Below are 69,497 nucleotides of genomic sequence, written 5' to 3'. Positions count from 1 at the left end.
TGAAGACGATCTACTGTGTTTGGAAGACGACTCTACTGTGTTTGAAGACGATCTATCAGGTTTGGAGGATGACCTACTGTGTTTGGAAGACGATCTACTGTGTTTGAAGACGATCTACTGTGCTTGAGGACGACCTACTGTGTTTGAAGACGCAGATCTATCAGGTTTGAAGACGATCTACTGTGTTTGAAGACGATCTACTGTGTTTGAAGACGATCTACTGTGTTTGAAGACGATTCACTGTGTTTGAAGACGATCTACTGTGTGTTTGAAGACGACCTACTGTGTTTGAAGACGATCTACTGTGTTTGAAGACGATCTATCAGTTTGAAGACGATCTACTGTGTTTGAAGACGATCTACTGTGTTTGAAGACGACCTACTGTGTTTGAAGACGACCTACTGTGTTTGAAGACGATCTATCAGGTTTGAAGACGATCTACTGTGCTTCTAGCGACGATCTACTGTGTTTGAAGACGACCTACTGTGTTTGAAGACGATTCACTGTGTTTGGAGGATGACCTCATCAGGTTTGAATATCGATCTACTGTGTTTGAGGATGACCTACTGTGTTTGAAGACGATTCACTGTGTTTTAAGACGACCTACTGTGTTTTAGAAGACGACCTTACTGGTGTTTGAAGACGATCTACTGTGTTTGAAGTCGATCTACTGTGTTTTAAGACGACCTACTGGTGTTTGAAGATCGATTCACTGTAAGCTTTGAAGACGATCCATTGTGTTTGAAGATCTACTGCGTTTTGAAGACGATCTTACTGTGTTTGAGGTGGTGACCTACTGTGTTTGAAGACGATCTACTGTGTTTTAAGATCCGACTCCACTGTGTTTGAAGAAGACGACCTACTGTGTTTGAAGATCGATCTACTGTGTTTGAAGTCGATCTACTGTGTTTAAAGACGATTCACTGTGTTTGAGGGTGACCTACTGCGTTTGAAGATGATCTAATGTGTTTTAAGACGACCTACTGTGTTTGGAAGACGATCTACTGTGTTTGAAGACGATCTACTGTGTTTGAGGGTGACCTACTGTGTTTGAAGACGATCTACTGTGTTTTAAGACGACCTACTGTGTTTGAAGACGACCTACTGTGTTTGAAGACGATCTACTGTGTTTGAAGACGATCTACTGTGTTTGAGGCACCTACTGTGCTTGAAGACGATCTACTGTGTTTTAAGACGCACCTACTGTGTTTGAAGACGACCTTACTGTGTTTGAAGACGATCTACTGTGTTTGAAGACGATCTACTGTGTTTGAGGGTGACCTACTGTGTTTGAAGACGATCTACTGTGTTTTAAGACGACCTACTGTGTTTGAAGACGACCTACTTGTGTTTAAAGACGATCTACTGTGTTTGAAGTCGATCTATCAGGTTTTAAGACGACTCATTGTGTTTGAAGACGATCTACTGTGCTTTGAAGACGATCTACTGTGTTTGAAGACGATCTACTGTGTTTCTGAAGACGATCTACTGTGTTTGGAAGACGACCCATCAGGGCTGAAGACGATTCACTGTGTTTGAAGACGATCTAATGTGCTTCTGAAGATGATCTATCATCGGTGTTTAAACATTTGACCTAATAAAGTTTCTGAAGACGATCTATCAGGTCGGAAGACGATCTACTGTGCTTTTGAAGCATTGACTTTACTGTGTTTGGAGGATGACCATCAAAGTTTGAAGACGATCTACTGTGTTTGAAGACGATCTACTGTGTTTGAAGACGATCTACTGTGTTTGAAGACGGACTGTATCAGGTTTGAAGACGACTCATTGTGTTTGAAGACGATCACTGTGTTTGAAGTCGATCTTACTGCGTTTTGGGTTAAGACGACCTACTGTGTTTGAAGACGATCTACTGTGTTTGAAGACGATCTACTGTGTTTGAAGACGATCTACTGTGTTTGAAGACGATCTACCGTTTGAGGGTGACCTAATGTGTTTGAAGACGATCTACTGTGTTTGAAGACGATCTACTGTGTTTGAAGACGATCTACTGCGTTTGAAGACGACCCATTGTGCTTGAAGACGATCTACTGTGTTTGAAGACGATCTACTGTGTTTGTGACGATCTAATGTGTTTGAAGACGATCTACTGTGTTTGAAGACGATCTACTGTGTTTGAAGACGATCTACTGTGCTTGAAGACGACCTATCAGGTTTGAAGACGATCTATCGTGTTTGAAGACGATCTACTGCGTTTGAAGACGATCTACTGTGTTTCTGAAGACGACCTACTGTGTTTGAAGACGATCTACTGTGTTTGAAGACGATCTACTGTGTTTGAAGACGACCTACTGTGTTTGAAGACGATCTACTGTGTTTGAGGATGACCTACTGCGGTTTGAAGACGATCTTACTGTGTTTGAAGACGATCTACTGTGTTTGAAGACGATCTACTGTGTTTCTAAAAGACGATCTACTGTGTTTTGAAGACGACCTACTGTGTTTGAAGACGATCTATCAGGTTTGAGGATGACCTACTGTGTTTTGGAAATATGACTTACTGTGTTTGAAGACGATCTATCAGTTTGAAGACGATCTATCAGGTTTTGGAAGACGATCTACTGTGTTTGAAGACGACCTACTGTGTTTGAAGACGACCTACTGTGTTTGAAGACGATCTACTGTGCTTGAAGACGATCTACTGTGTTTGAAGACGATCTACTGTGGCCTTGAAGACGATCTACTGTGCTTTTAAGACGACCTACTGTGTTTGAAGACGACCTACTGTGTTTGAAGACGATCTACTGTGTTTGAAGACGATCTACTGTGTTTGAGGATGACCTGTATCAAAAGTTTGAAGACGACCTACTGTGTTTGAAGACGATCTACTGTGTTTGAAAGTCGATCTACTGTGTTTTAAGACGACCTACTGTGTTTGAAGACGACCCATTGTGTTTGAAGACGATCTACTGTGTTTGAAGACGATCTACTGTGTTTGAGGATGACCTACTGTGTTGAAGACGACCTACTGTGTTTGAAGACGACCCATCGTGTTTGAAGACGATCTACTGTGTTTAAAGACGATTTACTGTGTTTGAAGACGACCTACTGTGTTTGAAGACGATCTACTGTGTTTGAGGATGACCTACTGTGCTTGGAAGACGATCTACTGTGTTTGGAAGACGATCTACTGTGTCGAGGACGACCTTATCAGGTTTGAAGACGATCTACTGTGTTTGAAGACGACTGTGTTTGAAGACGATCTACTGTGTTTGAAGACGATCTACTGTGTTTGAAGACGATCTACTGTGTTTGAAGACGATCTACTGTGTTTGAAGACGACCTACTGTGTTTGAAGACGATCTACTGTGTTTGAAGACGATCTACTGTGTTTGAAGACGATCTACTGTGTTTGAAGACGATCTACTGTGTTTGAAGACGATCTATCAGTTTGGAAGACGACCTAGTACTGTGGGTTGAAGACGATCTACTGTGTTTGAAGACGACCACTGTGTTTGAAGACGATCTACTGTGTTTGAAGACGACCTACTGTGCTTGAAGACGATCTACTGTGCTTGAGGATGACCTATCAGTTTGAAGACGATCTACTGCGTTTGAGGAGATGACCTACTGTGTTTGAAGACGATTCACGTGTTTTAAGACGACCTACTGTGTTTGAAGACGACCTACTGTGTTTGAAGACGATCTACTGTGTTTGAAGTCGATCTACTGTGTTTTAAGACGACCTACTGTGTTTGGAAGACGATCTACTGTGTTTGAAGACGATCTACTGTGTTTGAAGACGATCTACTGTGTTTGAAGACGATCTATCAGGTTTGAGGGTGACCTACTGTGTTTGAAGACGATCTACTGTGTTTTAAGACGACCTACTGTGTTTAGAAGACGACCTACTGTGTTTAGAAGACGATCTACTGTGTTTGAAGTCGATCTACTGTGTTTGAAGACGATCTACTGTGTTTGAGGGTGACCTACTTGTGTTTGAAGACGATCTTACTGTGTTTTAAGACGACCTACTGTGTTTGAAGACGATCTATCAAAGCCTAAAGACGATCTACTGTTTGAGGGTGACCTACTGTGTTGAAGACGATCTACTGTGTTTTAAGACGACCCACTGTGTTTGAACATCTGACCTACTGTGTTTGAAGACGATCTACTGTGTTTGGAAGACGATCTACTGTGTTTGAGGGTGACCTACTGTGTTTGGAACATCGATCTACTGTGTTTTAAGACGACCTTACTGTGTTTGAAGACGACTTTACTGTGTTTGAAGACGATCTACTGTGCTTAGAAGACGATCTATCAGCTTGAGGGTGACCTACTGTGTTTGAAGACGATCTACTGTGTTTTAAGACGACCTTACTGTGTTTGAAGACGACCTACTGTGTTTGGAAGACGATTCACTGTGCTTGAAGTCGATCTACTGTGTTTTAAGACGACCTACTGTGTTTGAAGACGATCTACTGGTGTTTGAAGACGATCTACTGTGCTTGAAGACGATCTACTGTGCTTTGAAGACGATTCATCAGGTTTGAAAGACGACCTACTGTACTAACATCATCTATCACTGTGTTTGAAGACGATTCTATCGGTTTGAAGACGATCTACTGTGTTTGAAGACGACCTACCGTGTTTGAAGACGACTACCAGCTTTGAAGACGATCTACTGTGCTTTGAAGACGATCTAATTGTGTTTGAGGATGACCTACTGTGTTTGAAGACTATCTATCAGTTTGAAGACGATCTACTGTGTTTGAAGACGATCTACTGTGTTTGAAGAAGACGACCTACTGTGTTTGAAGACGACTCCATTGTGTTTGAAGACGATCTAATAAAGCTTGAAGTCGATCTACCAGTTTAAGACGACCTATCAGGTTTGAAGACGATCTACTGTGTTTTGAAGATTGATTCATGTGTTTGAAGACATCTACTGTGTTTGGAAGACGATCTACTGTGTTTGAGGGTGACCTACTGTGTTTTTAGAAGACGATCTATCGTGTTTGAAGACGATTCACTGTGTTTGGGAAGACGACTTACTGTGTTTGAAGACGACCTACTGTGTTTGAAGACGATCTACTGTGCTTAAGACGACCATCAAAGCTTGAAGACGATCTACTGTGTTTTGAAGACGAGATCTACCGTGTTTGAAGACGATCTACTGTGTTTGGAAGACGATCTACTGTGTTTGGAAGACGACCTACTGTGTTTGAAGACGATCTACTGTGTTTGAAGACGATCTGTACTGTGCTTGAAGACGATCTATCAGGCTTTAAAGATCGACCTACATTGTGTTTGAAGACGATCTACTGTGTTTGAAGGACGATCTACTGTGTTTGAAGACGACCTACTGTGTTTGAAGACGATCTACTGTGTTTGGAGGATGACTATCGTGTTTGAAGACGATCTACTGTGTGGTTTGAAGACGATCTATCAGGTTTGAAGACGATCTACTGTGTTTGGAAGACGATCTACTGTGTTTGGAAGACGACCTACTGTATTTCAGAAGACGATCTACTGTGTTTGGAGGATGACCTACTGCGTTGAAGACGATCTACTGTGTTTGAAGACGATCTACTGTGTTTGAAGACGATCTACTGTGTTTGAAGACGATCTACTGTGTTTGAAGACGACCTACTGTGTTTGAAGACGACTCACTGTGTTTGGAAGACGATCTAATGTGTTTGAAGACGATCTACTGTGTTTAAAGACGATCTACTGTGGTTTGGAAGACGATTACTGTGTTTGAAGACGATCTACTGTGTTTGGAAGACGATCTACTGTGTTTGAAGTTGACCCACGTTTGAAGACGATCTACCAGGGTTTGAAGACGATCTACTGTGTTTGAAGATAATCTACTGTGTTTAGAAGACGATCTTACTGTGTTTGAAGACGATCTACTGTGTTTCTGAAGACGATCTACTGTGTTTGAAGACGATCTACTGTGCTTGAAGACGATCTACTGTGTTTGGAAGACGATCTACTGTGTTTGAAGAGACGATCTACTGTGTTTGAAGACGACCTACTGTGTTTGAAGACGACCTACTGTGGTTTGAAGACGACCCACTGTGTCGAGGACGACCTTCTGTGTTTGAGGATGACTCTACTGTGTTTGAAGACAACCTACTGTGTTTGAAGACGACCCACTGTGGCTTGAGAACGACCTTACTGGTGTTTGAGGACGACCTTTCAGTTTGAGGATGACCTACTGTGTTTGAAGACGACCTACTGTGTTTGAAGACGAAATATCAGTTTGAAGACGACCTACTGTGTTTGGAGAACGACTCATCAGGCTTGGAGGACGACCTTCTGTAAGCCGGAGGATGACCTACTGTGTTTGAAGACGACCTACTGTGTTTGATGGACGACCATCTGTAAGCTTAAAGACGAAATACTGTGTTTGAAGACGACCTACTGTGTTTGGAGAACGACCTATCAGTTTGAGGACGAACTACCGTTTGAGGATGACCTACTGTGCTTGAAGATGACCTACTGTGTTTGAAGACGACCCACATTGGAAGTTTGAGGATGACCTACTGTGTTTGAGGACGACCTACTGTGCTTGAAGATCTACTGTCGGAGGATGACCTACTGTGCTTCAGGACGACCTTTTGTGCTTGAAGACGACCATCTGTGTTTAAAGATGACCACTGTGTTTGAGACGACCTACTGTGTTTGAGGACGACCTACTGTGCTTGAAGACGACCCACGTATTTGAAGACGACCTACTGATTGAGGATGACCTACTGTGCTTCAGGACGATTCCACTGTGTTTGGAAGCATTACCTTACTGTAAGTTTGAGGATTACCTTACTGTGTTTGAAGACGACCTACTGTGTTTGGAGGATTACCTACTGTGTTTGGAAGACGACCTACTGTGTTTGAAGACGACCTACTGTGTTTGGAGGATTACCTACTGTGTTTGAGGACGACCTACTGTGTTTGAAGATGAAATACTGTATGAAGACGACCACGCCGAAGAAAACGACCTACTGTGTTTGAAGACGACCTACTGTGTTTGAGAACGACCTACTGTGTTTGAGGACGACCTACTGTGTTTGGAGACGACCTTACTGTGTTTGAGGACGACCTACTGTGTTTGAAGACGACCTACTGTGTTTGAGGATTACTCACTGTGTTTGAGGACGACCTGCTGTGTTTGAAGATGAAATACTGTGTTGAAGACGACCTACTGTGTTTGAGAACGACCTACTGTGTTTGGAAGACGACCTATCAAAGTTTGAGGATGACCCATCAGGCTTCAGGATGACCTACTGTGTTTGAAGATGCATCTACCAGTTTGAAGACGACCTTACTGTGTTTGGAGGACGACCTACTGTGTTTGGAGGATGACCTACTCTGTTTGAAGATGAAATACTGTGTTGAAGACGACCTACTGTGTTTGAGAACGACCTACTGTGTTTTGGAAGACGACCTACTGTGTTTGAGGATGACCTATTGTGCTTCAGGACACCCACGGTGCTTGAGGATGACCTACTGTGTTTGGAAGACGACCTACTGTGTTTGAAGATGACCCATTGTGTTTATAACGACCTACTGTGTTTGGAGGATAACTCTACTGTGTTTAAAGACGACCTACTGTGTTTGGGAAGATGACCTACTGTATTTGGAGGATGACCTACTGTGTTTGAGAATGACCCAATTGTGGGTTTGAGGACGACCTACTGTGCTTGAAGACGATCTACTGTTTGAGGATGACCTACTGTGCTTCAGGACGACCTTTTGTGTTTGAAGACGACCATTTGTGTTTAAAGACGACCTACTGTGTTTGAGGATTTTCACCTACTGTGTTTGAGGATGACCTACTGTGTTTGAAGACGAAATACTGTGTTTGAAGACGACCTACTGTGTTTGAGAACGACCTACTGTGTTTGAGGATCAGGACGACCTTTTTTGTGTGTGTATATGTGTGTGTGTGTGTGTGTGTGTGTGTGTGTGTGTGTGTGTGTGTGTGTGTCTCTGTGTGTGTGTGTGTGTGTGTGTGTGTGTGTGTGTGTTTTAAGTGTGTGCGTTCTGTGTGTGTGTGTGTGTGTGTGTGTGTATGTGTGTGTGTGTGAGCGCTGGAAAGAGCACTACCATTCACTGCTCAACCGAAACACTGATGTGGATATCCTGACTCCCCAGCAGGTCCCTCAGCACTCAGAGCTGACCCACCTCAGCTATCCTACATCCCTGGATGAGGTAGTTACTGTCATCAAACAGATGAAAAATAACAAAGCCTCAGGGCCTGATGGAATCCCAGCCAAGGTGTATAAAGCAGGAGGACCTCTGCTTACCAGCCGTCTCCACTCTCTCCTGGAGAATATATGGTGAGAAGGAGGAAATCTCCCAAGCTCTTAAAGACGGCTCCATTGTCAATATTTATAAGAACAGGGGAGAGCGGTCAGACTGTGGCAACTACCGCGGGATCGCGCCACTGCCCGTAGCTGGCAAGATTATCACACTAATCCTCCTAAACAGACTTGTTCCTGAGGCGGAAAACTTTCTCCCAGAATCTGAATGTGGCTTTAGACCATCATGTGGCACCACTGACATGATCTTTGCTGCCCGCCAGATACAGGAAAAGCGCAGAGAACAGCGTGGTGACCTGTACATGGCATTTATTGATCTAACCAAGGCCTTCGATTCGGTCAACAGGGAAGCCCTCTGATGGACCCTCAGCCATTTTGGCTGCCTACCAAAATTCATCGCCATCGTGAGGCAACTCCACGATGGCATGTTCTGTACAACGGCACCCAGTCGGAGTTCTACCCCATCCAAACAGGGGTAAAACAAGGGTGTGTACAGGCACCAACTCTCTTTTCCATTTTCTTGACTGCCTTCCTTACTCGTGCTAGTGCCAATTTAGCCGGCGGGGTGGGGACATAGAGTACAGGATGAAGGGTCTTATCAAAATAAGACGACTCCAGGCAGGAACAAAGGTGTCGGCAGCTTCCATTACTGAACTTCAGTATGCAGACGACATCACCCTTGCCGCTCACATTGAACGAGATCCTACAGGAGATCCTGAATACCTTGAGGTGGATGTGCGTAAGACTCAGATTCTATTTCAGCCTGCCCCTGGTTCAGACACACCTCCACCATCCATCCAGATTAACGGTACTACCCTCTCTAATGTTACCCACTTTTGGTATCTCGGCTCCCACCTGTCCACCACCGCGGACATCGATGAAGAGATTCAACATCGTATCAGATGTGCATCTCAGGCCTTTGGCAAACTCTGTATCCTTGTCTTCAGCTGTAGGGAGCTGAAATTATTTTTAAAGCTGCACGTATATCGAGCAGTGGTCCTCTGCACCCTGCTATATGGCAGCGAGACATGGGTTACATACAGGAGGCATCTCAAGGCACTTGAAAACTTTCACCAACGTAGTCTACTTTCCATCCTCCGAGTTCACTGGGAAGACAAGAGAACAAATGCCAGTATTCTTGCTGACACCAACTGCAGAAGCATCGAGGCTACCATTATCCATGAACAACTACGCTGGATTGGCCATGTTACCCGCATGGACGACAGTAGACTGCCAAAGCAGCTACTTTTCAGTCACCTAACAAGTAGTAAACGTAACGCTGGCGGGCGACTGAAAAGGTATAAGAATAGTCTTAAGACAAACCTGAAAAAGTGCCAAATTGACCGCCTCACCTGGGAGACGATCACTTTACACCCTAACGCTTGGAGGAAGTCTACAAGAGAAGGTATCAACACCTTCGAATTAGCCCGAGGTGGGCGAGGGACTGCCGGTGGCGATAAAGAGGATGGTGCAGTAGTCCACTGCCAAACCCTGCTAGTGCGTGGTGATGGAGGTCACTGAGGGCTGGCATTTCCAGGGTGGAGAGAGCGTTGTTGTAGCCGGAGTAGTCTGCGCCCAGCATGATTCTTCAGGCCCTTTTCTGTACCTTCTCTAGCTGACGTTGTTTGGTTGAGTTGAGAGAAGACGACCAGGCTGGTGACGCATACGTCACGCATACGTGTGTGTGTGTGTGTGTGTGTGTGTGTGTGTGTGTGTGTGTGTGTTCTGTGTGTGTGTGTGTGTGTGTGTGTTCTGTGTGTGTGTGTGTGTGTGTGTGTTTGTGTGTGTGTGTGTGTGTGTGTCTGTGTTTTCAGGGGTATACTGTGTGTATATGGGGGGTGTGTGTGTGTGTGTGTGTGTGTGTGTGTGTGTGTTCTGTGTGTGTGTACTGTGTGGGTGTGTGTGTGTGTACTGTGTGTGTTCTGTGTGTGTGTGTGTGTGTGTGTGTGTGTGTCTGTGTGTGTGTGTGTGTGGTTATTGTTAAATACATCATCTTACTGCAAAGGAAATTCTTACTTACAGAAGCATGACCATCTTCTCTCCGTTCCCCGTCGCTTCCCCGCCCCTTCCTGCTCCTCCCCACCCCTCCCCTACCAGCCCCACCCCTCCCTTCCCTGCCCCTCCCCACCCTTCCCTGCTCCCCCTTCTCCCTCTCCGCCCTCTTTTCCCATCTCAGGTCATGACCCAGCCCCAAAAGGAGAGGAGAGGGCGAGAGGGAGGAGGAAGGGGGATAGGAGAGGGCAGAGACAGGATGAGGGAGGGTTAGGGTGAGAGGGATGGGGAAGAAGAGAGAGAGGAAGAGGGGCAGAAAATGGAGGAGGGGAAAGGAGAGGTAGGAAGGAGAGAGGGGGGAGAAGTAAAGAAACAGGTGCAAGTCACTGTTATATCCAGGTTGCATACAGTTCCCAGCCATTAACTCCGGGTCAGGAACTGGCGAGGCATTAACTACGGGAACTCTTGTCTCGCCTTCCTCACACACTCACCTCACCACACCTCAACTCACCTTACCTCACCTTACCAAGCAGGAAGCGGCAGCAGTGTGTTGGTGGAGTGTGTTGGTGGAGTGTGTTGGTGGAGTGTGTTGGTGGAGTGTGTTGGTGGAGTGTGTTGGTGGAGTGTGTTGGTGGAGTGTGTTGGTGGAGTGTGGGGAAGGAGTGTGTTGGTGGAGTGTGTTGGTGGAGTGTGTTGGTGGAGTGTAGGGAAGGAGTGTGTTGGTGGAATGTCTACAGTCGTTCAATTATGTTATGTTACGTTAGTTTAGGATAGTTCAGTTAAGTTAGCTTAGTGTATGGAAGGTTAGGTTAGTGTAGGTTAGGTTAGGTTAGGTCAGGTTAGGTTAGGTTAGAACAGATTGGATTACGACAGGTTAGGTTAGGTTAGGTTAGGTTAGGTTAGGTTTTAAGGAGAAGATAACTATTATGTATCAGGTAAAGACAACAAGAGATTCTCTAACAGGAAACACAAAGTAAACATCAGTGCCAGGAGAGGTGCTGAGGGAGGTGCTGAGGAAGGTGCTGAGGGGAGGTGCTGAGGGAGGTACTGAGGGAGGTGCTGAGGGAGGGTACTGAGGAGGTGCTGAGGGAGGTGCTGAGGAAGGTGCTGAGGAGGTGCTGAGGTAGGTAGGTGCTGAGGGAGGTGCTGAGGGGAGGTTCTGAGGGAGGTGCTGAGGGAGGTGCTGAGGGGAGGTGCTGAGGGAGGTTCTGGAGGGAGGTTCTGAGGAGGTGCTGAGGGAGGTTCTAGGAGGTGCTGAGGGAGGTGCTGAGGGAGGTGCTGAGGGAGGTGCTGAGGGAGGTGCTGAGGGAGGTGCTGAGGGAGGTGCTGAGGGAGGTGCTGAGGGAGGTGCTGAGGGTGACTTGTGGCACCTCGGGGGAAATCTGTGTGAGTGACAATAACATCAAGGTGAGAGACTTAATGAGCTCTTTTACTACCTGGTAAATTACTCTCTCTTGGAAATTAATTAATGCAGAATCTACCTGACGATGTTTCTTGGTCTAACCTAAACCTAACCTAACCTAACCTAACCCAACCTAGCCAACCTAACCTAACCTAACCTAACCTAACCTAACCTAACCTAACCTAACCTAACCTAACCTAACCTAGCCAACCTAACCTAACCTAACCTAACTCCTGTTTTACCTTGATTAAGATTTTTCGCGATGTTTTTTTTCGGATTTAGCGAAGGAGAATAAGGCATCGGCGAGAAAGTAATTAATCCCTTCACTACAGGACGTCAATTTGGTTACTTGGTGTTAACGCCAGACCATGTGGTTAATGACCCCATATAGTGTACCTTTATCCCGAGCAAGTGATATACTGATTATTGCCCTTTGGCTCTATATACATACATACATACTTACATACATACATACATACATACATACATACATACCACGCCCATGTGTTTCTCAGTGTTGGCTGTGTCAGATGGGAACTAGTCAACAGTGGAAGACGATATGATTGCGTCAGAGCTCAGAGAAAAAAGCAATTGCACAGTCGCCATTGGCTGCACAATTTAATACATCTATTGTATTATGGAACCACTGATGTAATAATTCCTTGGTAGATATCCCGCTGTATGTGTGTGTGTGGGCGAGCCAGTAAACGGAAGTACACGTAACCAAACAACCCTGGCTGGCTAACATCATGAGGCGCCAGTGAGCCGTGACCACTGGAGGCAGCTGACTTAACCCCCAACCTTCACCGCTACCTCTCATGTCCCGTTCACTGACACCACACTAGCGTTCATCCTGCGTTCACTTCAAATCTCTCGCGTTCATACTGCGTTCACTTAGGATCTAGCGTTCATCCTGCGTTCACTTACGATCTCTCGCGTTCATACTGCGTTCACTTACGATCTAGTGTTCATCCTGCGTTCACTTACGATCTCTCGCGTTCATCCTGCATTCACTTAATATCTAGTGTTCATCATGCGCTCAAGCGAGTCACAAGCGAAATAACCAACTATCAAATGCCTTTACTATTTCTATATGTAATAATAATAATAATAATAATAATAATAATAATAATAATAATAATAATAATAATAATAATAATAATAATAATAATAATAATAATAATAATAATAATAATAATAATAATAGACGTTGAAAGCTGCCCCCAAAGAATATAATTATTTTTGTAGTTCCATTTGGGTGAGGGGGGGGGGGAACTCATTTGCATACGGGATACAGCTAACAATAATACACGCTCGATATGTTCAACAATAGTCATTTATTTCACTGTACACCTCCGGCATCTGGCTGTCTCACTCACTCACTCACTCACTCACTCACTCACTCACTCACTGGATCAGATGTAATATACTGTACAAGGCGGTTCATCAAACAGCCTCATCAGGAAATATGGATGGCAGACGTCAGCACCTTCCGCCAGCTGACGGGAGGCTGACGGGTGAGTAACGGGAGATTGACGGGACCATTTTCTTGTATCCCTCCGAATACGTTCACTAAGACTCTACATTAACAAAGAAACGTTCACTAAGACTCTACCTTAAAAGAGAAACGTTCACTAAGACTTAACCTGAACAGAGAAATGTTCACTAAGACTCTACATTAACAGAGAACGTTCACTAAGACTCTACCTTAACAGAGAAACGTTCACTAAGACTCTGCCTTAACAGAGAAACGTTCACTAAGACTTAACTTTAACAGAGAAACGTTCACTAAGACTCTACTTTAACAGAGAAACGTTCACTAAGACTCTACCTTAACAGAGAAACGTTCACTAAGACTCTACCTTAATAGAGAAACGTTCACTAAGACTCTATCTTAACAGAGAAACGTTCAAGACTCAACAGAGAAACGTTCACTACCATAACAGAGAAACGTTCACCAAGACTCTACCATAACAGAGAAACGTTCACCAAGACTCTACCATAACAGAGAAACGTTCACCAAGACTCTACCATAACCGATAAACGTTCACTAAGACTCTATCTTAACAGAGAAACGTTCACTAAGACTCTACCTTTACAGAGAAACGTTCACCAAGACTCTACCTTAACAGAGAAACGTTCACTAAGACTCTACCTTAACAAAGAAACGTTCACTAAGACTTAACTTTAACAGAGAAACGTTCACTAAGACTTAACTTTAACAGAGAAACGTTCACTAAGACTCTACTTTAACAGAGAAACGTTCACTAAGACTCTACCATAACCGAGAAACGTTCACTAAGACTCTACCTTAACAGAGAAACGTTCACTAAGACTCTACCTTTACAGAGAAACGTTCACTAAGACTCTACCTTAACAGAGAAACGTTCACTAAGACTCAACTTTAACAGAGAAACGTTCACTAAGACTCTACCTTAACAGAGAAACGTTCACTAAGACTCTACCTTAACAGAGAAACGTTCACTAAGACTCTACCTTAACAGAGTAACGTTCATTAAGACTCTACCTTAACAAAGTAACGTTCACTAAGACTCTACCTTAACAGAGAAACGTTCACTAAGACTCTACTTTAACAGAGAAACGTTCACTAAGACTCTACCTTAATAGAGAAACGTTCACTACGACTCTACCTTAACAGAGAAACGTTCACTAAGACTCTACCTTAACAGAGAAACGTTCACTAAGACTCTGCCTTAACAGAGAAACGTTCACTAGGACTTAACTTTAACAGAGAAACGTTCACTAAGACTCTACTTTAACAGAGAAACGTTCACTAAGACTCTACCATAACAGAGAAACGTTCACTAAGACTCTACCTTAACAGAGAAACGTTCACTAAGACTCTATCTTAACAGAGAAACGTTCACCAAGACTCTACCATAACAGAGAAACGTTCACCAAGACTCTACCATAACAGAGAAACGTTCACCAAGACTCTACCATAACAGAGAAACGTTCACTAAGACTCTACCATAACAGAGAAACGTTCACCAAGACTCTACCATAACCGAGAAACGTTCAGTAAGACTCTACCTTAACAGAGAAACGTTCACTAAGACTCTTCCTTTACAGAGAAACGTTCACTAAGACTCTACCTTAACAGAGAAACGTTCACTAAGACTTAACTTTAACAGAGAAACGTTCACTAAGACTCTACCTTAACAGAGAAACGTTCACTAAGACTCTTCCTTTACAGAGAAACGTTCACTAAGACTCTACCTTAACAGAGAAACGTTCACTAAGACTTAACTTTAACAGAGAAACGTTCACTAAGACTCTACCTTAACAGAGAAACGTTCACTAAGACTCTACCTTAATAGAGAAACGTTCACTAAGACTCTACCTTAACAGAGTAACGTTCACTAAGACTCTACCTTAACAACGAGACTCTAAACAGAGAAACGTTCACTAAGACTCTACTTTAACAGAGAAACGTTCACTAAGACTCTACCTTAATAGAGAAACGTTCACTAAGACTCTACCTTAACAGAGAAACGTTCACTAAGACTCTACCTTAACAGAGATACGTTCACTAAGACTCTACCGAAACACGTTCACTAAGACTCTACCTTAACAGAGAAACGTTCACTAAGACTTAACTTTAACAGAGAAACGTTCACTAAGACTCTACCTTAACAGAGAAACGTTCACTAAGACTCTACCTTAACAGAGAAACGTTCACTACATTCCCATCTTAACAGAGAATGTTCACTAAGACTCTACCTTAATAAAGTAACGTCTACTAAGACTCTACCTAACAGAGAAACGTTCAATAAGACTCTTTACCTTAACAGAGAAACGTTCACTAAGACTCTACCTTAACAGAGAAACGTTCACTATATATTAACAGAGAAACGTTCACTAAGACTCTACATTAACAGAGAAACGTTCACTATGACTCTACCTTAACAGAGAAACGTTCACTAAGACTGTACCTTAAAAGAGAAACGTTCACTAAGACTCTACCTTAACAGAGAAACGTTCACTAAGACTCTACCTTAACAGAGAAACGTTCACTAAGACTCTACCTTAACAGAGAAACGTTCACTAAGACTCTATCTTAACAGAGAAACGTTCACTAAGACTCTACCTTAACAGAGAAACGTTCACTAAGACTTAACTTTAACAGAGAAACGTTCACTAAGACTCTACCTTAACATAGAAACGTTCACTAAGACTCTACCTTAACAGAGAAACGTTCACTAAGACTCTACCTTAACAGAGAAACGTTCACTAAGACTCTACCTTAACAGAGAAACGTTCACTAAGACATAACTTCAACAGAGAAACGTTCACTAAGACTCTACCTTAACAGAGAAACGTTCACTAAAACTCTACCTTAACAGAGAAACGTTCACTAAGACTCTACCTTAACAGAGAAACGTTCACTAAGACTCTACCTTAACAGATAAACGTTCACTAAGACTTTACTTTAACAGAGAAACGTTCACTAAGACTCTACCTTAACAGAGAAACGTTCACTAAGACTCTACCTTAACACGTTCACTAAGACTCTACCTTAACACGTTTACTAAGACTCTACCTTAACACGCTCACTGAGACTCTACCTTAACAGAGAAACGTTCACTAAGACTCTACCTTAACAGAGAAACGTTCACTAAGACTCTACCTTAACAGAGAAACGTTCACTAAGACTCTACCTTAACAGAGATACGTTCACTAAGACTCTACCGAAACACGTTCACTAAGACTCTACCTTAACAGAGAAACGTTCACTTAACACCTGCAACTAGTTCAGGTGCAGTTCTTAACACCTTCAGTTAGTGATGAACGTGAGGGAATGTGGTCAGAGGATCGTAAAGTGACGACCATCTTCAGCTGTGAACATCTTTAACTTAACAGAGGCATCCAACACACACACCCGTAGAGTCGAGAAAACATAGGATTTAGTTACGATTTTCAACCACGATGTTAGGAGTACAAGTGCCACTGATCTACCTGTTGTTGGCACATCAGTATGGGTGCCTGCAAGACCTTACGGGGAATGGCAATATTATGTCAGCCATTGACTCCCAGCTGACGACCGAAGATGACTGCGTGTGAACAAATGTTCTCAATGTCAGTCCTGTTGCTGACAATGGGTGACTTTTTTATCAGATTGCGAATAATGAAAAGAAGTGGAATGTCTTCCTGTACACACACACACATACACTATTAACGTCACGTGTAAACACACACACACACACACACACACACACACTATTAACGTCTACTGTACACACACACACACACACACACACACACACACTATTAACGTCTACTGTACACACAGACACACACACGCTTGGAACGTCACCTGTACACATACATATACTATTATGGCTATAGGTAGGAGAATAAATCGTGGTGAAGTTTACCTCCGAGATTATTATAAGGTATTGGCCGGTAGAGTTAAGACCGAGATAAGAGAAGCAAAGAGGAATAATGAACTGAAGGTAGCAAAGGAGGTGAAGTCAAACCCCAAGGGATTCAATCAAATGTATCAAACAAAACACGAGACAAGATTGGACTAATACAGTCAGATACCGGCGAGCTAAATGGTAATGACGGAGAAATGAGCAAAAATCTGAATAAATATTTTTCAACAGTTTTCACCACCGAAAATTTAAACATGATACCAGAGGCACCGACTATATACAGAGATAGTGAAGAAATAGATTAAGCGAGATAGTAGAGATGAGTAAATTTATTTAACAAGTCATTAAAACCGGGTGTAGAACCAGAATCCTGGAGGATAGTAGTTTAAAAAATAATTCGAAATCACCTGGAGAAGCACAAGTTGATCAATGATTTCCAACATGGCTTCACAAGCGGGCGTTCATGTCTGACAAAATTTATTATCATTCTTTTCAAATGTTTTCGAATCAGTCGATGACGGACACGATTGTGATGTGTTTTACCTCGACTTTAGCAAAGCCTTCGACAGGGTCCCCCATGAGAGACTAATGCATAAAGTGGAGGCTCATGGAATTGGAGATGTTTAAAATGGATTAGGGCGTGGTTACAGGACAGGAAACAGAGTCAGCATTAATGGCACTAAATCCAATTGGGGTAACGTCACTAGTGGAGTACACCAAGGCTTAGTACTTGGACCATTACTATTTATTATATACATAAATGACAATACTACAATAGGGCCTGTAATTAAATCTGACCAGGAGTCGGCAAAACTACAGGGAGATCCTAATTTTTTTGAGCTTGGTTTGAAAAATGGCAGATGAAATTTAATGTAAATAAATGTAAAGTACTTAGTCTCGGAGATGTAAACAGAAAAAACAGATAAGTAGGAATCTTAAACCAAGTAAACAATGTGTATTTGCTCGAAACAAGGTTAACAAAGTACTTGGGTTCATACAAAGGAGTGTTGGTTACAAGACTAGCGAGGTTATCCTAAAACTATATCTTGCTCACTTGTATTACGCGGTTCAGTTCTGGTCACCGTACTACAGAGTGGATATTGAATCCCTGGAAAGCATTGTGAGGAGAATGACAAGACTAATCCCGGGCATTAGGAACCTTGAGTACAGAGACAGGTTTAAGCATCTTAATTTGCACTCCCTCGAGAGACGTAGAGTGAGGGACGATATGATAGACGTGTATAAACGGAAGTCAGGGCTAAACAAAGGTGACATTATAAAGATACTCAAACTATCCAACCAGGAGCGAACTCGCAGCAATGGTTTTAAATCAGACAAATTTAGATTTTGGCGCGAAATAGGTAAACACGCTGGACAGCTTCAAACATAGGTTTGACGGATATATGATCGATAGGGGTTGGGTGTAAACGGGACTGCCTAACTTGGGCCAATGGGCCCGCTGCAGTTTCCTCTATTCCTATGTTCACACACACACACACACACACACACACACACACACACACAAGGTAATTGACCTGTGAAGTTTAATTATTCATTTGATGATCTGACGCTCCCACCTGCATACCTCATGGTGCTGACACTCATGGTGGTAACACTCATGGTGCTGACAATCATGGTGGTAGCACTTATGGTGCTGACACTTATGGTGCTGACACTCATGGTGGTAACACTCATGGTGCTGACAATCATGGTGGTAGCACTTATGGTGCTGACACTTATGGTGCTGACACTCATGGTGGTAACACTCATGGTGGCAACACTCATGGTGCTGACAATCATGGTGGTAGCACTTATGGTGCTGACACTTATGGTGCTGTTCTTCACTCTACTGTTCTTCACTACACTGTTCTTCACTGCACTGTTCTTCACTACACTGTTCTTCACTACACTGTTCTTCATTATACTGTTCTTCAACTATACTGTTCTTCGCTACACTGTTCTTCACTACACTGTTCCTCACTATAATGTTCTTCACTACACCGTTCTTCACTACACTGTTCTTCACTACACTGTTCTTCACTAAACTGTTCTTCACTACACTGTTCTTCACTACACTGTTCTTCACTACACCGTTCTTCACTACACTGTTCTTCACTACACTGTTCTTCACTACACTGTTCTTCACTACACTGTTCTTCATTATACTGTTCTTCAACTATACTGTTCTTCGCTCCACTGTTCTTCACTACACTATTTTTCACTATACTGTTCTTCATTATACTGTTCTTCAACTATACTGTTCTTCGCTACACTGTTCTTCACTACACTGTTCCTCACTATAATGTTCTTCACTACACCGTTCTTCACTACACTGTTCTTCACTACACTGTTCCTCACTAAACTGTTCTTCACTACACTGTTCTTCACTATACTGTTCTTCACTACACTGTTCCTCACTAAACTGTTCTTCACTACACCGTTCTTCAATACACTGTTCTTCACTACACTGTTCCTCACTAAACTGCTCTTCACTATACTGTTCTTCACTACACTGTTCTTCACTATACTGTTCTTCACTGCACTATTCTTCACTACACTGTTCCTCACTATAATGTTCTTCACTACTGTTCTTCACTACACTATTCTTCACTACACTGTTCTTCACTACACTGTTCTTCACTACACTGTTCTTCACTACACTGTTCTTCGCTACACTGTTCTTCATTACACTGTTCTTCACTACACTGTTCTTCACTACACTGTTCTTCACTACTGTTCTTCATTACACTGTTCTTCACTACACTGTTCCTCACTACACTGTTCTTCACTACACTGTTCTTCACTACACTGTTCTTCTCTGCACTGTTCTTTCATTGTTCTCCATTACACTGTTCTTCACTACACTGTTCATCACTACACTGTTCTTCACTACACTGTTCTTCACTATACTGTTCTTCACTACACTGTTCTTCACGACACCGTTCTTCACTACCTGTTCTTCACCACTGTTCTTCTCTATACTGTTCTTCTCTACACTGTTGTTGCACTGTTCTTCCCTGTTCTTCGGCCTATTTCTTCACTACTACTGTTCTTCACTGCACTGTTCTTCACTACACTGTTCTTCACTACACAGTTTTTCATTGCACTGTTCTTCACTAAACTGTTCTTCACTACACTGTTCTTCATTACACTGTTCTTCATTACACTGTTCTTCACTACACTGTTCTTCACTACACTGTTCTTCACTACACTGTTCTTCATTACACTGTTCTTCCCTACGCTGTTCTTCACTCCACTGTTCTTCACTACACTGTTCTTCACTACACTGTTCTTACCTACACTGTTCTTCATTACACTGTTCTTCCCTACGCTGTTCTTCACTCCACTGTTCTTCACTACACTGTTCTTCACTCCACTGTTCTTCACTACACTGTTCTTCACTACACTGTTCTTACCTACACTGTTCTTCACTACACTGTTCTTCACTACACTGTTCTTGCCTACACTGTTCATCACTACACTGTTCTTCACTACACAGTTCTTCACTACACTGTTCTTCATTACACTGTTCTTCATTACACTGTTCTTCACTACACTGTTCTTCCCTACACTGTTCTTCCCTACATTGTTCTTCACTCCACTGTTCTTCCCTACACTGTTCTTCACTACACTGTTCTTCATGCCACTGTTCTTCACATTCCCACGACTCTGGTATCAATATTTTATACCACCAATTATGCCGAGAGAACTGGTGATGAAGGCAACGGGATCCATGGCAATTAGTGTGTGTGTGTGTGTGTGTGTGTGTGTGTGTGTGTGTGTGTGTACCATTGTGTCATAAAGGTTTACATGAACTTACACTCATATACATGCACCGTTGTGTATGTGAGGGTTGGCACGTGTCAATTGGCAGTCACCTGAGGCTACCTGGTTAAGAACACACACACAGGTACTAACATAACCTAACCTTGACCATGCATTCCTCTCATTACACGTCCAGACACTCCCTCTCACACCACCAGCATGACATTGTTGGCTGGGCCGTTCTCCCACGCGTTCATTGTCTCTCACTTACTCTCCCACGCGTTCATTGTTTCTCATCTTACTCTCCCACGAGCATGTTGTCTCTCACTCACTCTCCCACGAGCATGTTGTCTCTCACTCACTCTCCCACGAGCATGTTGTCTCTCACTCACTCTCCCACAGCATGTTGTCTCTCATCACTCTCAGAAGCATGTTGTCTCTCACTCACTCTCCCACGAGCATGTTGTCTCTCACTCACTCTCCCACGAGCATGTTGTCTCTCATTCAATCTCCCACGAGCATGTTGTCTCTCACACTCACTCTCCCACGAGCATGTTGTCTCTCCTCACTCCACGAGCATGTTGTCTCTCACTCACTCTCCCACAGGCATGTTGTCTCTCTCCCACTCTCCCACGAGCATGTTGTCTCTCATTCAATCTCCCACGAGCATGTTGTCTCTCCTCACTCTCCCACAGGCATGTTGTCTCTCATTCAATCTCCCACGAGCATGTTGTCTCACTCACTCTCCCACGAGCATGGTGTCTCTGTAATACTCACACTCCCACGAGCATGTTGTCTCTCCTACTCCACTCTCCCGAGCATAATTTCAGTCTCTCACTCCCACTCTCCCACACGAGAGCATAATTTGTCTCTCCTCCCATCTCACACGAGGCATGTTGTCTCTCAATACTCACTCTCCCACAGGCATGTTGTCTCTCACTCACTCTCCCACGAGCATGTTGTCTCTCAATACTCACTCTCCCACGAGCATGTTGTCTCTCACTCACTCTCCCACGAGCATGTTGTCTCTCAATACTCACTCTCCCACGAGCATGTTGTCTCTCACTCACTCTCCCACGAGCATGTTGTCTCTCACTCACTCTTCCACGAGCATGTTGTCTCTCACTCAATCTCCCATGAGCATGTTGTGTCTTACTCACTCTCCCACGAGCATGTTGTCTCTCACTACAAATTGAATTGGTTGCCATACTCACAGCTATTAAATTCATTGAAACCACTGTCACTTACAGTCTCATCATCACTGATTGATTCTCTATCCTCACTACCTGCCCTTGACACCCGCAACTCAATTGTCACGCTTTTGTCTCTGAAGCCAAACACAAATATGCGTACCTTGTTGACCGGGGTGTCAAGGTCAAACTGTTGTGGATCCCCTCTCACATAGGCCTCATAAAAATTGATGTTTTATGAGGCCTATGTGAGAGTTGGTGTCATAAACTCGCGTCTGACAAAGACACTGTTGAAACAATTTGGGTCTGTCAAAAAGAACCCTTAAAACTGTAATTAGGAAAGAACTTATTGATGAATTTGACGCAAATAGACAAGTGCAAACAGGCACTAGTCGATGAATAGTTTACCATGATGAGATGTATCAAGAAACATGTATATGGAGCAAATAAATCACTAGATTACAAGATGTTGTAACCGCTAGACTAAGGTAGGATATAAGTACCTTGGCAGTATGTTCCTCAAGCAGATGTGAACCAGACTAAATGTAAAGTGTGTGGCCGAACATATGGCCACACTTGAACACTACGTCCTCGACTGTGTGAAGATAGAACCTTTGAGACAGGTCCAAGCACACTGTGCGTGAAATGTCACAACACTTCATCTCTAATGGCAAGATAGCCGACATATTAAGATTGTATCCACTTTTTTGCACTTAGTAACTATATCACCATGTATAGAACCAAATGCACAATGTGCTTGAATACCTCTCACGCAAATGTAACTAACAAAGAATGTGGCCAGACATACTGCCTCACACGCCTGTACTCACGCAGTTGTGAATAAGTTACCCTTTGTGTATAGAACTAAACAAAGAATGTAATTGAAATACTGTGTAACATTCAGTGCCATAATATCCTGACCACGGGGGTTAATTATAATGACCCTTTGTAAACTCTACTCTGTAATCCTTTGCGCTACCGCTCACATGATGAGTGTGGGGTGCACAATAAACTAGCCGCTGTAAGCGGCAAAATCAATCTCACTCACTCTCTCACGAGCATGTTGTCTCTCACTCACTCTCTCACAGGCATGTTGTCTCTCACTCACTCTCCCAGGAGCTTGTTGTCTCTCACTCACTCTTCCACGCGTTCATTGTCTCTCACTTTCCCACGACATGTTGTCTCACTCTCCTCTCCTAGGGCATGTTGTCTCTCCTCACTCTCCCGTTCAATCTCCTCACTCTCCCAGGGCATGTTGTCTCACACTCACTCTCCTAGGAGCTTGTTGTCTCTCACTCACTCTCCCACGTGTTCATTGTCTCTCACTCCACGAGCATGTTGTCTCTCCTCCTCCCTCCCACGAGCATGTTGTCTCTCACTCACTCTCCCTAGGAGCATGTTGTCTCTCACTCACTCTCCCATGCGTTCATTGTCTCTCCTCACTCTCCCACAGCATGTTGTCTCTCACTCACTCTCCTAGGAGCTTGTTGTCTCTCACCACTCTCCCACGCGTTCATTGCCTCACCTCCCACGAGCTTGTTGTCTCACACTCAACTCCCATGAGCATGTTGTCTCTCAGTCACTCTCCACGAGCATGTTGTCTCTCACTCACCTCCCACGAGCATGTTGTCTCACACCACCTCCATGAGCACGTAGCCGGTTTTATTCACTCCCACGAGCATGTTGTCTCTACTATAAAAACTACCATATAACCTCTGTAGGTGGGTGGTGGTAGGTGGTGTAGGTGGGTGAGGGTAGGTGGTGTAGGTGGGTGATGGTGGTGGTGGGTGGGGGTGATGGTAGGTGGTGTAGGTGGGTGTGTAGGTGTAGGTGGGGTGATGGTAGGTGGTGTAGGTGGGTGGTGGTAGGTGGGTGTGGGTGGGTGTGGGGTGGGGGTGGGGGTGGTGGTGGGGTGAGGTGGGTGATGGTAGGAGGTGGGTGAGGGTAGGTGTGGTGGGTGATGGTGGTGGGTGGGGGTGGAGGTGGGTGGGTGGGGGGGGGGGGTGTGTGGGGGTGGGGGGGGGAAGGGGGGGGTGGGGTGGGTGGTGGTGGTGGGGTGGGTGATGGGGTGGGTGTAGGTGGGTGATTGTGGGTGGGTGATGGTGGTGGTGTGGGTGTGGTAGGTGGGTGGGTGAGGTGGGTGTGGTGGTGTGGGTGATGGTAGGTGGTGTAGGTGGGTGACGGTGTGTAGGTGGTGGTGTGGTGGTGGTGAGGTGGGTGATGGTAGGTGTGGTAGGGTGATGGTAGGTGGTGTAGGTGGGTGATGGTAGGTGTGGTGGTGGTGGTGTAGGTGGGAGTGGTGTGTAGGTGGGTGATGGTGTAGGTGTGGTGTAGGTGGGTGATGGTAGGTGGTAGGGTGATGGTAGGTGTAGGTGGGTGATGTAGGTGGTGCAGGTGGGGTGATGGTGTGGTGTGGTGGTAGGTGGGTGATGGTGGTGGTGTAGGTGTGTAGGTGGTGTAGGTGGGTGATGGTAGGTGGTGTAGGTGTGGTAGGTGGTGTAGGTGGGTGATGGTAGGTGGTGTAGGGGTGGGTGATGGTGGGTGGTGGGTGGTGTAGGTAGGTGGTGTGGTAGGTGGTGTAGGTGGTGGAGGTGTGGGGGGTGGGTGGTGGTGTGGTGGTGTGTGGTGTGTGGTGGGTGATGGTAGGAGGTGGGTTATGGTTTTATTTTACCACTTACAGCGGCTAGTTTATTGTGCACCCCATACTCATCCTGTGAACTGTAGCACAAAAGGATTACAGAGTAGAGTTCACAAAGGGTCAGTATAACTAACCCCGTGGTCAGGATATTATGGCACTGAATGTTACACAGTATTTCAAATAAATTTTTGTTTAGTTCTATACATAAAGGGTAACTTATTCACAACTGCGTGAGTACAGGCGTGTGAGGCAGTATGTCTGGCCTCACACTTTGTTGTTCACATTTGCGTGAGAGGTATTCAAGCACACTGTGTTTGGTTCTATATATGAGAACTGATATAGTTACTGAGTGCAAAGTGGATACAATCTTAATATGTCGGCTATCTTGCCATGACAGATGAAGTGTTGTGCCATTTCAGACAAATAGTGTGACCTGTCCCTAGAAGGTTCTATCTTCACAGTCGAGGACGTAGGTTCAAGTGTGTCCATATGTCTGGCCACACACACTTTACATTTGTTTTGTTCACATCTGCCTGAGGAACATGCTGTCAGAGGTACTTATATCCTAACCTTAATCTAGCGGTTACAACATCTTGTAATCTAGTGATCTTGTTACTTGCTCCATATACATGTTTCATTTGATACATCTCATCATGGGAACAATAGATTGACTAATGTCTGGTTGCACTTTGCTTGCTTCAAATTCATCAGTAAGTTCCTTCCCAATTACAGTTTTATGATTCTTTGACAGACCCAGATTGTATTCAACGGTGTCTTTGTTGGACGCGATTTTGGCGAGGGCATCAACTCTGTCATGTTCTTTGAGGCCTATGTGAGAGGGGATCCACAACAGTTTGATCTTGACACCCCGGTCAACAAGGTACACATATTTGTGTCTGGCTTCAAAGACAAGCGCGTGACAACTTGAATTGAGGGTGTCAAGGGCAAGTAGTGAGGATAGAGAATCAATGATGATGAGACTGTCAGTGACAGTGTCAATGAATTTAATAGCTGTGATTATGACAACTAATTCAGTTTGTAGAGTGGATGCCCAGTTGTTAATTCTAACTGCTTTACAATTGTTTTGCCGTTTGGGTGAGTCACAGCGATAGCACTTCCAGCCCTCCCACAGGCGGCGTAAAGAGATTCATCAGTCTGTAGTGTGTATGTGTTCAAGAGCTTTCACTTTCGCAGTGTGTTGGAGATAAATACTTTGTATAATTAATTATTTAGGCGGATATGTCGCATTGTGATATCGAAGGGAACTGTCCGCCAGGGTGGCAGGAAGCGCTGTTGTGTCTCAACTTTGTACAGAGTGGTCCAGTCCAAATATCACATATGTGTAGCTGTAGTTTAGATCCATTTAGACTCAGTAGTCCCATGGTTCATACATTCTAGCAATTTTAAGGAAACAATGTTATCAGGATCACCACGCAGAAGCCTCAGGATATCACCAGGTTGACTTCAATTATTCAATCTTTGACACTGGGTATAACTAAGTAGTAGTTTTCATATTTAGTACTTTAGTGATCATGGGACATCCTAGGATAATTCTAAAGATTTTATTTTCTTGAGCTTGTCAACGCCTTTCCTGTCACGAAGGACCAGGGCTGCGGTAATCTATCAGAGATCTTATATAGTAGGTACATTGTTTAACAATTCTAATATTAGCACCATAATGTGGGCTGTACCCCTACGTTACCTCAAAGGGCTCTCAGTCTGTCAGTACATTGGCGGGTTAGCTGTTGTATGTGAGGTAGGGTACAAGGGACGGAGACACCAAGATATTTAAAAGAAGAAACATAGTCAATAGTGTTGTTACCTATCTTGAACTTGGCGGGTGCGTTTGCGGTTACCAGCTTGTTTGTTGAACACCTTAGTTTTCTCAGTGAAGATAATAAGACCGAGGTGTTCACAGGCTGCGTATACATGGTTCAGGGTGGTTTGCATTTCACGACTAGTTTAATATGTACAGTCGGGGGTCAAAAGTCTTGAACACTTGACAGTATTTGTCATGTACTTTATGTACCTGAAGATGTTCGGTATTAAAGGTTTTATACCATTTTGTGGCTCAGGCATAAAATGTGATGACAAGTCGTGTTCATAGTATATCCCAATGACACACACACACACACACACACACACACACATACACACACACACATACATACATACATACATACATACATATTTATATATATATATATATATATATATATATATATATATATATATATATATATATAATATATATATATATATATATATATATATATATATATATATATATATATATATATATATATATATATATATATATATATATCTATATATAATTTATGTTGGATGCTGTTAAATGTAAGACTTTTGATCCCGACTGTACAAGAATATCATCAACATAGCTGACTGTTAGATATTTGGGGTTGTCTGTATTGAATTTAATAATGCATTCATAAGAACATTGAACAAAGTGGGGCTAGTACTCCATCTTGAGGGTACCAAGTTGCATATAACTTCTTTGTAACCCTGAAACAGTGCAGCAGCCTTTCTGTTGGTTAGGTAACCACTTATCCAGTGTAACAGCCTACCTCCTATATCCATTTGGCTAGTTCGTACAATATCAGTTACCTATTGGCAATATCAAATGAGGCTTTTAGGTCAAGAAATGTGGTGTATCTGTTTTCATCACCATGCATGTGGTGATGCAATTATGTACACCTTTATCATGGGTGCCATTTATGTTAGGAGACATGTGTTCTCTGATTCTATATAAGAGTCTGCCAAGAACCATCCTCTCAAAGGTTTTACACAGGCAGCTGGTTAGTGATAGGACGAAAAGGCATCAGGCTGTCCTGTCTTCGGTATTGGTACAACAATACTGCTGGTCCATGATGTGGGTAGTTGGCCTCGGCTGACTCATATTGTACAATACCAACAATGGATTGCCCTGCACACGCCTAGTAGTCTAACGATGTTGTAGGTGACCGTCCTTCAGCAGGAAGTAGACCTACCCCTAAGGCGGTGTTAAGCCCTCAGTGTATGGAACATCACACTCATCGTGCTGTTTGCCCAGCATAAAGTTAATAAGATTACTTCTCTCTACAGACTTCGCATCAAGGAGTCCTGAGTCCTAGTTAATAACATGTCATAACATGTTACAATTGTAACATTTGAGGTGTTCTAGTTTGTTTGTAACCCTTGCCCACCCTCCTGACTCTAGCCCTGAGTTTTTTCAGTTTAGGGTCATCATAGCACTTCTGTTGCCTGTTCCCATAATGCTGACCACGGTTTCTTCGGTTTTAGTGGAGACATTTTGGTAAGTGCTTATCTGGTGTGGTGTGATGGTGGGACAGGTGGAGGTAGGGGTGGAGGGAGGTAGGTGGAGGGAGGGGGGAGGTGTGGGGAGGGAGGTAGTGGTGGAGGGAGGTAGTGGTGGAGGGAGGGTGGTGGAGGGAGGTATGGTGGAGGAGGTAGGGAGGGAGGTAGTGGTGGAGGGAGGTAGGGTGGAGGGAGGTAGTGGTGGAGGGAGGTAGTGTGGAGGGAGGTAGTGTGGGAGGGAGGTAGGGTGGAGGAGGGTGGGAGGAGGTAGTGGTGGAGGGAGGTAGTGGTGGAGGGAGGTAGTAGTGGAGGAGGTAGTGGTGGAGGGAGGTAGTGGTGGAGGGAGGTAGGTGGAGGGAGGTAGTGGTGGAGGAGGTAGTGGTGGAGGAGGTAGTAGTGGAGGAGGTGGTGGGAGGGAGGAGTGGTGGAGGGAGTTGGCAGCTCCACTTGGTCTTGTTCACGCCATACAATAGATCATTATGCAGCGATAACCCTGACTGGCCACAGACCCCACCCCTGCCACGGACCCCACCCCTGCCACGGACCCCACCCCTGCGAATGGGCCGGACCCACCCTACACCACCCCTGCCACGGACCCCACACCTGCCACGGACCCCACTCCCTACCAAGACCCCACCCCTGCCACGGACCCCACACCTGCCACGGACCCCACTCCTACCAAGGACCCCAACCCCCTGCCACGGACCCCAACCCCCTGCCGCGGATCTCCCCATTCCCCTGTGTGTGTGTGTGTGTGTGTGTGTGTGTGTGTGTGTGTGTGTGTGTGTGTGTTCGCACACAGGGTGGTGTAATGCCCTAATGCAGCATTGAGTTAGTGTTAAGGTGCAAGCACTGCTTGCTTGCTCCCTCTCGCTCTCAGCTCCCGCCGCTGGCTAGCCCTCATGGCGAACAGGGAAGCAACTTGCATAAGTCCTCCCCTGCCAGTACACAGCCTCCTCACCGTCAAGACTCCTGCTGTGCCTCCTCGTGGCAACACACGGTAACTGGGTGCCTCGTGGGCCCAGGCTAGACCAGCAGGGGATCTTGGAGTAGCAGTGGGCCCCAGAGGGACGGCGCATAGGCCCACTGGCATGTGGACACGTCCTGCCGCCTACCAACCACTGCCCCGCTGCCTTGCGGATTAACCTTGGTAGGTATAACGCTACGGGAGTAAGCCTCGAACGAAAAATCTGCGGTGGAGCCCCGCATCAGGCAGACATGCTTACAGAGCTCCAACAAGACCCCAACGGTATATAGGCGGAAAAGGTGACCAACATGGGAACCCAATGACTACACCAGCGGATAAAGGAAATGCATGATGGACAGGCTACTCAGGCGAAACCCAACAAACCCGACTATCAGTAGTCCATTGATCCTCTCCCTCTCCCCAGTCGTTGCAACACTTGCACCACTGGATGAGGAAAAGTGAGAGCCAAGATATGTGGTTGCAGCCTGCGCTCCTGCCTCGCCACATAAATCAACTCACGCGCAGCCATCATCAGGCTCATCACACTTCTCATTATTATCAAAACCCCTATACCCCCAAAAGTCTGATGGCGACGAACGATTGGCGACGGGGACAGGCAGAGATGACTGCCGGGAGTCTCTAGTCACAACTCTGCACATGGGCGGCAAAGATAAGGTGGTCGTTTATGCACTGGGATCGAGGCAGCAGTGCAATCCGGTCCTATCCGTGCGACTGAGCAGCCCTTTCGTGGAGCCACTCTGCTCACCCCAAATGGGGTGGGGACTAGAAAAGGTGCCCTAAACATAGCCTGCCTTAATACCTAACCTAAATGGGCAACCTCACCCAGTAAGGTCATCCTTATGCGGTCGAAAACATAATCACAATTACAGAAGAAAAAACCTATTCATCCTCTTATGGTCACTGCATCGAATGTCAGGACCCTTCTGGATACTGGCACAAATGAGCGTCTTAAAAGAAGAACCGCCCTTGTCGCAAATGATTTGTCTAGGTATAACATCGACAGAGCAACCATTAGTGAGTCCCGGCTACCAGACGAAGGCCAACTCACAGGACGGGTTTCTGGCAATACCTTCTTCTGGAAGGGTAAGCCTGCTCCGGAAAGAAACCGCATTTATGGAGTTGGCTTTGCCATTCGCCAATCCATTCTACATATTCTAACTGAAATGCCACTGAATCACTCACGTCATGCCTCCTTCATCAGTGTATACGCCCCAACACTGGATGCAGAGGATGACATCAAGGAGGCCTTTTACGCTGACCTTGACAGAGTGCTAACCTCTATCCCCAGAGAAGATAAGGTTGTGCTTCTTGGTGACTACAATGCCAGAGTTGGCAGAGATGCTGATATTTGGCAGGGAAACATAGGGAGAAATGGACAAGGCAAGTGTAATCCCAACGTCCTACTCCTCCTCGGCAAGTGTGCTGAACAAAACCTCACTATCACCAACACCTTGTTTAACGCAGGCCGACAAGTTCAAGTGTTCTTGGCAACACCCACGATTAAAACACTGGCATGTTATTGACTACATCATTGTCAGAAAAAAGATCGCCGAGATGTCCTCATCACCCTTGCCATGCGTGATTCAGACCACCACGATACTGATCATCGGCTCGTCAGAGCCAAACTCTCACATCATGTCGCCCCAAAAAGGCGAAGGCAACAAGCCTTGAGAAGAGGTTTCAACACTAGCGTCTGGAGGATTCAACGGTTGTACATGCTATCAGAGAGCAGCTTCGCCACATGGGTTGATAAACAACCCGACAACAAACAACGCAAATCCCAGTGCCGAATGGGGTATTCTCGACACTGTCATGACAAAAACCTTCAGAGAGACCTTCTGGTAGATGGAAAGAACACATCTGGAATGGTTTGATGAAAATGACCCGGAAATCAACATATTTGTCGATGATAAATGTGCTGTTTTAACTGACTGGTTGAACAACCCTCAGTCTCAGATCAAAGCTGATACCTTCCACAAGAAGAAAGTGGCGGTTCAGCACGAACTTCGGAATCTAAAGAACGAATTGTTGAAAAATATAGAATATGAAAGGCAAAAACTTGCATATCAACAGAAAATGCGCGAATTTTTCCATTTAACTAAAACATTTTATGAGCCAATCACGCATGGCGTAGCCCTCGTCCCCTCATTCTATGGTAACTTGAAGGCGAAGAAGGCATCCTTCGGTTGCTGGAAGGAGCACTACCATTCGCTGCTCAACCGAAACACCGATGTAGATTTCCTGACTACCCAGCAGGTACCTCAGCACCCAGAGCTGACCCACCTCAGCTATCCTCCATCCCTGGATGAGGTAGCTACTGCTACCAAACAGATGAAAAATAACAAAGCGTCAGGGCCTGATGGAATCCTAGCCGAGGTGTACAAAGGAGGGGACCTCTGCTTACAAGCCGTCTCCACTCTCTCCTGGAGAATATATGAAAAGGAAGAAACTCAAGCTCTTAAAGACGCATCCATCGTCAATATTTATAGGAACAGGGGAGAGCGGTCAGACTGTGGCAACTACCGCGGGATCTCGCTGCTGTCTGTAGCTGACAAGATTATCGCCCGAGTCTTCCAAAACAGACTTCTTCCCTGAGACGGAAAACTTCTTCCAAGAATCTCAATGTGACTTTAGACTATCACATGGCACCACTGACATGATCTTTACTGCCCGCCAGATACAGGAAAAGTGCTGAGAATAGCATAGTGACCAGTACATGGCCTCCATCGACCTTGCCATGGCCTTTGACTCGGTCAACAGGGAAGCCGTCTGGTGGACCCTCAAATGGTTTACCTGCCCACCAAAAGTCATCACCATTGTGAGGCAACTCCACGAAGGCATAAACGGCAATGTCCTGCACAACAGCACTCAGTTTGAGTTTTTTCCCATCCAAACGGGAGTAAAGCAAAGATGTGTACTGGCACCAGCTCTCTTTTCCATTTTCTTGGCTGCCTTTCTTACTTGTGCCAGTGCCAATTTGGCTGGCAGGGTGGACATCTAGTACTGGGTGAAGGGACTTTTCAACATAAGACGATTCCAGGCAGGAACAAAGGTATCGGCCGCTTCCATTACTGAACTTCAGTATGCAGACGACCCCACCCTTGTCGCTCACACCGAACGCGACCTACAGGAGATCCCGAACACCTACACAGATGCGTTAGCACACTTCAGCCTCGAGGTGAATATACTTTAGGACTCTTCAGCCTGTCCCTGGTTGAACCACACCTTCACCACCCATCCTGCTTAATGGTATTACCCTCTCTAGGTACTTTCGGTATCTCGGCTCCCACCTGTCCACCGCTGCAGACATCGATGAAGAGATTCAACATCGGATCAGATGTGCATCTTATGCCTTTTGCAGTCTCCGTGTCTTTAGCTGTAGGGAGTTGAAATTATCTACAAAGTTACACGTATATTGAACACTGGTCCTCCCCACCCTGCTATATGGCAGCGAGACATGGGTCACATACAGGAGGCACCTCAAGGCACTTGAAATCTTTCACCAATGTAGTCTACATTCCATCCTTCGAGTTCGCTGGGAAGACAAAGAGAACAAATGCCAGTATTCTTGCTGACTCCAACTGTAGGAGCATCGAGGCTGCCATCATCCTTGAAGAACTACATTAGACTGGCCATGTTACCCGCATGGACGACCTAGTGAATGATAAACCTCACGCTGGCGGGCAACGGAAAAGGCATAAAGACAGTTTTAAGACAAACCTGAAAACGTACCAAATCGACCCCCTCACCTGGGAGACGATTACTGCACACCGTAATGCTTGGAGGAGCACCACACGAGACGGTGTCAATATTTTCGAGTTAGCCCGACTGCATACCGAGGCAGACAAGCGCCAGCGCTGGAAAGACGCTATCGCCCCGCCCCTCCCGCACTAGATGCAGCCCTCCACACGTACAACATCTTTGGAAGGCTCTGCCGATCCCGCATCGGCCTCGCAAGTCGCCTCAAAGCTCTCCAACGAAGGTGACAATTTTAATAGCTCATAACATTATATCATGACTAGATAGATGATCGTCATACTCGATTCCGAGTGACAGCAAAGTAGTAGTAGTAGTAGTAGTGTGTGTGGGGTAGGAGTAACAACACTAATACACCTTCTACTACGCCAAATGATGGCCTGGACAAACACTGGGCAGACTTACATGTAAACCAACCAACCCCCTTTACCCCCTCCCTCCCTATTCTTCCCATCTTGCCAGTCGTTGACCCTTGCTTCCCCAGGTGAGAGAGACGCCTCACCGCCCTCAATGACCAACCATAACTACGGGTTTCTTAATGACCTCCAAAAAGCAAGCTAAGAGCTAATGAGAACTCCTCCCGGAACACAACCAGGTAGTGAATGCCAATTGTTTCAAGCCCCCCGTGGTGTATAATGAAGGTTAATGTTAATTGCTGGTCAATGTTAATAGTGAGTTAACTTAAAATGATTTATGTCTTCCGAGGAACAATTTTTCCCTTAATTAAAAAACTTTGCTAAGGTATTTATTCTGGCGACGTTAATGGGCAGAGGAAGTTTATACAGATTCCTGTTACCCGCATTCCTGTGGTGCTGTTGGTGCGGGTAGTGGTGGTGTGTTGCGGGTAGTGGTGGTGTGTTGGTGCGGGTAGTGGTGGTGTTGGTGCGGTAGTGGTGGTGTGTTGGTGCGGTAGTGGTGGTGTGTTGGTGCGGGTAGTGGTGGTGTGTTGGCGTGGGGTAGTGGTGGTGTGTTGGTGTAGTGGTGGTGTGTTGGTGCGGGTAGTGGTGGTGTGTTGGTGCGGGTAGTTGTGGTGTGTTGGTGCGGGTAGTGTGGTGTGTTGGTGCAGGTAGTGGTGGTGTTGGTGCGGTAGTGGTGTGTTGGTGCGGTAGTGGTGGTGTGTTGGTGCGGGTAGTTGTGGTGTGTTGGTGCGGGTAGTGGTGGTGTGTTGGTGCGGGTAGTTGTTGGTGCGGGTAGTTGTGGTGTGTTGGTGCGGGTAGTGGTGGTGTGTTGGCAGGTAGTGGTGGTGTTGGTGCGGGTAGTGGTGGTGTGTTGGTGCGGGTAGTGGTGGTGTTGGTGCGGGTAGTGGTGGTGTGTTGGTGCGGTAGTGGTGGTGTGTTGGTGCAGGTAGTGGTGGTGTTGGTGCGGTAGTGGTGGTGTGTTGGTGCGGGTAGTGGTGGTGTGTTGGTGTGGTGTGTGCTGGTGGTAGTGTGGTGTGTTGGTGCGGTAGTTGTGGTGTGTGTTGGTGCGGGTAGTGGTGGTGTGTTGGTGGGTAGTGGTGGTGTGTTGGTGCAGGTGGTGGTGTGCTGCGCGGTAGTTGTGGTGTTTGGCGTGGTAGTGGTGGTGTGTTGCGGGTAGTGGTGGTGTGTTGGTGCGGGTAGTGGTGGTGGTGTTGGTGCGGGTAGTGGTGGTGCTGGTGCGGGTAGTGGTGGTGTGTTGGTGCGGGTAGTGGTGGTGTGTTGGTGCGGGTAGTGGTGGTGTGTTGCGGTAGTGGTGTGTGTTGGTGCAGGTGGTGGTGTGTTGGTGCGGGTAGTGGTGGTGTTGGTGCGGGTAGTGGTGGTGTGTTGGTGCGGGTGGTGGTGGTGTGTTGGTGTGTGGTGTGGTGCAGGTAGTGGGTGGGTTGGTGCGGGTAGTGGTGGTGTGTTGGTGCAGGTAGTGGTGTGTTGGTGCGGGTAGTGGTGGTGAGCGGTAGTGGTGGTGTGTTGGTGCGGGTAGTGGTGGTGTGTTGGTGTAGTGGTGGTGTGTTGCGGGTAGTGGTGGTGTGTTGTGGGTAGTGGTGGTGTGTGCGGGTAGTGGTGTGTGTTGGGCGGGTAGTGGTGGTGTGTTGGGCGGTAGTGGTGGTGTGTTGGTGCGGGTAGTGGTGGTGTGTTGGTGCAGGTGGTGGATGTGTGCTGCGCGGGTAGTGGTGGTGTGTTGGTGCGGGTAGTGGTGGTGTGTTGGTGCGGGTGGTGGCGTGTTGGTGCGTAGTGGTGGTGTTGGTGCGGGTAGTGGTGGTGTGTTGGTGCAGTGGTGGTGTGTTGGTGCGGTAGTGGTGGTGTGTTGGCGGGTAGTGGTGGTGTGTTGGTGCAGTAGTGGTGGTGAGTTGGTGCGGGTAGTGGTGGTGTGTTGCGCAGGTAGTGGTGGTGTGTTGGTGGGGTAGTGGTGGTGTGTTGGTGCGGTAGTGGTGGTGTGTTGGTGCGGGTAGTGGTGTGTGTTGGTGCAGGTAGTGTGGTGTGTTGTGCAGGTAGTGGTGGTGTGTTGGTGCGGGTAGTGGTGGTGTGTTGGTGCGGGTAGTTGTGGTGTTGGCAGGTAGTGGTGGTGTGTTGGTGCGGGTAGTGGTGGTGTGTTGGTGCGGGTAGTGGTGGTTGGTGCGGGTAGTGGTGGTGTGGTGGTGCGGGTAGTGGTGGTGTGTTGATGCGGGTAGTGATGGTGTTGGTGTGGGTAGTGGTGGTGATTGGTGCGGTAGTGGTGGTGTGTTGCGGGTAGTGGTGGTGTGTTGGTGCAGGTAGTGGTGGTGTGTTGGTGCGGGTAGTGGTGGTGTGTTGGTGCGGGTAGTGGTGGTGTGTTGGTGCAGGTAGTGGTGGTGTGTGTTGGTAGGGTGGTGGTGTGTTGGTGCGGGTAGTGGTGGTGGTGCGGGTAGTGGTGGGTGGTTGGCGCGTAGTGGTGGTGTGTTGGTGCAGGTAGTGGTGGTGTGTTGGTGCGGTAGTGGTGGTGTGTTGGTGGGTAGTGTGGTGGTGTGTTGGTGCAGGTAGTGGTGGTGTGTTGGTGCGGGTAGTGGTGGTGTGTTGGTGCGGGTAGTGGTGGTGAGTTGGTGCGGGTAGTGGTGGTGAGTTGGTGCGGGTAGTGGTGCCTCTTAGCTATGTTCCTTCTTTCTCTACCTGACATGGGTGGCACTGGTGGTGACAACAGGTGGACGAGGCGTAACCTGTTGTGTGACGTCACCTGAGTGTACCTCTTTCACACCTCGCTGACGGGGAACAAAGAGAGAGAGAGAGAGAGAGATTAAATTCTGTCTACAAAGATGGTTAGAGTGACACCACAAAATGCAAGTGTAAAAGAGGTTAGCTCTATACACCTTAAGAACCAGTAGGGGGCAGTTGAGTCCTTCACCTAGGTTGTGACCTTCTCGAATTGAGAACATACATACATACATGCAAAGAAGTGAGTATTAATAAGTAATAGTAAGTAGTAGCAGTAGTCACACAGGAGAAATGAGAATGACAAGAACAGGGCATATGGGGAGAGAATTCTGAATGTTGATCAAGGCAGCTTCACTCCTCTGGTGTTCACAACCTCTGGTGGGATGGGACCAAGTGCAAGATGCTTCTACGCCAGACTCGCAGAGGTGCTATCCTAACAGAAGTAGCAGCCCAGAAGTTATGTTACAGCCTGGATGAGATGTCGACTGCCCTTCTCTGTCTCCTTAGGTCTGCATTGCATTGCCTCAGGGGAACGAGATCGTCGGCCCAAAGCCGACAACGGTGGCAGATTGACTATGAGGCAACTGTCACTGAATGCCGCATAGATCTGCGGCTCAACTAACTCACCACAGCTAGGATAGCTACTTATGTATTAGGATATTTAATATTAAGGTAATAAAATGGCGGCGAAGGTGTGGCTATTGGTGGGCCAGCGCGGTGTGGGTGTGGTGGAGTGTCCTCCCTGATCTAAAGTGTTATTGGAGGGGACATATTCAGAGTGTGGGAGCGGGAATTTCACAGTGTGTCGGTGAATATCGGATGTCACCCTAAGCATTGTCACCGAAGGTTCTTCTCATCCCTTACGGCATTAATCGCAAATATTCCGTGTGTTCACCGGCGATCACCAAGCGATTTGTGAGTATTTGGTTGGACGGCTACTGCAGGTGCAGGTGCCAGTGCCAGTGTCGATAGGCCTACTTTGGCAGGGTGGCATCGAGACTCTCGCCCCTATGGGGCCAAGTGTTCTACGCTTGCGGTCGCCCCCCCAAGTAACGGTCACTTCATGTAGTGACGGCCGACCAAGTGAGTATATATAACTAATATTACATCAGTGCGACCATAGAAATAGTGGTTATTTCTGCCAAGGATATATAAACAAGTGTTAGGTGTGACAATTCTTGCTCCCAGTGTATCATTCTGATGTGTGGATTGTCGCCCATAGGGGGGTGGCCTACACACCCACGCGCGCACGTATGCCCCTACTAACCGGACACAGCAGTACAGCCTGTCACCTCTCCGCCCTTTACTCATAAGAACTAGTTTCTTCTTCTGTATGGGACCAAAGCAGATGTCGGAGGCGGACGTAACTGTCGCCCAAAGTGCGGAACACTATGCCACTATGCCAGGTAACAGACATTGCTGCGTCTGTGCTAGCCAGTACCAAAATTGCACTAGCTGTGAATGTGCGAGAAACAACCGACCATGTGTGGTTTGCAGAAAGGGAAACAATTGCCGGAACCCACATGGCAGGGAGCCGACACAGGAGGCCACAGTGGATATCGCCGGGACCCAACCGCCCGATGATATCCTAAATCATAGCAGTGAGTCTACTCAACCAGAAAATGTAGTACCAATAAACGCTGCTCCAATAGTAGCAGATGTCCACGAGGTGAATGAGAGACAGCCACCACAGTGGAATGGCATATTAATTGAAAATGCGGACATATGGGTTAAAGAAACTTACTCAGAAATTGTCAGGTGGTCGCCAGCTAACCTGTTTGAACCACCCAAGTGTGCGGCCACCAAAGAAATGATTCTGGAGATGATTCGCCTCATAACTGAGTACACTCAAGACCGCCTCCTTGCCCCTTTAGCTCTTCAAATACTGGCAATAATACCACATCTATTCTGTCAGAGGACACACACAAAGACTAAGCACAAAGAAAAGGCGGCAGCAATGAAGAGAAGATTGACATGTGGCAGAATAGGGCCCTTGATGATCCCCTATGTGAAGCAAGAACACTGCAGGAGAGACTAAAATTTACAGGAGACGGAAAGCAAAACACCGATGACGTTGCAAGAAAGTTTGGAAACTAAATGCGTGTGGGAAAAGTGTCTTTGGCGGTAAGATCTCTCACAGAGGAATCATCCTGTGGGGTTCTGCCAATAAACAGAGAGACATTAAAACAACTGAAAGAAAAACATCCCCCTGTAAGTGAAGACGAAGGCATCAGGTTCCAGGGTGACTATATCCCACCAAATGCTGTCCTGTCTGTGAAAATATCAGGAGGGATGGAGTGGAAAAAGGCACCGAAGACTCAGGGCGGTGCCGGCCTTTCAGGTCTGGATACAAATGGGTCATCCTCAGTCATCCTCAGCACTAACAAGTTTGGCCCCATAGCAAGTGATCTCTGCACTGCCATCGCCGTCCTTGCAAGAAAGCTGGCATCCTCGTGCTGCCAACACCTCCATGCTCTGACGGCCTGCCGCCTCATTCCCCTGGATAAGAATCCAGGATGTAGGCCTATAGGGGTGGGGGAAGTGCTGAGGCGGATCATCGGAAAATGCATAATGGAGGTGGTAAAGGATGATGTCAGAGCAGCAGGGAACCTGCAAGTTTGTGCTGGCCACCAGGCTGGAGGGGAAGCTGCCATTCACGCCATGAGAACGATATTTGAGCAGCGAGATTGTGAGGCCGTTCTCCCGATGGACGCTTCAAACGCATTCAACATACTTAACCGCATGAACGCACTGCCCAACATCAAGTGTCCAAGCTTTGCAATGTATGTTGAAAACTCCTATGGGAATCCATCAGACCTTTATATAGTAAACAACAAGGCTCTAAGAGGTGATGCCATCATACAGTCAACCGAGGGAACAACGCAAAGGGACCCTGTTGCAATGGCAATGTATGCAATAGGCCTATCCGTGCTCCGACACACAATAAAATTTGAAACAACTGAGGTCAAGCAAGTGGCGTGTGCGGATGACCTTAAAGAAGCAGGAAAAATGGAGGACATCAAAAAGTGGTGGGATCTGGTAACATCACGAGGCCCACAAGTAGGGTACCACCCAAACGCCAGCAAGTCCTTCCTGAAGCCAGAACATTATGAACGGGCAATGGATGTGTTCGGTGGAAGTGAGGTCAAAATAACAAAGGATGGCCAAAGACACCTAGGCGCAGTAATCGGCACGACGTACTTCAAGACCGAGTACGTAACGGGAAAGGTGAATGAGTGGGTTAGGGAAATCCAAGCTCTGTCTGAGATTGCTAAGACAGAGCCACATGCGGCTTTTGCGGCATTCATCCATGGAGTCAAGCATCGCTGGAACTACCTGATGCGCACTATCCCTGATATCGGACCCCTTCTCCACCCTCTGGAAGAAGCTATCAGCGTCAATTTCATTCCCAAATTAGTGAAACACCCTCACTTATCCCCAGCAGAAAGATCACTCCTTGCACTACCACCGAGGCTGGGAGGAATGGGATTGACCAATCCAGAGGAGGTTGCTGCCACCGAACATCCAAACTCAGTTAAGCTCACGGCAACCCTCACGGACCACATAATAGCTCAGAACGCAAGAGGGGAGGTGGATACCAGTGAAGCAAACAAGATTCGAAGGTCCATTACGACAGAACGACAGCACGGCCAAAGTGATAAGTTGCAGCAACTGTTGCTGCAAGTACCAGAGAATTTGAAGAAAAAAAAAGTAGCTATAGCCCAGGAACTGGCTAACTACTTTGCCGATATGGGCAAATGGTTTCAGTCTCAATAAACAAGAATTTACAGATGCCATTGCTCTAAGGTACGGTAGGCCAGTAGAAGGTTTGCCCTCCCAATGCGTGCTTGGCTCTTCCTATGACGTCGATCACGCCATGGTGTGCAAGAAAGGGGGCTCCATTTGCATGAGGCATGACGAAGTAAGGGATATCACAGCAAATATGTTGAAGGAAATCTATCGTGATGTCAGGGTAGAACCGACCCTCCTTCCATTGGACGGTGAGATTTTCCAACATAGGACTTCAAACACATCCAACGAAGCCCGTGTTGACGTCAGTGCTCGAGGATTCTGGACACGGGGACAGCGAGCCGTCTTCGACATCAGGATTTTTGATCCCATGGCCGCATGTCACCATAACCTAGCTCTCGATGCTGCACACAGGAGGAGCGAGAACAACAAGATAAGGGCATATGGGGAGAGAATTCAGAACGTTGATCAAGACAGCTTCACTCCTCTAGTGTTCACAACCTCTGGTGGGATGGGACCAAGTGCAAGATGTTTCTACACCAGACTCGCGGAGGTGATATCCGAACAGAAGCAGCAGTCCAGAGGTTATGTTACAGCCTGGATGAGATGTCGACTGTCCTTCTCTCTCCTTCGGTCGGCTTTGCTTTGCTTCAAGGGAACGAGAGCATCGGCCCCAAAGCCGACAACAGTTGCAGATATTGACTATGAGGCAACAGTCAATGAATGCCGCATAGATCTGCGGCTCAACTAACTCAACACAGCTAGGATAGCTACTTATGTATTAGGATATTTAATATTAAGGTAATAAAATGGTGGCGAAGGTATGGCTGTTGGGGTGGGGGGCTGGAGGCCACGTTTAAAAAAAAAATGTAGTAGTAGTAGTAGTGCCACATGCGGCGTCAAACTCACTGGATTTACGTGGTGCACACTATCCCAGCCATCGGACCTTACCTCCATCCTCTAGAAGAAGTCATCAAGAACAAATTTATTCCAAACTGCTTGGAGACCTTTGTGTCTTGCTTAAACATGGTAGTAAACGGGCTGAAGTAGTGGGAAAATTTATATTTAATAATATTCCGTAACTTTGAGATCTATGAATGTTTTACAAATCTCAGTTTCAAGATTCAACGAGCACTATTAATATAGCAGCCAAGGTGTTACGAGTTTATGGCAATAGTTATTCGATCTTGTTTGTCGTCAGCTCAAAGCAACGTAGTAAATATAACATGTTTGAGCAACGTTGATGTTTTATGTTTCTTTGTTTACACAGGATCTCCTAGATTGATTGTTGTAATTGGGGAGTTAACACATTATACGCCTCACTAGCCTCCTCTGGGTCAAACAAGGGGGGTTTGCATATATCTTTATGATATTAGTGATGATTATGCTTAATAAGTATAATGAAAGAATATTCTTGTCTTCACCGATATTAAGGTAACGAAAATTTAGAAGGAGCAACAATTGTATAGTGTGTCCTGGTGGTCTGCCCTCGCTTTGACGATACCTATTCAGTATCACCGCCACACACATCATAACAGATGCAGTACTCTAAATATTAAAGTGCAATAGCAAATAATTGACAATAAATGGGACTTTTCCATTATATTTCATATAATTTAGGATTACAAATCTTATAAGCTCATCTAAATCCTTTAGTAATTAAACACAAAATTATAGTCCAATAACCAATGCTTAGCTCATAGTCCTGCACTGTATCATTACGGAATTCTTTAATCAAAGTCAATATCAAACTGAACATTTCAAATTATATATTCATACGGCTAACCGTAACTTCCAGTGTATCAGCTGACTCACCCTCACTCAACATGTCATAATGACAGACAACAACTTCAGTAACCAACTATTAACTTCATATCAACAATGTATGAGCTTCTATCGTCCCAGTATTACACCGCAACATATGAAAGACGCTACATTTATTATAATGTTCTTTTATTTATTACTACATTTATATTTTTATATTAATAAATACAAGTTTATTTTGTGTCTGATATGCATATATTGCTTCATATTAGCTAGACAAACAGAGAAGTATATTTATTAATATTTCTTGTAATTTCTAATAGTAATACAAGTAAATGTTTCAATTGTTGCAGTATATATATATAAGTATGGTGTGAAATGCAATTTCAGTCCATATGACTTATTTCATTTACAAAAATATGCCCATGACACGTTGTCTACAGATATTCCTTTATTTCCCCCACTCATTGACTTCATTATTGGTTATTGACATTCTCATAGTAGCTTTCCGTTTCAAGTACGAAGGAGAAATATATTATCAAGAAAAGGCAATAATTTATTCATAAATTAATAGTCACACAGTCTAAAAGTAGTCTAGAAATTAATAACGTGTCCAGCCAACGTGTCCACTGTCCAGCCACCTTCATTCTCAACAACAGCCTGAAACCTGCCAGGCATCGAGGTTACACTAGTTGAGGCTTGTTCCGGAGCACCTCCCATGTTTGTGTCATGTGGGCAAATAATTCCCCCGATGTCCTTTCCCTGTCTGTCTCCTATGTGTCCACAATGTTGGCCCACAAATTTTCAAAGGTGTTCATATCGACCCTCTTGTTAGGCCAATTCATCAGTTGCAGGTTGTCTTGGCCAGCAAAATACTGCTGGATCAGTCTGGCCGTGTGGATGGGTCACCATCATGAAAAAAAAAACACACAATGGGGAGGTTCTTTTCCCGAGGGGAGGGAAGAAAACTGTTGAACGAAATATCTATAACTTTTGCACAATGAACCTGCCTTCAATTTGGGTCACATCCATCCCCAAACATTGCAGGTGATGTGCCTGCTGTGCGCCTCCTCATATACAGGTATGTGTACACTGTATATGCTTTGGATTCACGAGTCGATACTCTCGGGGTTCACACCTCATGGAGAGGGTGGATTGACAACGCTGAGTGTACCATTTGGAAAACTCCCCAACTGTACCTCTGTCTCCCTACCTGCCATAGTGAACCATAATATGAACATTATGCTAATTAATCTCAAAGTGATATAATCTACTGTAGTGTAATGAAACTGATTTAGTTTTAATTAATTTAATATCTAAATATAATTTTATTGATATTCAAAAATATATTTTATTTTGTGATAAAAAAGTGTGTAACAAAATATTTTATTTACCCCTTTGGAACAAGAGGTAGCGAGGAAAGGGCAGCTGAGGTCAGCAAAATACCTGTAACATGTATAAGGGTTTAGAAAATCTCTGAATATTCATGTTAATATTTATTGTTGACTCACCTGAATTACTGTATAATCCAGTATAATGGTTGATAATCACTTTAAAACAGTTTTGAAGTTTTAAATTATTGCAACTCAATAAGAAAATGTATAAATAAAGTAAATATATTAACTCATGATACTAAGTTATTGTGTTAAACATAATCATTTCTCAGTAACTAAATGATGTTATGTTTTTATAAAGTAAATAGAATATAGATTAATGATCGAAGTTTAAGAAAAGAAGTCTGACAAAATGTAATATGATGGAAATAGCAAAGGATTTGTATCTTAAGATAAAACAGTGACCGAGAATGAGATTGGACCCTCCCTTAACACATGGTGCTCTGTTTATAGTTTGAACACGTAACTGCTGGAAAGTTTGTGCGAATGTACAATAATTTAAAATGTAAAAGATATATGAAGAATGATTATGTTTTAGAAACTAATAAAGAATTTGTAGAACATTATAAATTTAAGAAATATAGTGAAATATTTAACACAAATAAACTGAAGCTGTGTGAACTGTAAATACATGTGAGCTGTCATTAAGAGAGCAGCCAGGACCTAGAGAGAACCGTCTCTAAGGACCGTCAGTAGAGATCAGACATCAAAGGCTAACAGTTGTGTTTAAGTCTGTCTCTGAATGTTTATATTATTATAAGTGTTATAGAAAATCTCATGTTATGGTAAGCTAAATGTTTTTGTTAGTTATTTACCATTGGTATAATTAATAATTGAAAATGTAAGTGAAACAAAGTAACGTTGTAAGATAAACTAATTCCTTATTAATATTATGACACTCATGTAATAGGAATTATAAAGTAAGAAATTGGATATAATTTACTTAACAGTAAAAATGTGAAAGATGTATGTGTTTTATTATTAATATTATTTTAAATTAATACTGATATATTAACTATTACTTAATGTGATTTATTGTAAAGTTAATGTTATGTTAGTGATTAATTTTACCTTGAATATATAATTGAGATTAACGTTTATTTCAGGGGTTTTAACTGTGGCAGTTGTTTTGTTCAAAGGAGTTCTCAATGTGTATTTCAATATACAATTGGAAGATCGCTGGATTGGAGCAGCTTGGAACTGGATTGAGTACAGTACAGTACAGCACAGCACAGTACTGTACAGTACAGTATTGTACAGTACAGTACAGTACAGCACAGTACAGTACAGTACAGTACAGTACAGTTCAATACAGTACAGTACAGTACAGTACAGTACAGTACAGTTCAGTACTGTACAGTACAGTACAGTACAGTACAGCACAGCACAGTACTGTACAGTACTGTACAGTACAGTACAGTACAGTACAGTACAAGCTAAGTGGTGAACGAACATTTATGATTATGATGGTGGTGAGAAAAGTTCTTTGGTGAATAGTAGTGAATTTAAAGACTGGAAGTATTGTGTGTGTTCCTAATGAGAAGTTATCACTGGACTTACATCATTATGATGGATAATGGTGAGAATTGCAGAACAAATTCTCATAAATTTAGGTGATTATTAAACTTTCATATATTATCTTTGTGTAATTATTAACTTTGTGTGTCACAACTTTTTATAATAATGTACATATAAATATTGACACTAAGTATTAATATCCCTTTTATAAACATATAAGTGAATTATTAATTGGTGACCTTTTCCTTTTGGGACTTAGATAAGGTAATGTAAAGATCGAAAACCTTGAATTAATTAACTGGTGTTACCACAATTTACCAATTGCCTACTGCTCAATATCAACTTGAATTACAATACTTTGCCAGAATAACAAAGAATAAGGTTGAAAACGTCAATATCCGATAGTGTTAAAATGCTACACAGGCAGATATTTCTCAGGTGAATCGACTTTACGGCTCCTTCAATATACTTCAGTGTTTAAAGGATCAGTGTTGTACTATACCCGTCTTCCCTCCCCCTCTACCGGGAGACATTAAAGGGGCGTTGAACAGCTAATGGCTGCCCCAACAAACATAAACAAGCACAACAGTAGAATGAACCGACAAATATTAATATAACTTAAGTGATCGACGCCAATAATGACCAACAAGTCTCCTATATACTGTATGAACTAATATCCACAGAGTCATAAGACCATAAAACAAAAATACTTCTATTTCACGAGAGTCTGCTGCCATAACCCACTGAGAGAGTCTACTGGTTCTAACCCACTGAGAGAGTCTGCTGGTTCTAACCCACTGAGAGAGTCTACTGGTCCTAACCCACTGAGAGAGTCTACTGGTCCTAACCCACTGAGAGAGTCTACTGGTTCTAACCCACTGAGAGAGTCTGCTGGTTCTAACCCACTGAGAGAGTCTGCTGGTCCTAACCCACTGAGAGAGTCTACTGGTTCTAACCCACTGAGAGAGTCTGCTGGTTCTAACCCACTGAGAGAGTCTACTGGTTCTAACCCACTGAGAGAGAGTCTGCTGGTTCTAACTCCACTGAGAGTCTACTGGTTCTAACCCACTGAGAGAGTCTGCTGGTCCTAACCCACTGGAGAGAGTCTGCTGGTCCTAACCCACTGAGAGACTCTGCTGGTCCTAACTCCACTGAGAGAGTCTGCTGGTTCTAACCCACTGAGAGAGTCTGCTGGTTCTAACTCACTGAGAGAGTCTGCTGGTCCCAAACCCACTGAGAGAGTCTGCTTTGGTTCTAACTCCACTGAGAGTCTGCTGGTTCTAACCCACTGAGATGAGTCTGCCCTAATCCACTGAGAGAGTCTGCTGGTTCTAACCTCCAAAGAGAGTCTGCTGGTTCTAATCCACTGAGAGAGTCTGCTGGTTCTAACCCACTGAGAAAGTCTGCTGGTTCTAACCCACTGAGAGAGTCTGCTGGTTCTAACCCACTGGAGAGCGTCTGCTGCCCTAATCCACTGGAGAGAGTCTGCTGGTTCTAACCCACTGAGAGAGTCTGCTGGTTCTAACCCACTGAGAGAGTCTGTTGGTTCTAACTCCACTGAGAGAGTCTGCTGGTCCTAACCCACTGAGAGAGTCTGCTGGTTCTAACCCACTGAGAGAGTCTGCTGGTTCTAACCCACTGAGAGAGTCTGCTGGTTCTAACCCACTGAGAGAGTCTGCTGGTTCTAATCCACTGAGAGAGTCTGCTGGTTCTAACCCACTGAGAGAGTCTGCTGGTTCTAACCCACTGAGTACAGTGTCATCACACGCATAGGATTTAGGCATTCACCATAGCCACCATAGCTGCCATAGCCATTATAGCTGCCATAGCCACCATAGCTGCCATAGCCATTATAGCCATAGCCACCATAGCTGCTATAGCCATTATAGCTGCCATAGCCACTCATAGCTGCCATAGCTATTATAGCTGCTATAGCCACCATAGCTGCTAAAGCCATTATAGCTGCCATAGCCACCATAGCTGCCATAGCCATTATAGCTGCCATAGCCACCATAGCTGCCATAGCTGGCATAGCCACTATAGCCATAGCCACGATAGCTGTCATAGCCACCATAGCCGCCATAGCCGCAATAGCCAATTACACCCACCATAGCTGCCATAGCCATTATAGCTGCCATAGCCACCATAGCTGCCATAGCCACCATAGCAGCCATAACCACCATAGTTACTATAGCCACCATATTCGACATAACCACCATAGCCACCATAGCCACCAGAGTCGCCATAGCCTCCATAGCCACCATAGCCACCATAGCTGCCATAGCCACCAAGTAGCTGCGATAACCCCCATAGTCACCATAGCTGCCATAGTCGCCAAAGTTGCCATAGAAGCCGCCACAGCTGCCACCATAGCCGCCATAGCCACCATAGCTGCCATAACCACCATAGCTGCGATAACCCCCATAGTCACCATAGCTGCCATAGCCGCCAAAGCTGCCATAGGCGCCATAGCCACCATAGCCACCATAACCGCCATAGCCACCATAGCAACCATAGCTGCCATAGCCACCATAGCCACCATAGCCACCATAGCTGCCATAACCACCATAGCTGCGTTAACCCCCATAGTCACCATAGTTGCCATAGTTGCCAAAGCTGCCATAGCCGCCAGGGCCACCATAGCTGCCATAGCCACCATAGCCACCATAACCACCATAGCCTCCATAGCCACCATAGCCACCATAACACATGCCAGTGACGGTCGTCAACAGACGGGAGACACTGGAGGAAACAGTCACTGATATGTTATTGTGATACAAGATGACGGAGTCTTATAACACCACACAAACGTTTATGAGACCGTTCAAGAATATCTGTACCTTGGCTGCAGGATCTGTTGGGCGAGGAACTGTGGGAGAGTATCCAGGACTTTATATAGAACAGGTGGCGCCTCGTATTTGTCCTCACCTTCAAGATGTGGTCCTTTGGTTTGAGACATTGGCATAAATACCAAGTGATCCGTGAACACTATTAAAAAGTTATTTCTTTTCTAGATGTGAATATTGTGAGGCAGAAGTTCCTACACACATCAGTGATCCAAAGTCTTCAAGGTGATGACATGATGAATTATGTTCTGTGGAAGTCATATGGACCAGACCAGCAATATACACCAATAACAGGGGTGGGATTTACTGAGTCCTTGTAGAACGATCTGTGGACCCGACGAGGACCTGTGGACCTGACGAGGACCTGTGGACCCGACGAGGACCTGTGGACCCGACGAGGACCTGTGGACCCGACGAGGACCTGTGGACCTGGACGAGGACCTGTGGACCTGACGAGGACTCAGGGACCTGACGTAGAGGACCTGTGGACCTGACGAGACCTTGTGGGACTTACGAGGACCTGCGGACCTGACGAGACCTGTGGGGCCTGACGAGGACTCAGGGACCCGACGAGGACTCAGACCCAACGAGGACCTGTGGACCTGACGAGGACCTGTGGAACCAACGAGGAATTCCGCGGACCCGACGAGGACTCCAGGACCTGATGAGGACCTGTGGACCCGGACGAGGACTAGGACCCGACGAGGACCTGTGGACCTGACGAGGACTCAGGATCTGACGAGGACCTGTGGAACCAATGAGGACCTGTGGACCTGACGAGGACCTGTGGACCTGACGAGGACCTGTGGACCTGACGAGGACCTGTGGACCCGACGAGGACCTGTGACCCGATTGAGGACCTGTGGAACCAACGAGACTGTGGACCTGACGAGGACTCTGTGGGACCTGACGAGGACCTGTGGACCTGACGAGACCTGTGGGACTCGACGAGGACTCAGACCTGACGAGACCTGTGGAACCACCCGAGGACCCAGGGACCCGACGAGGACCTGTGGACCCGACGAGGACCTGTGGACCTGACGAGGACCTGTGGACCTGACGAGGACTCAGGACCGACGAGACCTGTGGACCCGACGAGGACCTGCGGACCCGACGAGGACCTGCGGACCCGACGAGGACCTGCGGACCCGACGAGGACCTGTGAACCCGACGAGGACCTGTGGAACCGACGAGGACCTGTGGAACCAACGAGGACCTGTGGAACCAACGAGGACCCGCAGAATTGACGATGACCTTTGGAAGACCAGCTTAAACCCCTGCCGTAGAATATCTAGAACTTAAATATGTTCTGCTCAAGACTAAACCAAACTGATGATATCCACCAGAGGACTTGTTAAACCTTTTTCTTCTAAACCTCAGCTAACACAGATAAGGTTGACCTGTACACTGGGGTGAAACTCTGGAGACTTTGGCCCACTGGTGAAGGTCTATAGAGGAAGTCTTTAATAAAATAGAGTCAGTTTTACTTCACATGTACTAACTTCTATAAGACTAGACCAAAAAGTTATCACTGTGTTGTACAAAAGTCTAATGTGTTATACAGTAACCCTCACTGTGCTCAGGCTCAGTATTGAGTTCGCTCCTAATGGATGCACAAACCTGTACTCGAATTTTCGTGCTCATATTTTTAACTAGAGAACATTTGTATTGATAAAAAATACTGCAGGTGTTGTTTAGGGAACGTTAGTACATTACTGTCCAATGATTACCTCTTTGACCTGGAGATTATTTACATCTGTGTTGAGCCAACAGAAAGAACACTGTAATTGCTTTTGTGTTTTTCCGAGTAAACTTCACTTCTGTGTGAACGAAAAGAAAAGGTATTTGGACGGATGAAAAAAAAAAGAATGTGACAAAAGAAATGCTTTGCTTTCTGCTGTATTAAAGGAAATACTTGAACTTTATCTAAACCTGAAAAATATTTGAATTTAAAAAAAAAAATATTGTGCTGCAACAAGATACTACATACCATAAATACACAGGTTCTCAATCTTTACACCAAAACGATATATTTGTGTTTAAACTGAACAGAAAGATATACAATATTTGTTTCATCACCAAAAAAGTCCAAAAGTGATGCACCGAAATTCACATACAAACAATTTTTTATTTGATCCTGAAAATAATTATAGAAAACTGTTGCACTAAAATCTATACACGAACCTTACCTCCACCCACAATAAACTGTACACTTAATTTAGATAGAAAAAAGTGCATAGGTACATGGTCTATCATCTGAAAATAAAACTCACATGTGTTGCACTGAAATACTTACGTATTTTTCTGTATCCGATAAATATAACATTTGTATTGTACTATAAATTACACAAGACCTTTACCTGCACTTAAAATAAACTTCTTATATATACAGTAAAATTATATGTAGTGAAGTGAAATATATATGGATGTCATCTGCACCTGAACATTTTTAATTTATATTGTATTAAAATACATGAACCTTACCGCCACCTGAGACACAAACACTACAGTACCTCTATAAACCTCATTCTAGGTGTTATTTATACTTTGAATTAAACCTATACATAGTAACCTAACCTAAACCACCTTAACATTGTTATAAGCCGTGATTTATGTCAGACCTGCTGTCAGCACCGATAGGTTACTGGAACTGTACGGTCTGCAGGGTTAGTAAGATGCAGCCAATAAAAATAAATAAATTCTGCTCCGTGATAAAGCAAGGATCGGGATTCAAACTTTATCCCAATTTATAAAATTATGAAGAATAAATCAAACTGTTATCATAAAGCTCATTATTTTTTATGTTTATTTCAAAGTAACTTTAAATTTTATCTTAATGGATTTTAGTAAATTTTTAAACCAAAAACATTTTGTTTTGTACTTACCACAGATGCTTCTGAAGTTGTAACCTGTAAAACCATAAACGTGTTAGAAACAAATTTTTGCTACAGGAAATTCATTAAAAAAACTACGACTTACTAAGAATTTAAAGTAATGCCACACTTCAGGGACTATACAGTTGGCCCCACTAGTGCGTTTACCACTTAGCATTGCCAGCTGTCTCTCCTGAGGTGAACCCCAAACTTGAAGTGTGACCTGAAGCATTCACCAATGAGAGTGGAGAGGGGGGGTGTCAGGGTAGGTGTCTTTCTGTGGGTTTCCTCAGCTGAGGGTAATTGTCTAGCACTAGCCAGATGAAGATACTCAGTTACAATAGGATGATAAGGGGATGAATTTATGTTTTAAGTAAAATGTTCCTTTGCACAAGAGGACATTTATGAGAAAATATATAATGAGTATGACTTAATCTATGTCTAGTAGAAGCAGTGGAGCCAACTGTACCAACGAGTCTTCAACCCAGATAATTAAAGAAGAAAAATCATCGACCAGTTACTAATATATTATTTCTTACCTTTAATACTAACTACATTGAATTATGTGTTGTTTCCAAATGAACAGCAACAATGGGTTACATCCCTTTGGTAGCAGTGAGCTGACAATGTTTTTATTCAACGGAACCTTCAACGACTCTAGTTACTGTAACAAACCATAATGTTCTTTTCTGTTCCTCCTATACCACTGTCGACGTGCCTGTGACATTAAGGACTATTTATAACTAAACACTACAGTTTACAACATAATGCTAAGATATACTGTAGTTCAGTTTTTAACTGCGTTACAAGTGCAGTAAGTGCGTTAAGAAAGTGTTTAGTGATAATTTATTGTATTTAAAATAATAACAGGTAACTACTAATGTAAATGATAAACTTATGATATAATATACAAATATATTCGGCTTTGGTCAGGTTAGGTATATTCTGTATAACATTGACGGTCACTGTTTGACCTCCTTGATATGGATGACCATTGACCACCTTAACCTAACCTCCCTAACATGGGTAACCTCCTCACCTCACCTAACCTAACCTAACCTAACCTAACCTAACCTAACCTAACCGAACCTAACCAGCTCCCACAATCACCGTGACGATATCTCAGTTCTTGCAGGACCACCCGGGAGTCCTTGATCAATAATAATACCAAGGTGCACTACATTGGCACCCATGTAATATGTGTGACAAGTTCCAGATCTCTAACTGCTTCCCTTTTGGAGTTATGGCCGAGCACAGAGACAGACTCACAGACGGACATGTCCTTTTATTATTATAACATTTAAATATAGACAACCAGACGGGGAAGTTGTACATGAGCCAGCACCCCAGACTGCTTGACGTGCAGCACCCAGTGGAAGTTGTACATGAGCCAGCACTCCACACTGCTTGACGTGCAGCACCCAGTGGAAGTTGTACATGAGCCAGCACTCCACACTGCTTGACGTGCAGCACCAGGTGGAAGTTGTACATGAGCCAGCACTCCACACTGCTTGACGTGCAGCACCAAGTGGAAGTTGTACATGAGCCAGCACTCCACACCGTTGACGCAGCACCCAGTGGAAGTTGTACACATGAGCCAGCACCACACCGCCAGATGCGCAGCACCATGGAAGTTGTACTATGAGCCAGCACCCACACACCGCTGGACGCAGCACCAGGTGAAGCCAGGCGGCGAGCCAGCACTCCAAACTGCTGGACGCACCGCGGAGCAGATGAGCGCACTCCACACTGCTTCTGGACGCAGCAGCAAGTGGAAGGTACATGGGCCAGCACTCCACACTGCTTGACGCAGCACCGCGGAAGTTGTACATGAGCCAGCACTCCACACTGCTTGCGTGCAGCACCAAGTGGAAGTTGTACATGAGCCAGCACTCATTAATTGCTTGGACGCAGCACTGGGCAGCTGCTATGAGCCAGCACCCAGACTGCTTGATTGCAGCACCAGGTGGAAGACAGAGCCAGGACTCACACTGCTTGGACGTGCAGCACCAAGGAAGCAAGGCCATGAGCCAGCACTCCACACTGCTTGACGTGCAGCACCAAGGGGAAGTTGTACATGAGCCAGCACTCCACACTGCTTGACGTGCAGCACCAAGGGGAAGTTGTACATGAGCCAGCACTCCACACTGCTTGACGTGCAGCACCAAGGGGAAGTTGTACATGAGCCAGCACTCCACACTGCTTGACGTGCAGCACCAAGGGGAAGTTGTACATGAGCCAGCACTCCACACTGCTTGACGTGCAGCACCAAGTGGAAGTTGTACATGAGCCAGCACTCCACACTGCTTGACGTGCAGCACCAAGGGGAAGTTGTACATGAGCCAGCACTCCACACTGCTTGGATTTTGCAGCACCAAGGAAGTTGGTATGAGCCAGCACCCATTGCTTGGACGCGCAGCACCAGGTGGAAGTTGTACATGAGCCAGCACTCCACATTGCTGTTGACGTGCAGCAATCTGCGGGAAGTTGTACATGAGCCAGCACCCACATTGCTTGACGTAGCACCAAGGGAAGTTGTACATGAGCCAGCACTCCTCATTGCTTGACGTGCAGCACCAAGGGGAAGTTGTACATGAGCCAGCACTCCTCATTGCTTGACGTGCAGCACCAAGGGGAAGTTGTACATGAGCCAGCACTCCACATTGCTTGACGTGCAGCACCAAGGAAGTTGCATGAGCCAGCACCATTGCTTTGACGCAGCAATCAAGGAAAGTTGTACATGAGCCAGCACCATTGCTTGGACGCAAGCACCCGGTTGTACATGAGCCAGCACCTCATTGTTTAACGCAGCACCGTAGTTATTGTTACGAGCCAGCACCCACATTGTTAATGCAGCACCAAGTTGCATTCTTACACAAATGGTTTGTGATATCTATTGAACCTACAGAGATATAAAACAAAAAATATTACCTGAGAATAAACATTCTTGGCTCTACCAACCCATGAGTTCCATCTCTTGCTAGTTTTAATAGTTGATGGAGTAGAGTGATTATAAACCACATTAGGCACTTAAAGACCTGTTGGCTCAGTAAATATTATAACAGAGGTGCCCACATTCTTTACATGTCCAATGTGCACATCAAAATACAAACTCTGTATCACTATTCCTGTTTAGCTTTCTGCAAGACATGTTGAAAAACATGATAATAGTTTGTCATAAGATGTTTGTTTAGTTAACGTGAGTGATGTAGCCTATGCTACCTGACCAAATTCCTTCATAGAAGATAAAAAATAATATGAATATTCTCCTAGCAATCTATGCTGTAAGAGGTTGGGTTGTCTCTTTGTTTGTTTCTGTGCAACAACTGACTCGCTAGGTCCGAGTGTTGTCGTCTTCTCTTTGTTTGTTTCTGTGCAACAACTGACCCGCTAGGTCCGAGTGTTGTCGTCTTCTCTTTGTTTGTTTCTGTGCAACAACTGACCCGCTAGGTCCGAGTGTTGTCGTCTTCTCTTTGTTTGTTTCTGTGCAACAACTGACTCGCTAGGTCCGAGTGTTGTCGTCTTCTCTTTGTTTGTTTCTGTGCAACAACTGACTCGCTAGGTCCGAGTGTTGTCGTCTTCTCTTTGTTTGTTTCTGTGCAACAACTGACTCGCTAGGTCCGAGTGTTGTCGTCTTCTCTTTGTTTGTTTCTGTGCAACAACTGACCCGCTAGGTCCGAGTGTACTCTCACGCCCACAAAAACCTCAGATTAAACCATGATGTTTTCATCGATACCAGATATCAAAGTAAGTACGAGTATTTTCTGTTTAATATGGCGGGGTTCATGGGGTGGATCACTGGCTAGGAAGTTAGGTAAGGTTAGGTATAGGTTTATTTGGCTGGTTGGGTCACTTTCTTTGGCTGGTTAGGTCAGGTTTAATTAGGTTTTGTGCATTGTCGTATAGTTTTTTTTACTTTCTCTCAACCAAAGAACATCTGTGGAAATAATGAACATAATCAACAACTTCTGGTGTTAGTCATCTGCTCTAACATCACCAAATATTTAAAGAAGAGTAATTTTAAATATGTCATCATTGGCACACAAAAGTCAGTAGCTAACAATTAGTTATCAAGGAGTAGGCAGCTATCATACAGGGAGGTACTCCCACCTAGGAAGATCTGTTGGAAGTATAATGTACTGTATTGTCTAATGATAGACCCTGCTGACACATGGCATCACAAAAATTGTGATCAAGTCCCATGCTGATCTGACTTTCTGCCTCATTTACACACAATTGCGGGGTCTCAATTGTTTCTCTTACTTTGACAACACATATATATGGTTTCTCACTCTTGGGTGGGTCGGTAGGCCAGTTTATTTATTTTCTCTATTTATTTATACTGTAGTTCAATTTATTTATTTTTTCTGCCACCAAACCCTGATGTGGGTCGGTGACTTGTGGGTTAATCCCCTTAAAAATATATTCTTATTTTTACAGTCTGTAATCTTTCATAACCTACCAGATCTCACCTAAAATACTACGTAAAATTATTCTTTAATTTCTTTTCCTAAAATAGAATAGAATTATAAGAACCATTCCTACAGTGTAAACCTGACACAAGTTGTGGCCATCGTCCTCCGACCACTTCAAAAGTCAAAACTGATATCTCGCAAATAGTAGGTAAATATTTAGCAGTTGCCAACACCTTCTATTATATTGAATCTTATGTATAGAGAGAGAGCATTTCCGCCAGAATGTATATTTTCAGAGTATTTTAACCTATAAAGGAACCAACAATATTACTTTTTCAAAATAGACAGAGCTTTGAAGTTGAGAAAGTGTGGAGAAAAAACACCAAACAAACTTTTGAAAACCTGACCTAACCTTTCCGGTTAATGGCTGTGGCAACATTCTCGTATATGGTTATTCTAGGATTATTAAAACAAAATATGAATAAATTTATTTCCTTAGGTTAGGTTAGGTTAGGTTAGGTTAGGTTAGGTTTCAACAGTAACTTCGAAGTTTAAATTTTTATGATCAATTTTTTTAGGGGTTTAGTCACATCTGACCTTCTCTTGTGGAAATGGGTGAATTTTGTAAAAAAATGTTAAATAAAAAAAATATCGCTTATTTGCCCCCAAATTATGGTCAGTTTTATGTAAACACACCTAAGTACACCCCCCCCCCCCCAAAAGCCCTAGTCTTATAACAATGAGGAGCCACAGCCATTAATCGAATATTTACCACCTTTCCTAACCTTTAAATATCCTAAAACTATAAAAAGTTACCTTCTTCATGCTTTCGGTGTTTAGTATGTGAGGATGTGGTTTTCGGTGTTCAGTATGTGAGGGTGTGGTTTTCGGTGTTCAGTACGTGAGGGTGTGGCTTTCGTTATTTAGTATGTGAGGGTGTGGTTTTCGGTTTTTCAATAGTATGTTAGGGTGTGGTTTTCGTTGTTTAGTATATGAGGGTGTGGTTTTCGGTGTTCAGTATATGTGGGAGTGGTTTTCGGTGCTCAGTATGTGAGGGTGTGGGTTTCGGTGTTCAGTATGTGAAGGTATAGTTTTCGGTGCTCAGATGAGGAGGGATTCATGAACCCCAAAAGCGATTCTTAACATTTTTACAAGTTAGAAAAGGTTAGGTCAGGATTTCAATGGTTTGTTTCGTGTTCCTTTTAGTATTTTACTGCACATTTTCCCTCAACTCTAAAGTCTTGTCAAATTTGAACAACTAATATTGTGGGTGACTTTATTGCTTAAAATACTCTGAAAATATAAAATGCTGTATTTGTTTGTTTCTCCCTATATGAGCCTCAATATATTAGTAAGTGTTGGCAACTTATTAACCCAAAAGTATTCATTCCTCCTGCACTTAATGTCTGCTTCAAGAGGTAAGAAATCTTTTATCTTCTATGGATAAATTTCATCAGGTAGCTGTTGAGCCTGGAACAACATCTTCACTATTATCAACAATAGTCAAAAATACTCACTGGCTGGTGACGTCATCCTCAGATCACTTATTTTCATTTAACTGAGATCAATAATTATCACTTAACTGAGATCAATAATTATCACTTTACTGAGATCACTAATTATTACTAAACTGAGATCATTAATTATCTCTTAACCGAGATCACATATTTTCACTTAACTGAGATCAATAATTATCACTTAACTGAGATCATTAATTATCACTTAACTGAGATAATTAATTTTCACTTAACTGAGATCACTAATTATCACTTAAGGTCATCATTTTACAAGTGGGGCCTCAAAAGATGTTTATAAATGAATAGCTGCTACAGGTGCATCTCACAGCACTCTTATCACATTTCCTTATGGCTGCTAGGTACATCTCACACATCTCTTATCACATTTCATATGGTTGCTACAGTTTCATCTCACACACCTCTTACACATTTCCTTATGGCTGCTACAGGTACATCTCACACCTCTTATCACATTTCTTGGCTGCACAGGCATCTCACATCTCTTATCACATTTCCTTTGGCTGCTAAGTACATCTCACACACCTCTTTCTTATTTCCTTGTTTACAGGTATATCACACATCTCTTATCACATTTCCTTATAGCTGCTACAGGTACATCTCACACACACCTCTTATCACATTTCTTATGGCTGCTTCAGGTACATCTCACACCTCTTATCACATTTCCTTATGGCTGCTACAGGTATATCTCACACACTCTTATCACATTTCTTTATGGCTGCTACAGGTACATCTCCACACATCTCTTATCACATTTCCTTATGGCTGCTGGTGCATCTCACATCTCTTATCACATTTCCTTGTAGCTCTACAGGTACATCTCACACCTCTTTTTACATTTCCTTATGTTGCCATATACATCTGATCTTTGTCTTTCCTTGGCTGCTATCTCACATCTCTTATCACATTTCCTTATGGCTGCTACAGGTACATCTCGCACATCTCTTATCACATTTCCTTAGCTGCTGCAGGTGCATCTCACACATCTCTTCTCACATTTCTCTATGGCTGCTCACAGGTACATCTCACACACCTCTTATCACATTTCCTTGTTGCTGCTTCAGGTACATCTCACACATCTCTTATCACATTTCATTATGGCTGCTAGTACATCTCCATCTCTTATCATATTTCCTTATGTGTGATACTCTCTGTTCTCTATCACATTTCTTAGCTGCTGTGTACATCACACTCTCTTATCACATTTCTTATGCTACAGGTATATCTCATACACTTATCATTTCTATGTGCTACAGGTACATCTCACACATCTCTTATCACATTTCCTTATGGCTGCTACAGGTACATCCTCACACATCTCTTATCATATTTCCTTGTGGCTGCTGGGTACATTCACAGATCTCTATCACATTTCCTTATGGCTGCTACAGGTCATCTCGCATATCTTATCACATTTCTCTTATGCTGGTACAGGTTATCATGCATCTTATCATTTCTTTGGCTGCTACAGGTACATACACATCTCTTATACATTTTTTATGGCTGCTACAGGTACATCTCTACATATCTTATCACATTTCATTGGTTTTTCTGTGTACATCTCACACTTCTTATCACATTTCATTGTTGCCTTGGTACATCTCACACATTTTATCTCTTTGTGATACATGGTGCATCTTGCTACATCTCTGCATTTGTTTATGGTTGCTACAGGTACATCTCTCTCTTATCACATTTTATGTTTTCTATATGTACATCTTCACATCTCTTTATCTTGTTTCCTTTTTGTATGCTGAGGTATATCTCACACATCTCTTTATCATTTCATATGGCTGCTGTTGTGCATCTGCACATCTCTATCACATTTCTTATGCTGCAGGTACATCTCACATCTCTTATCACATTTCATTATGTTGCTGAAGTCATCTCACACATCTCTTATCTTTTTGCATACTTGTAAGTTACATCTCCACATCTCTTATCATTTCCATGGATGCTACAGGTATATCTCACACACTTTATCACATTTTTGTATGCATGCACATCCTCCTGACTCTTATCACATTTCATGGTTGCTGGGTACATCTCACATCTCTTTTATCACATTTCTTATGCTGCATATCTCACAGACCCTTATCACATTTCTTTGGTGCTGGTTATGTATCTCACACTCTTATCACATTTCTATGGCTGCGTATGTACATCCACAGACTTTATCCATTTCCTTTTATGCTTTCTATGTGCATCTCCACATCCTTATGCATTTCATTATGCAGATGTTGCATCTTTACAGACCTCTTTATCACATTTATGGTGCCTATAGTACATCTCACACAATTCTTATCACATTTCCTTGTATTGCTGGGTAGGTATCTCTCATCTCTTATCATATTTCTTTATGGCTTTACGGTGTTATCTCTCTGACCTCTTATCCATTTTATGGTGCCTTAGGTACATGCAACACATCTCTTACTCTTTTCTCCATATTTCCACAGGTACATCTCCACACATCTCTTATCACATGGCTGGCAAGATCTCACACACACCATCACATTTCCCATTTCTGTGTGTATATCTCACATCTCTTTTCACATTTTTATGGCTGCTGTGTACATATCATTTCACACACCTTATCAAGCATTTCCTTGGCTGCTGTAAGTCATCCTGACTCTCTTATCACATTTCCTTGTGGTGCAGGTATATCTCACATCTCTTTATCATTTCCTTGGCTGCTGCATGTATTTCCATAGACTCTTTATCATATTCTTATGGCTGCTAGCAGCATCTCACGCTTGTCACATTTCCTTGGTTGCTGCGGTACATTTTACAGACTTCTTTTATCACATTTCCTCATGGCTGCTATGTATCTCAACACTCTTATCACATTTCCTTATGGCTTCTAAGGTATTCTCACATCTCTTATCACATTTCTTATGGCTGCGGTGTTATCAAGACATCTATCACATTTTTTGGCTGCCATATACATTCTCACACACTTTTATCCATTTCCTTGGCTGCTATATGTATCTCACACATCTCTTATCACATTTCCTTATACGCTGTGTACATCTACACATCTCTTATCACATTCCATGGCTGCTACAGGATATCTCTCACATCCTCTTTATCACGTTTCCTTATTGCTACAGGTACATCTCTTTTACCTCTTATCATATTTCATTGGCTGCTGGTACATCTTCACACATCTCTTATCACATTTCCTATGGCTGCTAAGAGGTACATCTCTACATCTCTTAATTACGTTTCATTGCTGCTTAGTGGTTATCTCTCACCTTCTCTTTTTCACATTTTCATGTATGCTGTTATGTACATCTTCACACATCTCTTTTATCACATTTCCTTATGGCTGGCAAATCCACACATCTCTTATCACATTTCCTTGGCTGCTACAGGTTTTCTCACATCTCTTTTATCATTTCATTGTTGCTACAGGTACATCTCTTTATCTTCTTATCACATTTCATTCATTTTACAGGGTACATCTCACATCTCTTATTCATATTTCCTTTGGCTGCTAGGTTTTTTTTTTTTTTTTGTTTGTTTTTTTTTTTTTTGGTTTCCATCGCAAATTACTCTGCGGGACATGCGGAGTCTTGGGTCGTCTTGTTCTTCCAATTTCTGCTCGGTCTGGCGTTTCATATCATAAAAATGTAAAATTACACCACGATACTTCAACAGTTATGCTGGTACTAGATACCAAAATAAGTACTTTTGTTTAATACGGTGGTCCGTCACCCCGGGTTGTGTGTTAGGTAAGGTTCGTGATTTTTGTTGTTGTTGGGTCTTTGCGATGGAGGTGTGTTGTAAAGTTACTCAGAATGATGGTAATAATGCTGAGTCCACTTTGTAAAAGTTTATTAGAACTATTTGTTTTCGCTTAAAAAGTCATTAATGTTCCTTTAACCAAGATCAATAATTCTCGTCTTTGTCGTTTATAAACATTTATTAAATGTCGTGTATCAGCGTTACTTTATATTATCACTTGGATGATTGATATTATTTGATATTTTTACCGATAAATTTTAAAACGTTAAAGGAAGTTTGTTTGTACACCATTGATCTTGGCATAACACTTTAACTTCTTCTTTCACACCAAAGCTACTTCGATGTTTGTGCGTCATTATTCAGGCGTGTTTGGTGGGCGAAGAGGGGGGAATCAGTTCGGGGTGGGTTGGTTGTGTGGAGATGTTGGTGCCGTCTGGCTTCTCTGGCTTATTGATGGACGGTCACTGATGAACACTTGTTGTCTTTATTAAATTCTTTTCAACTTTTATCTTATTTTATCATCTCAGGTTTGTGTGTTGTAGCATATGAAGAAATAATATTAATAAAATAAATAAAAATAGTTGGGAAAGAAATTCATCAGGAAGTCATATATCTTGTAGTAAGCAATTTAATATCATATAGAAAAGTATGACTCACTTGTTAAACCTGACGTAAATATGGATTAAATATTATTTAGGCGTATGTATGTTAGTGTTTAGAGATGGCCTCGGGGCTGTCCAGGATCAGAAGAGATTAGTGAACACCATAATTATGTGTGTTGTATAGGATCTACCATATCAGCTGGCCTGTGTAAATAAACAGAGGTTCATCCATATAAGTTCTCTCTGACCGGTATGTACAGTTTGCTCTTAAAGACGATTATATATCAAAATCAGATGTATAATATCAACAGAAATTCTATCAGTTGATCCTGTACAAATATATATACACAATTTAATGCCCAGTTATAGACACCGAGGAGATAACTGGTGGCAGTTACTTATTCTGTATCGATTTGTTTCAAACTTAAATTCTGATTTATTATGAATTAATGAAACTGTGAATGTAAGCAGATTTAGTAGTCATTTTAGTACCAATGTTTAATATACAGATGCGGCCCAAGTTCTCTGCACTTGTTATATCTGATATGTGACATAGTCACTCACACAAGTCTTGTCGTTTCTCCTGCTGTTCTACTTAACCCGAGATTCAAACTCTGTGAACCTGAAGCGTAGACATCGATGCATTATTCTCTTAATGCTCTTAGCTACTAATCTGAATCTCCAAGCCCGTGGTTCAGGAGGAGAGGCGGATGACCAGAGAAGGTACCCAAGTGGATGGCAAGGTGAGGTGGAGTAGTATACTTTTTTTTTTCGAGTCATTCCAGCGTCCCCAATAGCCACACCTTCGCTACCATTTTATTACCTTAATATTAAATATCCTAATATATAAGTAGTATCCTACCTGTGGAGTTAGTTGAGCTGCAGATCTATGCATTCAGTGACTGTTGCCCCATAGTCAATTATCTGCAGCACTGTTGTCTGCATTGGGGCCGATGCTCTCGTTCCCCTGGAGGCATACCAAAGCGACCTAAGGAGAAAGAAGGACAGTCGACATCTCATCCAGGGGCTGTACATAACTTCTGGGCTGCTGATTCTGTTCAGATATCACCTCCGCGGGTCTGGCTTTGGATCATCTTGCACTTGGTCCCATCCCACCAGAGGTTGTGAACACTAGAAGGGTGAAGCTGCCTTGATCAACGTTCTGAATTCTCCCCATATGCCCTTATCTTGTCGTTTCTCGTTTCCTGTGTGCATCATCGAGTTAAGTTACGGTGACATGCGGCCTGGGATAAAAATACTGTCGAAGAAGGCTACTGTCCCGTGTCCAGAATCCTCAAGCACTGGCGTCCACAGGCTTCGTTGGGATGTGTTTGAGTCCTATGTTTGAAAAATCTCACCATCAATGGAAGGAGGGTCGGTTCTACCCTGACATCACGACAGATTTCCTTCAACATATTTGCTGTGAGATCCCTTACTTCGTCATACCTCATGCATATAGGCCCCTTTCATGCACACCATGGCGTGATCGACGTCATGGAAGAGCCACACACGCATTGGGAGGGCAGACCTTCTAGTGGCCTACCGCCTTAGAGCAATGGCATCTGTAAATTCTTGTTTATTGAGACTGAAACCATTTGCCCTTATCGGTAACGTAGTTAACCAGTTCGAGGTGCCCACCACATTTTTTTTTCAAATTTGATACTTGCAGAAACAGTTGCTGCAACTTATCACTTTTGGCTGTGCATGTTCTGTCGTATTGACCTTCGAATCTTGTTTACTTCACTGGTATCCAACTCCCATGTTGCGTTCTGAGCTATTATGTGGTCCGTGAGGGCTGCCGTGAGCTTAACTGAGTTTGGATGTTCGGTGGCAGCGATCTCTGGATTGGCCAATCCCATTCCTCCCAGTCTCGGTGGTAGTGCGGGAGAGATCTTTCTGCTGGGCTATGAGGGTGTTTCACATTTGGAATAAATTGACGCTGATAGCTTCTTCCAGAGGGTGGAGGGTCCGATATCGGGGATAGTACGCATCAGGTAGTTCCAGCGATGCTTGACTAAGGGATGAATGCCGCGCGTGCATGTGGTTCTGTGTTGGTAATTTCAAGGTGAATTTCCTAATCCACTCATTCATCTGTTACGTGGTCTTAAGTCCATCGTGCCGATTACTGTGCCTAGGTGTCTTTGGCTATCCTTTGTTATTTTGACTCGCTTCATTCACTTCATTGCCAGTCATAATGTTCTGGCTTCTCTGAGACTTGCTGGCGTTTGGGTGTTGTCTATTTGTGGCCTTGTGATGTTGCAGGTCACCACTTTTGATGTCCTCCATTTTCCTGTTCTGTGAGGTCATCAGCGTACGCCACTTGCATGACATCAGTTGTATAAATTTATTGTGTGTCGGGGCACTGATAGGCCTTTTGCATACATTGCCATTGCAACAGGGTCCCCTTGTGTTGTTCCTCGGTTGACTGTTGATGGTATCACCTCTTAGATCCTTGTTGTTTAATATAGAGGTCTGATGGATTCTATAGGAGTTTTTAACATACATTGCAAAGTTTGGACGCTCTGGATCTTGAGTTGTGCGTGCGGCCTTGCGGTTGAAGTATGTTGAATGCGTTTGAAGCGTCCACCAGGAGAGGGTTCTAATCGCGCTGCTCAAATATCATTCTCACGGCGTGAATGGCTTCCTCAGCCTGGTGGCCAGCACAAACTTGCAGGTTCCTGCAGCTGCCCCTGACATCATCCTTTGCCACCTCCATTATGCATTTTCCGATGATCCGCCTCAGCACTTCCCACCCCTATAGGCCTACATCCGGATTCTTATCGAGGAATGGGCGGCAGGCAGTCAGAGCATGGAGGTGTTGGCAGCACGAGGATGCTGGCTTTTTGCAAGGACGGCGATGGCGGTGCAGAGATCATTGAGCCACATGGCACGGGTGTTGGGACATCTCGGTGATATCTTTCTCGATAATGTTTGTCAATGAGGTGCCAATGTTTGGATCGTGGGGCTGCCCCGAACCCTTCAACTTGTCGACCTGCTAAACAAGGTATTGGTGTGTTGTACACTTGCTGGGAAGAAAGGTTGGTTGGTTACACTAGTCCATGGTTCCCTGCCAATGTCCACATCTCTGCCAACTTGGCATTGAGAGTCACCAAGGATCCCCTTGTCTTCTCTGGGGATAGAGTTAGCACTCTGTCAAGGTCGGCATATAAGGCCTCGTTGATGTCATCTTCTGCATCCAGTGTTGGGGCGTATACGTGATGAAGGAGGCATGACGTGAGTGATTCAGTGGGACTCCGGCGTCAAGAGGCTCTTTGATTCAACAGTTTCAGTTAGCCTGTGGCATGCATGGCGGATGGCATAGCCACTCCATAATGCGGTTTTCTCTCACAGCAGGCTTACCCTTCAAGAAGAAGGTACAGCCAGACACATTCTGGAGGTGGCCTCGTCTGGGGGCTGGACTCACTAATGGCTGCTATTGTCGATGTTATACCTAGCCAGCTCTCTTACACAAGGGCAGTTCTTCTTTCAGGCGCTCATTTGTGCTAGTATCCGAAGGGTCCTGATATTCCTTGCAGCGACCATAAGAGGTTTTAGTTTTTTTTTGTTTTGATCTGTAATTTTATTGTGTTTTTGAGCCACACACACACACCATTTACCATCTCCTCTTAAAGAGTGATTATCTGTCTGGCTGTAAGTGAGAGACACGCACTGAAAAGGTAAATACGTTAAATACATTCATCATCATATTGGGGTTAAGACTCTGTATTAACCTGGTGCCATACCTGCTCACCCTCTTCACGCTTGTCACCTGTCCACAGTTTGGAAGGTGCCTGTTAAATAAATGTTGGACACTGTAGGAAAGGTGTCTCTGTCAGGGGTTTAAAGGGTGCACTGTCAGAGGTTAAAGGTGTGTTCTCTGTATCAGTTAAAGGTAGCACTGTCGAGGTTAAAAGTGCTTGACTGTCGGGGTTAAGGTGTCTCTGTCGAAGTTAAGGTGACACTGTCGGGGGTTAAGGTGACACTGTCTGGGGTTAAAGTGTCTCTGTCCTTGGTTGGGTGTGTCCGGAGTTGTGTCTGTCGGTTAAGGTGTCACCACACATACACACACACACACACACAAAATTACCTCTTATAAGCATTTCAGTGTGTGTGTGTGTGTGTGTGTGTTGTGTGTGTGTGTTGTGTGCGTGTGTGTGTGTGTGTGTGTGTGTGTGTGGCTTACCCAAACTAGTACCTGGCGCACATCGTAGTCCCACGTGTAGAGAGATAGAGGCACACCTTGATGTCCCCTCACCCTCACCTCACCCTGCCTCACCTCCACCCCTCACCCTCCTCCCCACCCCTTCCACCCTCCACCCTCACCCTTCACCTCCCACCCCTCACCCTCCTGCCCTCACCCTCCCACCCTCACCCTCCTCCCCTCCCCCACCCCTCACCCTTCCCCTCACCTTCACCTTCACCCTCCTCCCCTCACCTCCACCTCACCCCTCCACCCTCCACCTCCCTGCCTCACCTTCACCTCACCTCCTCCCTCACCTCCCACCTCACCCTCCCACCTCACCCCTTCACCCTCCCCTCACCCTTCACCTCCACCCCTCACCTCTGCCTCACCTCCACCCCTCACCCTCCTCCCTACCCCTTCCACCTCCTCCCCTCACCCACCACCTCCCACCCCTCACCCTCCTGCCTCACACCTCCCACCTCTCCCCCTCCCCTCCCCTCACCCCCTCCACCTCACCCCTCCTCCCTCACCCTTCTCCACCTCCCACCCCTCACCTTCACCTCCCACCTCCTTTCTCCCCCACCTCCCCACCCCTCACCCTCCTCCCTCACCCCTTCCACCCCTCCTCCCCTCACCCTTCACCCCTCCCCCCCTCCACCCCTCCTCCCTCACCCTCCCACCCCTCACCCCTCCTCCCCTCACCCTCCCCACCCCTCCCACCCCTTCACCCCTCCCCCTTCACCTTCCCACCTCCTCCTCACCCCTCCCACCCCTCACCCTCCCCCCCTCACCCTCCCTGCCCTCCCCTTCACCTCACCCTCCTCCCCTCACCTCCCCACCCTCACCCTCCCACCCCACCTCACCCTCCACCCTCTCCTCACCCTCCACCCTCACCCTCCTGCCTCACCCTCCACCCTCACCCCTCCTCCCTCACCCTTCACCTCCTCCCTCCCCACCCCTTCACCCTCACCCCTCACCCCTCCTGCCTCACCCCTCCACCTCACCCTCCTCCTCCCACCCTCCACCCCTCACCCTCCTCCCTCACCTCACCTCCACCCTCACCCTTCACCTCCCCCTCACCTCCCATGCCTCACCCCTCCTCACCCTCCTCCCCACCCCTTCACCTCCTCCCTCACCCCTTCACCTCCACCCCTACCCTCCTGCCTCCCCTCCCTCCCCTCACCTCCTCACCTCCACCCCTCACCCTCCCCCTCACCTTCACCTTCACCCTCCTCCCCTACCCTCCCACCTCACCCCTCCCCTCCCCTCCTGCCTCACCCTTCCCACCCCTCACCCTCCTCCCTCACCTCCCCCTACCCTCCACCTCACCCCCACATCTCACCCCTACTCCCTCCACCCTCCCCACCCCTCACCCCAACTCCCCTCCCTCTCCCCTCACCCTCCACCCCTCACCCTACTCCCTCACCCTCCTCCCCTCACCCTCCTGCCTCACCCTTCACCCTCACCCTCCTCCCTCACCCTCCCCCTCACCCTCCCACCCTCCCCTTCACACCTCACCCTACTCCCCTCACCCCTCCTCCTCCTCTTCACCCTCACCCCTACTCCCCTCACTCTCTCCCTCACCCCTCCACCCCTCACCCTACTCCCTCACCTCCTCCCTCACCCTCCTCCCCACCTTCACCCTCACCCCTACTCACTCACCCCTTCACCCCTCACCCCTCCCTCCCCCACCCTTCACTCACCTCCTCCCCTCACCTTCACCCCTCACCCTCCTCCCTCACCCCTTCACCTCCCTCCTCCCCTCCTCCCTCACCCTCTTCCCTCTCCCCCCCCCCTCTCTCCCTCTTTCCCTCACTTCCCTCCACCTCTTCCCTCACCCCTCCCACCCCTCACCCTCCTCCCTCACCCTCCCCACCCCTCACCTCCTCCCTCACCCTTCCACCCTCACCCTCCTCCCTCACCCTTCACCCTCACCCCTCCTCCCCTCACTTCCCTCACCCTCTTCCCTCTCACCTCCACCCTCACCCTCCTCCCTCACCCTCCACCTCCCCTCCTCCTCACCCTCCACCCCTCACCCTCCTCCCTCACCCTTCACCCCTCACCTCCTCCCTCACTTCCCTCACCCTCTTCCCTCTCACCCCTCCACCCTCTCCTCCTCCTCCTCCCTCACCCCTCCCACCCCTCACACCCTACTCCTCACCCTCCCCTCCCTCACCTCACCTCACCCCTCCTCCCCTCCACCTCCTCCCTCACCTCCACCTCACCCCTCCTCCCTCACCTCCTCCCTCACCCCTCTTCCCTCTCACCCCCCCCCATCTCCCCTCCTCCCTCACCAGTCAGTGAGGTGTGGTGGGTGTGAGGTGACGCCCACACCGTCACACCTCCTGCCAGAGTGCCACCAGTGAGAGGGAGAGAGAAAGCAGAAAGTGAAGCAGATAGACAGATAGACAGACACAGAAGGACAGTCCGGACTTATGAACGAACGAACAGACGACAGACAGACAAACAGACAGACAGACACAAAGAGGCACATATAGGTAGTGGTGGTGGTAGTGGGCAGCTACCAAACAGGAGGTACTACCGCCTGGGAGATTGGAAGCATAATGTATTGGTCTAATGGTAGACCTGCTGCCATATGTGACCAAGTCCCAGGTTGATGATCTGACTTTCTGCCTCATTTATACACAATTGCAGGGTCTCAATTGTTTCTCTTACTAATGACAACACAACATTCTGTATATTGTTTCTCCTCTTGATCTTTTTTCATTTTGTATTTCTTTATGGTTCTTTATTATTATTATTGTTATTATTATTACTATTATTATTATTATTATTATTATTATTATTATTATTATTATTATTTTATTTTATTATTATTATTATTATTATTATTATTATTATTAATATTATTATTATTATTATCATTATTATTATTATTATTTTCACCCCAGACCTGATGGTTGGTGACCTGTCCTGGGTGGGCTAATACACGTAAAAACACACAAAAACGCCATAACCCAGTACCACAGTTCGGGGAGGGTAGTGGTAGGGAGGCGGAGGGCAGGGGGGTGGGAGGAGGTGAGAGGAAGGGAGGGAGGAGGTTCCTGGCTCCTCGGCTTATCACATCATTTGTCTCCGCCCAGATTATCTTAGGTGGACCTCTCTCTCTCTCTCTCTCTCTCTCTCTCTCTCTCTCTCTGTCTTCCTCCACCACAGGTAGGCCTGAACAACGCCTCAGGTATGGCTAGACATTTTGTTAACCACGGTTTACAGCACCTGGGGTAGCCCACCAGGTAACCCGTATATAACGTCCTCAGCCTTGCCTCCTACGGGTGGGTCTTCCTGTGATGAGCGATACATCACCTGGGTGGGGGAGAGGAGGGATGCTGCTGGGGGCCACTGAGCTACCTGTGTTGGCGTAGGTGAGGTCTTCTTTCCAGGTGAGGAAGTGAGTGGTGCGTTACCTGTAGCATGAGAAAACCACGTAGGTAATTTTTGTGTGGATGATTAACTACTGGTGGATGAGTAGCTACAGGTGGTGGTAACTGGTGATGGTGCTACAGGTGGATGAGTAACTACAGGTGAATGAGTAACTAGGTGGATAGTAACAGTTAAACAACAAGAGGCAATTAAACATCAGTGTTTTGTGTGAATCATGAGTGAATAAGGCTGCTGTCTGTCCTTCTGTATCACACACACACACACACACACACACACACACACACACACACTCCACACACACACACACACACACACACACACACACACACACACACACACACACACACACACTCACTCCCAGTAAACACTACTCCTTGCACTGTCACTATGTTGAAATTGACTGTAGTTTGAGCTTTTCCCCATCTAGTTATTATATGTCTTATTTGTGTCACTCTGTGTTACTTGTATATTATTTGTAATTCGTAACCCATTCCCAAATATGTAACTGTATTTTCCTTCTGGCTGTAAGCTCTTTCAATAAACCGTTAATTATTATTATTATTATTATTATTATTATTACACACACACACACACACACACACACACACACACACACACACACACACACACACACACCGGCAGCCCCCCCACCACCTCGCGCAGTCCGCCACTACAACAAAATTCAGGCCATAGGCCCGCACAGATAGATAAGAACAGCACCATCCCATCTATTGTTAAAATAATAAACAACTCCTGATTTATGTACTGCACAGCCTTGTAAATATATTCAATGCATATTATATCATTATGTCTAAAACAAATGTAAGTCTGTATATTTTCAGCACCAGCTGCAACTCTATTAATAAACCGTTTATTATTATTATTTTACACACACACACACACACACACACACACACACACATATATATATATATATATATATATATATATATATATATATATATATATATATATATATATATATATATATATATATATATATATGAAAAATCAATACACACTGTTCTATATCATCCTGATCCTTCAATGACCTTCTGAGAAAAGTTGTGTGCTGTCCCTCGTAAACAATGTCAACAAAACGATAACATCTTAGCTTGCGACGATCAAGGCAAGTTGGACATAAGACGTGGATATAGTAGCTCTGGGTAGCGGTGTAAGTCACCCTTGATAACTCATAGTCAGGCGAGCGTCCGTGAGGGGAACTTTAGACCCTCGCTTGATGCATCTTCTTCTAGAATATGATAAACAAAAACAATAGAAATGTGATAGTATAGTAATAGTGATGTAATGAGACGGGTTTTAAATTTTGTGGGTCACCGGAGAATTAAACCACGAATTTACTTTGGCTGATGATTAAATAAACTAATGCTGCCTTGGGAGGTTAGGTTAGGTTAGGTTAGGCTTTAAAGTTAATGAATATGTCATATTATCAAGCCCAGTGTGACAGTGGCTGGACAGTAGGTAAGACGGACCAGAAGTTATCGCTATTTGAAATTGTCCCCCAATTAGTGGTTAGCATATATACGTGAATATTCATTGAAACACGATGGCAGATATTTTACGCAAATATACCCATGAACATACATACATAC

The 69,497-nt window shown here is 44.9% G+C and overlaps 2 protein-coding genes across 2 annotated transcripts; both read right to left on the bottom strand.

The window, feature by feature from the left end:
- Positions 1 to 20,072: 20,072 nt before the first annotated feature.
- LOC121861912 (period circadian protein-like) lies at positions 20,073 to 31,977 on the bottom strand. The gene is made up of 3 exons (XM_042359798.1): positions 31,942 to 31,977; positions 31,697 to 31,834; positions 20,073 to 20,750 (listed from the first exon to the last, which is right to left on the bottom strand). The coding sequence occupies exons 1-3, from the start codon at positions 31,975 to 31,977 to the stop codon at positions 20,073 to 20,075; spliced, it is 852 nt and encodes a 283-aa protein (XP_042215732.1).
- A 14,184-nt stretch (positions 31,978 to 46,161) lies between these two features.
- Positions 46,162 to 47,237, bottom strand: LOC121861911 (shematrin-like protein 1). Its single transcript, XM_042359797.1, has 2 exons — positions 47,119 to 47,237; positions 46,162 to 46,831 (listed from the first exon to the last, which is right to left on the bottom strand). Exons 1-2 carry the CDS (start codon positions 47,235 to 47,237, stop codon positions 46,162 to 46,164), a joined length of 789 nt encoding a protein of 262 aa, XP_042215731.1.
- Positions 47,238 to 69,497: the final 22,260 nt, after the last annotated feature.

This window comes from Homarus americanus, unplaced genomic scaffold (genome assembly GCF_018991925.1).
Source record: "Homarus americanus isolate GMGI-L3 unplaced genomic scaffold, GMGI_Hamer_2.0 scaffold58361, whole genome shotgun sequence".
Taxonomy (NCBI): Eukaryota; Metazoa; Arthropoda; class Malacostraca; order Decapoda; family Nephropidae; genus Homarus; species Homarus americanus.
This window is presented reverse-complemented; position numbering and strand designations above follow the sequence as displayed.

Excerpts from the sequence above, each read along its gene's own strand:
- LOC121861912 (XM_042359798.1), bottom strand. The coding sequence starts at position 31,977 with ATGTCCACCCTGCCAGCCAAATTGGCACTGGCACAA. Across the intron at positions 31,835-31,941 it reads CCAAATTGGCACTGGCACAA|GACATTGCCGTTTATGCCTT; the intron begins GTAAGAAAGGCA and ends GCTGTTGTGCAG. Across the intron at positions 20,751-31,696 it reads GCAAGGTCGATGGAGGCCAT|AGTCGTGGGAATGTGAAGAA; the intron begins GTACTGGTCACT and ends TATTGATACCAG.
- LOC121861911 (XM_042359797.1), bottom strand. The coding sequence starts at position 47,237 with ATGTCTCAAACCAAAGGACCACATCTTGAAGGTGAGGACAAATACGAG. Across the intron at positions 46,832-47,118 it reads CAACAGATCCTGCAGCCAAG|CTATGGTGGCTATGGTGGCT; the intron begins GTACAGATATTC and ends TGGTTATGGCAG.